This window comes from Numenius arquata, chromosome 10 (genome assembly GCF_964106895.1).
Source record: "Numenius arquata chromosome 10, bNumArq3.hap1.1, whole genome shotgun sequence".
Classification (NCBI taxonomy): Eukaryota; Metazoa; Chordata; class Aves; order Charadriiformes; family Scolopacidae; genus Numenius; species Numenius arquata.
Window position 1 is genome coordinate 46,040,414 of NC_133585.1, and position 71,665 is coordinate 46,112,078.

At 43.6% G+C, this 71,665-nt stretch overlaps 1 protein-coding gene across 1 annotated transcript; it reads left to right on the forward strand.

Moving 5' to 3' along the window:
- Positions 1–295: 295 nt before the first annotated feature.
- On the forward strand, positions 296–35,073 carry PDGFRA (platelet derived growth factor receptor alpha). The gene is made up of 24 exons (XM_074155141.1): positions 296–393; positions 1,081–1,111; positions 7,194–7,254; positions 8,656–8,970; positions 12,033–12,296; positions 13,011–13,141; positions 14,513–14,684; positions 14,785–14,974; positions 15,474–15,589; positions 16,062–16,188; positions 17,160–17,353; positions 17,816–17,910; positions 18,026–18,158; positions 22,211–22,315; positions 23,030–23,140; positions 23,434–23,587; positions 24,701–24,867; positions 26,047–26,162; positions 26,733–26,855; positions 27,468–27,579; positions 29,372–29,471; positions 29,593–29,698; positions 30,406–30,641; positions 31,657–35,073. The coding sequence occupies exons 3-24, from the start codon at positions 7,206–7,208 to the stop codon at positions 31,802–31,804; spliced, it is 3,264 nt and encodes a 1,087-aa protein (XP_074011242.1). The 5' UTR covers positions 296–393; positions 1,081–1,111; positions 7,194–7,205; the 3' UTR covers positions 31,805–35,073.
- Positions 35,074–71,665: the final 36,592 nt, after the last annotated feature.

Here is a 71,665-nt window from a genome sequence, read left to right on the forward strand (position 1 = left end):
CTTCTTTTTTTTTTTTTTTTTCTCTTTTCTTGTTTTCCCACTTTATTTATTTGTTGTTGGTTTGGTTGGGTTTTTTCTATTTCTTTTTTTTTTTTTCTTTTTTCTTTTTTTTTTTTTTTCCTCGTTATTTTTTTCCCGGTGCTCTGAGCCGGGCGGGGGTCTCCTTCCCGCGGGTCGCAGGCGGGGGGACATCAGGCGCTGGCGGCCCCCGTGGAGGGGAGCGGGGAGCCCGGCGTCCCGCGGGCCGTCGGGGCGCGGCGGCGAGCAGCGCGGGCAGCGCTAATGACAAACACATTGATTGGGACGGCGGGGGCCACCGCGCCGCATTCCTGCCGCGGTGGGGGCGGGAGCGACCCGCCGGGGCTCCGCCGAGTAGCGGGGGGACGAAGTCAGGTAGGGTCGCGCCCCCTCTTCTCGCATCCCTTGCTGCCTTCACCCCGCTGCTCCCCCGTCCCTTCCCCCACCCTTTGTTTTTCACCAGCTTCCCCTCTTCAGATCCCCCTTCCCCACCTCGCTCCCCATGCCCGGGCAGCCTAAAATACCCCGAGATCCCAGGCGGGGGCAAGAACACCCCCCCCTCGACTACCACCCCGCCAAGGCAACCCGATCTCCATCCCTGCTCGCCCCGTCTTTATTTTACACGTCTCAACGGAAAGGAAGATGCTGAATTTAGGCAGGACTGGTACCTGGAGCCTTTCCAGCTTACAGCCCCCTCTCGCAACGGGAACGCCAGCCCCACCGCATGCCCATGATGGAGCCCACCGCCTCCTGCCCTCGGGGAGGGGGCAAAGTCTTCGCTGCCACCGTTTGGATTTTGTCAAGCGCGGAGGTTGCAAACTTGCCAGCCTCTGCCAGGCTGGAGTCCCCTGGAAAAGTCCTGGGAGCAAGTAGGAAATGGCTTTTTGGCCGTCGGCGGCGTTGCTCAACATTTTTGGACGCGGATCCCTCAGCCCAGGAGCCGTTCCAGAGAACAGGACTTGAACAACTTTTTTTTCTGGAGCCAGCAGCGACAGATCTAGCGAGGCAGCAACCGCCCCCGGGGCCTGCCCGCATCCCGGTGGGGAGGTGGCTACTTGGCAGAGGCGGGGGCGATGCCCTGTCCCCCGCCCGCGCCGAGGGCACGTTTCCAGAGCCCCATCGACGGCATTTTCGGCGCGTCTCTTGCAAATGCTCCAGCTCCCTGGTGCTCCTCCGGGGCCCAAAGCTGCACGCCCGGGGCGGACAGGGCATCGCCTCGCCCCGGGTGGGGACCGTCGGACACGTCCCCAGGGCTGCGGGCAGGTCGCTCTCCCTTGGTCCCACAGCTCCGAGCCGGGACACAACGCCTTGTCCTCCTCCCACCCCCGCCCGCCGAGACGCCCGCGTCCTCGGGGTCCGTGCTTCGCCCGACGGAGAGGGCTGAAGAAGAAGCCCTCGGGTGGCAGTGCCAGCAGAATTAGCCAGTCCCGGAGGGAAATACGGCTTTGCTTTGCCCCTCTCCATCTCCCCGAGCCCGCTTTTCTTTTTCCTGGCTACCTCGCATTAAAAAAAAAAAAAAAAAAAAGAAAAAAAAAAAATCGTTCCAACTTGGCAAAGGCTTTCCTATTGTTTCCCAGACAAACAGCGAAGTGGCTGGGAGTTGCCATCTCTGTTAGGTTCCCTTGGTGTCCCGGGCAGCCCGTCATCCGCAGCGGCTCTAACCGAGGGGCCGGGGACCGAGAGGGAGCCGCGGCAGCGCCGCTTCCCCGCTCCCTGGGGGCTGCCGCTCCGGCTCCCCGAGGGCAGGCAGGGTCTGGCCAGCGCCTGCAGCCTAGTGGGGGCTTCAGGGTGTGAATATAACCCCCCACCGCTATCCCCCTCCCTGTACCGGCTGTAGGCGGCCCGCTGTTCCCCCGACGGGGCGCACCGGGGGAAGGGGGGCAGCTTGTTGCACCCTCGGCATCTCCCAGGGCTGATGCAGAGCCCAGCTGGGGTCCCAGCTCGGCTGCCTTAACTCCGTGTCCCTGGATGGGGCAAAAGACGGGATCAAAGCAAGGAGACAGGCATCAAAGGTTCCTCTGTCATTGGCTGATCAGAATCTGAACTGTGAAGACACGACTTTAAACTCCAGGTCTAGAAACGCTAGGGAAAGATCTCCCAGCAAGTGACTTCGGTTTTAGCTTCGAGTTAACAAAGAACATTTTAGAAAGGCCCTCAGCTAAACAGCGGTTTAGCTAACCTCAAAGCTTGGGGGAAAAAAAAAAAAAAAGTTTGAAGAAAAATGAGACCGCACAAAGCACTGGGATTTAGGAGTCCACAAGCAAATCAGCTCTCCCAGCCTGCAGGCGCTCTCCTGCTGCTTTAAAATGAGAGCCCTTGTTCTGGTACTTTCTCCAGGCACGAAGGGGCAGGAGGTGTGCCAGTCCGGCTGCCATCGGGCACTGGGGCCCACCTTCGCTGTTATTTGCTCCTTGATGTATGGGAAATCTTCATGTGGCTGTGAGAGTAATATATAGGTATTAGGTTTCAAGAAAGCAGGAAGTAATAAATATTTTAATAAAATACCTCTCCACAGTACTGCAGTATTGAGCTAGGTTTTGAGTACAAAGTATACAGGCAGAAAAAGTCTCAAATACCCCAGCCCTTGCTGGTGATTTCCAGCTATTCCAGCTGGTCTAAAAATGAGGGTGAAATGTATAACCTTATACAGTCCTTGCCTTGCTTCCATCCTTAGATTATCATGGCCACAATGGCACTACTTCTGTATGTGAGCTCTGAAAATTTTAATAGAAGATGTTTGCTTCACTTGTTTTAAAGACCAGGGAATGATTTTGGAGAGGTTATTTTTCCTGGTGGTGGCAAGAATGGCTGATAATTTTAAAGAAGCAAGCAAGTAAACCAACAGTCCTTTCTCTCCCTCTTGCCTTGCTCTCCTGCTTGACTCATCTCTTTCAAGCCAATGAAGCTTTGCATGGGCACCCAAGGGAAAAGTTTGCAACAGTGAGGCTTCCTAGCTCTTGTGGTCAGCAGAGATGGATTGGTTTTTCCATGCAATGCTTCTTAGCACTTGAGTTGGGATTCGAGGTGTTCCTTGATTTGATCCTGAGAACCTGCGAGATGTATTCTTTGGAAGTGCCAGTCTTTTTGTCTGTTTGCTGAGGCAGTCTGGAAAATCCTCTTTGAACTGAGCAGGGAAATTTAAACTTTGCAAATTTCCCCCCACCTTTAGCTCCTGGACTGGTGGAGTGTGTCCTTGAGGGTTAGGCTGAAGAATCGGGGCTGACTGGAAGGCTCCTTGGGTAGCAGAGAGCAGGAGCCCAGCACTGGGCTAGTCTTGGTGTGCAATTACTCCTGCATACGGGCTATGCTGGATGCAAACACTTGTAAAGGGCTGTAGAACAAGCCTCATTTTAGGAGAACATTTATGCCAGTCTTTTTCACTGAAGAAATTGTCTTTTGTTGTTTGTGCCTTTTGCCAGTGAAACCCTCAGACCCGTCTGTTAGTCCTGCAGGGAAGGTCTGCTCTTGTGGAGAACTGAGTTTGCAATTTGGGAATTGAGAACCAAGAAATGTTTCAGGAGGTCCTGTCTGAACACTTACATTCAGCTAGTGACACATACCACAAGGAGGAAATGTTCCCCTCTTTTCTTGGGCTGGCCTTAGCTCTTCCTGGAAAAGGTTAGTCTTCCCAGAAGGACAGACTGCCACTCTGACAAAATCACCACTGAAATTATCCAGCCCTCTCATAACAAGGATAATCACATCATTACGTGCCAAGAGTTGGAATCCAACTGCGGTCATATCACTGATGTAAATACAGAGCAATAGGGACCAGTTGTTTTTGTTTGTTTGCTTGTTTGTTTTAAAATCGGTGAACTCGCATGAAATTAAAATGTAAGAAATTTGAATTTTAAATCGATCCAGGAGACTCAGTTTAGATTCCATCTGCTATGTTGGAGAGTTGCGTTGCCTTCTGCTCGATGGGAAGTTTCTCTCATTAATGTGGATCAACATTGCCATCCTGTGGCCAAGAGGGTGAACTGTAGTGACTGGGTAGCTGGCAGGAGATGTCTGTTAGTCTCCAGTCTTCTGGTAGATGCACTAGTTTTCTGTCTTGAAAGACGTCTTTGTTTGATTTACAGCAGTATGAAAAATATATACCACTGGCTCTTCTTGGTCTACCATGGTGCTTTCTCTCTAGGTCATGTAGATCAATCACCTACAAAGGCATAATTTTCTAAATACGTATTTCCATAGGCTTTATGGATATTGATTTTGCTTTGTCTTCTACAGTGCAGTCAATGAAACCCTTCTTGGTAGGAAGCCAGTGCTTGGCAGTGAGTGTTTAGAAGATTGACTTCTTGCTGATAACAGTTCTTCAGATGTTCTTTTCCTGTGGTTTTTGTTGGGTTTTTTTTTTTTGTTGGTTTTTTTTTTTGTAGATTCATGGAATAGTTTGTGTTGGAAGGCACCTTTAAAGTTCATCTGGTCCAAAACCCCGCAATGACCAGGGACATATTCAGCTAGATTAGGTTGCTCCGAGCCCTGTTATCACTAAAGCACACGAGAGAGAGCAAGATTTCAGTCAGATCCCTTCAAAACCCAGCAGCTAATGTAGATGCAATGACTGTTTTACCCTGGGCAATCAGCCTCCCCTGCAGAGAGTTTGGCAGACCCTTCATGGCATCATGTAGCTTTCACGATACACACCCATGTTTCTATTTTAGCCAGCAATATTCAAGGTATGCAAGGAATTAAGGTTGGCTCAAACTTATGTTGTATGTGTGCTGTCAATTCTGGGCTTCAGCTTGCATAAATCTACTGCCTTCAGTGAAGTTAAACCAAATTGTGGTTTGGTGGAGCGGCGTTAGGAACTGAACCTGGTGTATTTATTCAGGGCTGAGATTCGGGTGACTGAGGACAAAGAGGGCTGCTGTGCCATAAGGAAGGCAAATAAGTGCATACAAAAAATTAGGTGAGCACAAATAAACAAAACCACAGCTAGCATACCTGTTTGGGTGTTGTGGGAATAAGTAAACTCTCTTTTGCCCAGAAGTGTGAAATTGTACCTGCGTTAAACCTTGACTCCAGCACTGATGTGCAAGGATATGTTGAAGATGGGATCCAGCATTCTTTAGTCGGATGCACAACGTAATTAAATCCAATTCAAATAGATTTTGAGTAGAGATGATGGTGAATCCTTAGTAAATGATTCTGTCTTTCACAGTGAGGAAGTGTTGCTCTGGGTCTTGATGAGATTAACGGCTCATTGGGGAAAGATCAAAGCTCTGGGTTGTGAAAGAGTAGCCAGCTGGAAAACGCAAATTTAGTTAAGTCCTCGTGTTTTTAAACTGCAATGGTAGATTGAGGCGCTCAGCTCTTACTGATTTCTATGGCAGCCCAATCAAGACAGCAAATTCAAAGTAGCGCTTTGGAAATGCCATCACCTGTACTTATATCAGCATAACCACGAGGCTTCACTCCTCACTTACACACACAGATTCTGCAGACTGGTGTGCAAGAGCTGAGCTAGCTTCATCTTTTCTCCTTCTGTGCTGCCTCACTTGTGCTCAATAGCCTGCAAAAACAACACAAAAGGGGGAGAGATCTGCCTTTTCAGAGAGAGAAAAGGCAGAAGGAAACCTGGCAGACAGTGGGGTAACGTTGTCTTGTGGATCTTGGGAGGTTAGGAGTCAGATCAATAAAGCAGACCATCATAAGTCTTTCAAGATTTACAGTGAGTTACTTTATCAGAAAAAAATTACAGGATATAAATGTGATAAAAATGAATAAGGAGACTGAGACCGAGGGACTTCTTTGATGTCCGAGAGTCTGTTATCAATAGGAGACAGATACATAAACACATGGCAATTATTGCTAATTGAAGAATCAGGCAAAATGCCTTGCCTCTGCTGGAATGTTGTCAGCTGAATTTCCGAAGTTGTTTGTACATGTTTTTGGGGGTTGGTAGTTTGTAAGTCTTCTAATCCTGCCTCTGAGACCTTTATGTTTGATTCGTGTATCAAATACGTTTTGCTTTGCAAAAGCGGGCTGTCTGCTCCACACGTTGCGGGAGGGAAGGGGGACTGGTTCAGAAACACTCCTCTGTGTGTTGTAAGCATTTAACTCCCATATGGCACTGGTAGAGTCGTGATAACTGGAGGTACCTACGTGCTTTCCTATTTCAGCATCAGGAACTGAATACCAGAGGGGGAGTAGAAACTCTTCAGAACCTTTGAAAAGTAGTCCCTGTCTTGGCACATCATCCTTTATTTTACTCCTTGGTCTGTGTTTCAGATTAGGGGCTCTTCCGTGCAGACATTTTTTAATCTGTATTGGCTTTGGACCAAATCCAGTTACTATTGAAGTCACCAACAAAACGTCCATTGATTTCAATGGGAGCAGGGGATGTAGGAGCTTCTCTTTTGGAAATTATCTAGCAGGCTCCTTGAGGGTTTTAAGTAGAAATGTCATTAGATGGCACAAAAACTACATAGATGCTTATTGCCACTGCTGCCTCTTCAAGATGGATGCCTTAGGATTATGTGTTTGAAAGCTAAAATTATCACATGTGATCTATGACTCTCCACGCTGCTGGGGAGAAGAGATGCTCTGCGAGTGGCAGCGCGGGCCTGCAGTCTGTCGTGGGTTTATTCCGCTAGAAAATCTCAGCATATGTTTTAAATAGCATGCCTCTCGATCAAGGGGATTCTTGCTAAATAAGCAATAAACACTATTGTATTGCATTGTATTCAGTAAGCTATATATATATACATATGTACAATGGCAAAACAAAAATATCACTCAGGATTGTACTATTTGTAATAAAAGCAGCTTTTAAATATGCTTTTTCTTGCACAAAAGCTGCTTGCAGCTAAAAGGCCGGAACTTATTGCATAAAACCATTGCATCCTCACCGATGCCTGTGAGGGTATGGCCTCTGTGGCTCCTTTGGGTTGCCGGTGGAGAGAAGGGGTTATGGAGCCTTAGCTGCCTTCCCCGCGCCGGTGATGTGTCGGTGTCAGTGATGTGTCTGTGGCTCTGCGTACCTCGTGGGAGGTGGTTGCACGAGCTGCGGGCGTGAGCCAGGGTCCCAGGGCCGTTGCTATCCTTGGCACCATGCAGAATGCCAGGAATCTGGGCTAGGGCACTGCAGAAGAGGGGTTCCTGCAGATTTTCATTCCCATTTTCAATCCATTAACTGGCTCTCTCTTGCCTTCCCCTTTGTGTTTCAGTTGTTGGTAGCTATGGGTACTTCCCCACGGACGTTCCTGATCCTGGGATGTTTTCTCACAGGTAATGTTCCTCAGTCCTCCACCCCTACTCCTTCGTAAATTCTTATTTAAGCTTGCTTTCATTGTGTCCGCGATAACAAATGCCAAATGGTTGCCAGCTGGCCACAGGCTCGGTTTTTCTGCCCTTCCTTTCAGTAGGCTAAAGCAAGAAACACTGAGAAGATGGTACTTTTGTCAGCCTGTGCCGGCTGCTTTGGTACTCCTACAGCTGCTGTCGTACAAACCCAGTCGGTTTTCCTGCCTTGTGCAGGGAAAGTGAGCCTGCCTACCTCCAGTTGTCCCAGCCCTGCCCCACTGGGGTTTCTCCAGCAGCCTGGTGCTGCCTGTGTGGGCTCCCCGCATCCTCCCACGCCGCACCACCTCGCTGTGCTCGCCGGGGCTGCCAGCCCAGCCTCCCAACATCTGCTGAGTGAATGGATGTCGGGAGGGGAGGGCAGCGTTTGCCACAGGGTGCCAAATATAGAAAGGGGCCTGTGGCCCGGGGTAACACGTGCGGGAGCGAGAAACTGGTTTCAAAGACTGGCTGGATTCCTGCTGCCAGTTTATTGCACAGAGACCACTTTCACGTTCTGGGTCTAAGTGCTTGTTTATCGTGGACTGTCCTATCTGTTTTGTGCAGGTCATTTGACAGACTGAAACAGCAAATCCGTTTCCCTGGTGAATTCCCCATTTTTTAAAGGGTGTGGATCCTCTAATTTTCCTTCTGGGAGTTGGACCTGCACCAGCCCACCTACAAATTACCCAGGCTTGCAAATCTGAGCCTCTAACTGTAGGTTTCATCTGAAAACCAGTGCCATCTACAACATCTAGTTCAGTGAATTACAGTTTTATTTCGCTATGAACTTTCTGTACGTTTTGGCTAGAGGTAGACCTGATGCACAAATTTTGGGTCTAAGCTCCTGCTCTATACCTTCGCAGAAATAGAAGCCAGATGTAAAATGCAGGTGCTGGTCTTGGGAAGGGATTTCTAAATTTCATTTGTGAGCTTACTCAAAAGCTGACAGAACTCCTGGTTTCCTGACCACTGCTGTAAGGAGCTGTATGATGCCCGTGACCCAGCAGCTAGGGTGTGGGATTCTCTGGTCTGCAGCAGAGCCGTGCCCGCGTTTGGGGCTGGGAAGCTGAGGTGTGGATTGGGAGCCATCTCTAACTTCACCTAAGTCTTTCACCTCTTGATTTGACAAACAGAAGTCGGCAAGCAAACACTTAGCATTTCAAAGGGAAGCCGTTTGCAATTCATCGGGCAAAACACTGGCTTTTAACAAGGGCAGATTTCCTGGGACATCAACACTTCCAAAATGGTTAAAAAACCAGCCGCTCCGGATCCACTCTGCTGTCTTTCACATCCTGCGCTGAGGTTGTTCTCTGTGTTCATGTGTTATTTATTCATGTCTTTTTGCAGGACCGTTCCTAACGTTTTGCCAGCTTCCTCTGCCGACTATTGTTCCCAATAGGAATGAAATGGTGGTACAGCTGAATTCCAATTTCACACTCAAATGCTCTGGAGACAGTGAAGTGAGCTGGCAGTATCCAATGACCGAGGGAAGCCACAGGATAGACATTAGACATGAAGAAAACAACAGTGGCCTCTTCGTGACAGTGCTTGAAGTAGGAAATGCCTCAGCCGCTCATACGGGCTTGTATGTTTGCTATTATAACCACACTCAAGTGGAGGATTGGGAAGTGGAAGGGAAGGACATCTACATCTATGTGCCTGGTGAGTGAGGGATGCCACCGCTGTACCCGGAGGTTTGGATGGGAGGGCTGAACTGTGGATGTTCAGAAGAGGCGCGTTGCTGGTGGCAATTTGCCGGCAGAGGAAGATAAATGACCCCAGGGCCGTTTCCTAACACGTAAATCAAAACCAGCCCCTATGAATCTATGGACACGTTCCTCTTTCTTTCTATGGGTTTTCACTTTTTTGGTGAGTTACAGTTCTCAAGAAGAAGGATGGATTCTTGACTTCAGACCTGTGGTCTTCTGACCACCAGGGGCTGGGTAGCAGACCTTGGTGGCTAGGTCAGCTCAGCTGTGCGAGCACGTCCAGCCTTCAGGTTTGCCTGGCCCCCAGGTGGCGATTAATGTCAAAACCAGTCCTTTCAGGGGTGACTTGGGTGGATGTTTTGGGATGTGTACTGACCAAACCAGTGCCATCTGACACTAAAGAAGTTGCCAGATGAGGAAGGCCATATCTCGTTCCTAACCTGAATTAGGCTTGATCTGAGAACTGGAAAAAGCTCATGTGTGTACATGTTTGGGCAGAGCAACAGAGATGTCTTAGGGGTGGCTGTCACAAGGGAGGGTGAAACGAGAAGTGTTATTGCTGGCCAGTCTGACACAAGATTAAAAATATGGTGCTGCCATGCAGTGCCCTGTAATTTTCAAAGCAAACACAGCCTTCCCAGGCCCTGCGCCGCCTTTCTCTGTTGTGGTGGAAAACCTGTTGGACCCAGAAGAAATGTCATCCCTTCTTTTCCGATGTACCTGTCCCCAGCTTTGCCCTCCTTCCCCCTTGTTCTGACTGGAAATCTGTTTAAAGGCTTTCCACACTATCCGTGGGATGAAGATCTTTATTGTCATAGCTGAGATAGGCACCAGAGCCTGAGCCACAACCGACTGCCTTTGTAAAGCCCTGTCTGGATGTTTCCTCAGCGTTGGCTGGGGTTCAGGGGATGAGTGGCACAACTGCAGGGCCAGGAAGGATCAAGCCAGTAGATTTGCAGTAAATATTTTGAGCAGGAAGCAAAAGAGAAAAGAAGAGATTGCAAATCATCTCGCCAAATTGCAGTAAGTTGTGAAGGAGATGGTGTCTGCGACTGCAAGGAAGACTGTGGAAGGGGGAAAACTCAGGAAGCACTAACAGGACTTATTTTAAAGGCAATTTTCCAGTGGCATTAAGATTTTGCAGTTCGTGATGTGTGATTTGAGGACAGTGATTCTTCCAAGACTTTTTCTCCATTTCTCACAAAAAATGTGAAGTGTTTGTGTTTGTCCTTGAAGCAAGAAGAAGTTTCAGCAGAGGCTGTGGGCTTTGGCACATGTATCTCAATTTCCAAACAGCTCTACCAAATGACCAGAAGCTGCTGTTGGTGTTAAGCAGTCTTGTAACTCACTCAGTGAAGGAATATAAAGGCAAGAGATGGAAGATTTCTTCAAGAGGGCTTTTCGGTTTGGTTTTTAAATGCCTCTAGACATCAGCCTACCAGATTCGCAGGGCAGAGACACCCTGTAATTTTTTCCACTCGCTAACCATCAAGATGTCATAAATGCAGTAACATATCCTTTTCTTCAAATTATAGAGAATGTCTCTGTTTCCACTATAAACATTGTCTTTACAATTGTTTTTCCTGCAATGAATTAGGAGGGCAATGGGTGGCAGCAACCCACTTTAGCCAAGGAGGATTACATTGAGACTTCACACAATATCCCATTTTCACTAACAGCGCACAGAAAACCAAACTAGGTGAATCCTGTTTCTGTTTTAAATTACAGTGGGAAAATGAATACATGGAGTTGGCAGTATCTTTGGGATGGAGCGCTGTGTTTGGAATATTGCTACAAAGAGCTTGCCAGTGCAGCAGAAAGTCTATTGTTGGAGGGATTTGGATTGCTATTTATTAAATTTTATTATAAAGCTTTGCACAGAAGCTTCAGGCTAGCAGGGATTATTTGTTTATTCCGAATGGCCAAATGGAGATAATTTGAGGGTTGTACTTTTTAAGTTGGATATGTTATGCAATTACGTTTTAAACTCAGGCTTTGGATTGGCTGGATAGGAAAGTTGGCATGTATTTTGTTGACTTTAAAACATAAAACTACCAGGTGTTTGTTTGCTTTTTTCTGGTTGAATGGCATATTTTGAAAGCCACATGCTGTGACCATAATTAGCTATGTCTCATAACTGTAATGTTGGACATGTTAGAAATGCATGAAGACAAGTACCTTGAACTATTTTTGATGAAATGTGGCTTAAGTGGTGTTCAACATAAACAACATGAAACTCATTTCTACTTTTTGACATTGAAAGTGTTTGGATTTCTCCTTTTTTCCTTTTTCTTTTTTTCTCTTTTTCTTTTTCCTTTTTTTTTCCTTTTTCCTCTTTCTGTTTTTCTTTTTTCATTTTACTTTTTTTTTCTCTTTCTCTTTCTCTTTTTTCCTGCTTATATATTGGTTAGGAGACAGCTACTATTACCAAAGGAAAAAAAAATCTAACTGAAAAAGATGAGTGATTTATGCCAATAAAAGAGAGGATCTTTAATATTTTTTTTTTTGTGTGTACTGAATGTTGCACCTAAGTGCAAAATCTTGTGTCATAAAAATAGGATGTTTAAGTCCAGATTCTTTCCTAAGGTCTTTGCTGTACATATATCTTGATAGAGTTGTCTATGGTAAAGTAAATTCATCTTTACTTTAGTCCCCAGCAATTGCATGAATGTTTTCACACCCAGTAGTGATTTTCTTCCTTTTTGTAACTTAATATCCTTCTGCCCTCACTGAAGGAATATCTCAAAACCAGGTCTAAAGGAAATAATACTACTTAGATTTTTTTACTCGGGGTCCTTTGCATTTCCTATTCTTTCCTGTTTTGTGCTTAGGCCAAATAACAAAAAGTAGATACTGCGTACAATTAACAGGCCTTACCTGTAGTGTCTGAAAAAGTGCAGTAATAAGCTGCTGTATTAGTTTCAGTTATGATCTACAAGTGGTCATTGATATCTGATTCTTGTAAAGGGTCTTGCTACAAGCAAGACAGTGTAAAATTACCTCTTGTCTTTACAGACCCGGACATGCCTTTTGTTCCTTCTATGCCAGAAGACCAGTTCATCCTAATAGAAGAAGGTGATCCCACCGTTATCCCTTGTCGGACAACTGACCCGGATGCTCAAGTGACATTAATTAACAGTTTGGACAAGGCTGTCTATGCTTTCTATGACAACAAGCAAGGCTTCGTAGGGAGTTTCCCCGCGGGCTCATATACATGCAAAACAATGGTTAAAGGTGTGGAGTTCAAGTCTGATGAGTTCCTCATCTATATTTTAAGAGGTACTAATTTTTGTTCATAAAAAAAAATAAATTAATAATATTCACCCTAGTTCTTTCCTCGTACTGTAAGAACTGTATTAGCACCAGCATCACAGGGTTATATCAGATACTTCCCCGATGATGAGCTCTTTCCTCCCCTGGCAGCATCGCTAGTTATTTAGTTGCTAGTTTACTTAGCAGTTGCGTACAATTTTGATAAAAATAAAGTGTCCTTAACTTTATCTCCTCTCCCAAATGGGTACAAGAAAAGTCTTCTGTGATTCATGTGTTTTCATCCTGTTGACTGAAATGTAACTTAAAAGACTGGTGTTTCCCAATGGCCTCAAATTGTAGGACTTTGTGTAGTCTGAAAAACAGCATAATTTAAATATGTTGACAACAAAGTTTTATTGGCCAGCAATAGATTCTCAAAGACAGTCACCAATTAACAAAATGGGATATTGCTCTTATACTGAGTGCTTTTTCACAGGGGCACTTGAGAGAGGAACTTCTAATTTTAAGCATAGATCGGTCTTTGTGGGATTGAACTCAATGTTTTTGCACTTCATGCTTTAAGTATACCTTGTTTATATCAGCATAAACCACCAGTACTTTCACTGAATTTTACAAGTAATCCCTCAGTAGAAGAAGTGAAATGGAAATCTCCCCCTGAAATCATACCATGAAAATTGCATATTTTAAAAAACTAAATCTGTTCTCTTTCTCTTCTCTTAGCGACTTCACAGCTGCCGGTTGAAATTGAAGCTCTTAAAACTGTGTACAAAACAGGCGAGACCATCGTAGTAACTTGTGTGGTCTTTGACAATGAGGTGGTTAATTTACAGTGGAATTATCCTGGGAAAGTGGTAAATATCTCTCCTTCTATTTCATTTTTGGTTTGAATGTTTGTAGTTACTTATTGGGGAAGAAGGTGGGGTTGTAAAATATTCTTCTCTTGCCTGAATAAGGACAGCTGAGGAGAGAAAACAAAGTATTTCTTTTACTTTTAGGTTACCACAAAAGGAAGTCAGTCCCAAAAAGTTAGAGTTTGCTGTTAGTAAGTATGCAAAGTATGAGAGGAAGGTGAGGTGTGACTAGGAGTCCATCCTCCGAGGGAGGAATGTTGTCTCTCAGGTCTTGGGCTGGTTGAAAAAAAGAAATGTTGTGGAAATAGAAAGGTCTAGGAATGTGTCAGACGTCTGCATAGAGCTCTGCTGCTGGAGGTCTGAACTTCTAAAATGGCTCTCTTAAATCTTGCATTCTTGGGCATAGTGGAAGACGATGAAGAATCAAGTTCATAGACTTAAGTGTTCCTCGTTATGCAGGTGTTAACTAAAATGACTCTTACAATCAGTGTAATTACTCACTAATGAGAACTGTCTAGTAAGAAAACCTTAAAACTTTTGGATAACCTCAGAAATTTTCAAACTGGCATGAACATTGTTCTGCAGTGAAAATTCTTGTTGGTTAGAGCCTGTCCCTATCAATGGAGAACTTCAGAGTATCCCATGTGAAAGGTCTGGTCACACTGAAGGGGTGGAGTAGCGGAAGTGACTACTTAAGTGTGACCCTAAAATGCCCCCTTTTATTTAAGTAATTTAAGAGCTCCAGAGAAAAAAATTATTTAAGAAGATTTTGTTCTATTTTCCATGCTGCACATTATAATCTCTGCTATATGCAACCTTTCAAAACTGTCCCCAGGATACTTTTTGTTCCAGCCTCTCATGATAACATGGTCTACTGTTCTCACCATCCTTTTACTTGTAGCAGTCTTCCCCTGGTCAATAAATTAGTCTTGTTTTGAGAGATGGCAGAACATAGCATCTAGCAACTGCTTACTTTTTGTCTGATGGAGGGGATAAAAATTCACCCTATGTCATGGGAATTGAACAAGTAAAATTCAAAATAAAACCCCACAGCTTTTATGTCTGAGGAGAAGGTAGCGCATAATCAGTAAAATACTTTCAGGCTGCTCATGCAAATTTTGAATGGTATTTCGTTTTGAGTGAACAAAATATGACCTTTCAGCCTCGTCACCCTTCTGTGCCTGCCCCCAAAAGGTGTGTTTTCACACTTGTAGTGACTGTGGTTGAAAATACATCCCTGACTGAGTAAAGCCTTCTGCCATACAGGGTTTAGGTGGTTGCTCTCACTCCAGTGACATCATAGATCCTCAACGGTGTGCTTTCAGCTCAGTTGCTTAAGTAAGGTTTTTTTTTTCCTTCTCCAAACTACAGAAAGAAAAAGGTCTGATAAAACTTGATGATATCAAAGTCCCATCGCAGAAGCTGATTTACACCTTGACCATTCCTGAGGCATCAGTGAAAGATACAGGGGATTATGAATGTACTGCTCGGCATGCAACCAAGGAGGTTAAGGAAAATAAGAAAGTAGTCATTACAGTTCATGGTATAGTCTGATTTTAGTGTTCAAAAATTACTAACGTGTTGGAAAACACCAATTGTAAACGCTGTACAGCGTTGTTTACGTAAGGCTTTTTCATTTACAGACAAAGGGTTTGTTCACCTGGAGCCTCAGTTTAGCCCTCTAGAAGCCGTCAATCTACACGAAGTCAAAAACTTTGTTGTCGATGTGCAAGCATACCCAGCACCAAAAATGTACTGGTTGAAGGATAACGTGACTCTGATTGAAAATCTTACCGAGATTGTTACTAGTTCCAACAGAGTCCAGGAAACGAGGTAAAAACATTCTTCTGACTCTTACTTTGCTGTGTTGACTTGACCTGGGCACTGCTCCAATTTATAATATTATCTAATATTAAAAATAATTTTTTTTGTTTCCTACTCTAAAGAGTAATGTCTAATCTACCTCTTTGTATTCCCTTCATAACATCAACCTTTCCAAACCATAGGAATCTTGGGTTTTGAGCACTAAGCCCCTTCAGTCCCTCCAAGATGGCTCCGCTCCAATAATTTCTAGCTATTTTCAACAATATCAGAGGCTTTGTTAGATCCCTGGGGAATATAACTATGCCCACTTGTTTCTTAGTTGTATTTTGGCAGTTATTTACCATTTGAATAATTATTTTAGTGTAAAGGCATGCTAGAAATGCCAAATGCCGCGTTATAATCTCCACATATCCAGGTTATAAATTGCATTGAAATGGATTTTTTTTTTTTTTTTTTTTTTTTTTAATGCCTGCTTTAAAAATACAAACAAACCCTCTCATTTCTGCAGGTTTCAGAGTATATTAAAATTGATCCGGGCCAAGGAAGAAGACAGTGGATACTATACTTTGGTTGCTGAAAATGAAGACGAGATTAAAAGATACACCTTCTCCTTGCTAATACAAGGTAAGGAGCCTTGCCCACCAGAACTGATGGCACACAACAAAGACTTGATCCTCTTACACAACGGATTTCCTGGAGTATTGAGATAAGGAAGGTGTGAACTGGGGTGTCCGGAGGAGTGCGTGCGTGCCGAGTCCTTGGAGCTCTTGTACCCTGATCTTGGCTTTTGCTTCGGCACTGGCCTTGAGCCAAAAAGAAACCTCATCCTCCCGCCTAAGTTATTCCAGCTGACAGCGGGGACGAGAGCTCGGTTAGTATGACATGAGGACGTGGCATAACCGCAGCACTTCCTTTCCGTGGCTCTAGCCTAGGATCCACTCTGTCCTACAGGAATTAAGGACCTCCTGGATGAGTCCAGGTCTCTAGCTGTCACCAAGCTGTCGGCCAAACAATACCTGTCCCAGTTTATTTGAAATTTCAGGCTGCTTTTGTAGACCCTGATGAGCATTTTTACAAACTCCTGTCTCCTCCCCAGTTCCAGCCTTGATTTTAGACCTCGTGGACGATCACCATGGCTCCGCCGGTGGGCAGACAGTGAGGTGCTTGGCAGAGGGGACCCCACTTCCTGATGTGGAATGGCTGGTTTGCAAGGACATTAAAAAGTAAGAGGAGTGGGTGCTTTCTTATCTAAAATATGACTGGCTGTGTCCTTGATTAGCTTAACATTTTTAGTTACTGTACCACTCTTTCCTCATTAAGGGCCAGTAAGCTACAAATCTGATTTGTCTTTTCAGAGGCTTTTATTTCCAGAGAGATTGCCAGGCCCTTCCTAGTGATTGCATCCCGTAAGAGAAGACACAATGCATTGATTCAGGAGGTTTCTCTCATAAATCTTTGTGCTCAGTGAGCAAACTCAGCAGATTTCACAATCCCAATTTGAGTAAGGATCTTGAGGAGTAGCTGCCCTTCCATTCAGGGAGATCTTATAATTTCACAGATAGCTCTGTCTGCCTCCTTAATACTCTTGCGTACTTCTAAATTTTAAGTTGTAGTTATTACCCCCCAAATTATAATTTTTACCTTCAAAGTATTTTAGACATGTGGAGTAGTTACTCCCATTTTTCGTAGCTCTAGGCAGGCTCCTGTAGCTGCTGGGAGGTAGGATTTTCCCTGGGAGGTTATCCACCAGGGAGAGGGAGACCATGCATTGAAGGAGGAACCTCCCAGCTGTGTTCTGCTCTCATCATGCTGAAACCTCTTACTGCCTGGTGGGATGAGTGTCCTCCTATCCCTGCCCCAGGGAGCCTTGTGCAGCACTAAGGATTCAGGGAGAAACAGAGATCCATCCAGCGCTATAACTCTATGGGATATATAGAGACACCAAGGTCTATCTATACCAGACCTTCTGGGCTGCATTGTCAGGCCCTCAAAGTGGCAGCAGTAACGAGGATCAGAAGGCAAATTGTTCTGAGGCAAGAAAGATGTAGGCTTTTCACAGAGGTAGTCTTAAACATTTCTGGTCTTTAAAATTATTGTTGTTGGAAGAAATAGGGAAAAGTGATTGGTGTTCTGTTCACTCATATTTATCCATACCTATGTCCAATGCCTGTTCTCCCATTATCCTTCTCTGCAGGTGCAGCAATGACACCTCATGGACTCTTCTGACTAACAATATCTCTGACATACACATGGAAGCCCACCTAGATGAGAAAAACATGGTGCAAAGCCAGGTGACCTTCCAGAAGGTAGAGGAAACCCTGGCTGTGCGCTGTGTGGCAAGGAACGACCTTGGTGCTGTTACTCGGGAACTGAAGCTTGTGGCTCCCAGTGAGTTTGCTTTTTCCTTCTGTGAAATTACAGCAGCCAGATGGACTCCTCTCTAACCCCAGTTCAGTCTTAATAAATAAAAATGTGAATTGTTGCAGATAGAAATAAATGGAAATGTTTGGAGTTTTTTTCCCACCCTGGGACATCTGAGAATGAGGCCTTCCACAGGTCTTTATGGTGCATCTGTTTTTTACTTATTATGTGGTTCCATGATTCATTTTATCATTTTATGGCCACTGGCTATAGGATGTTCTTCTAGACAATCTCTGCATTTGGTTTTGAAACAGGAAGGCAGAGCAGCTCTGGGCTTGGCAAGACCTTAGAGTCACGAGCCCCAGGGACTGCTCCTGCCACATCTGCAGGACACGGGAACTGGGATGGTACGGGAGGTGAATGTCTTGTGTGTGTGTCATGTTCCTAGTGGTTCAGGAGGAAAATATGGTCTGTCTTTTTATTCCACAGCCTTGCGATCAGAACTAACGGTGGCTGCTGCAGTCCTAGTGCTGTTAGTGATTGTGATAATTTCACTGATCGTCCTGGTCATCATATGGAAACAGGTAATGTAGGAAAAAATCCTATGTCAGTTTGGATGTTGAGCCCTGATGGGTTTTGATCCTCTCTGAAGTCAGGCACAGGACTAATGGTTGGTTTTGCGTTCAATGTGCTTTGCAGAAGCCGAGGTATGAGATAAGATGGAGAGTCATTGAGTCTATCAGCCCTGATGGCCACGAATACATTTATGTGGACCCAATGCAACTGCCTTATGACTCCAGATGGGAGTTTCCTCGAGACGGGTTAGTGCTTGGTAAGTTTCCTCTAAGGGACTAATCCTACCCATTCTGGGGGGAGAAGGATGATTAAGGACAACTCTGAGGTCTCTGCTACCGTGATTTGTGATGTAACTCATGGCTGTGAAGTCCAGAGCCTCTCTGTACCTGTCTGCTCTCCTCTGTTCTCCTGCCACATCCTCTTCTTCCCCTGCAGTGGTGTCAACCTTGAGCTCCTTGGGTTAGTGTCTCCCAGCCACCCTATCCAGCTCTCCTCCATATGCTTCTCCTGTAGTGCGCACCTCCACGTGGCTTAGGGGGCCTCTCCCCAAGTTAAACTCCCTCGTCAACACCCACTTCTGTGAAGGCACCCAAAAAAAGTGGATCAGCATTTTTTATTTGCAAGACATTTGTACACTTATGTGTAGAGGCCCAGGGAAATCTGCAAGTAGTTATGTAGTTTTATTAAAAATATTTTCTAAATTAGAAATCCACGATGTGCATATATCAGTGCTGAGTAACTTAATAACTTATTTTTGTGGCTACTGTCCTTCTTCCCTCCCTTTCTGCTTTCTTGCTTTGCTGTCCCTGGACTGGAGTCCATATAGATTTCAGTTAGTAATTACTTCTTCAGGGCTGGCCCAATCTGTCACTTACATCAATTGAAAGCGTAATGATTATAGATAGTTTTAATGTCCAATCCAGACAGCACGTTAAATTCACAAGACATCCCTCTGTTGGAGGTATCTGTGCAACAAGTTGTATACACAAAATACAGGATAAGAAAACAAAAGATGTTTTCTGTTTGATATATTCTTAGAAACACTCCCCTGGTGTAGTTCTCCTTCCCCCACCACAGAGAAAGAACTGATGTTAATTCTTCAAAGAAGCAGCAGAAAATTTTTTGGTTCAGGAATGATATCCTTTAATTAAATTCATGTTGCTAATTGAAAACTAGAGAAGGGTGGATATTTAATGGAATTATTTTATTACAACCCAGACTTTAATTATATGCCTAAATAGGATTTGTCAGATCTGAGCTGTTAACAGACCACCACTGTGACTTTGTCTCCCTCTGATTCATGAGCACCAGCCTCCTTCAATGCCTTCCTGTTTACAAGTGTATTCAGGATAGTCACTGCTTAAGAAACTATTGGTACGTGCCCTTTTAGCAGCCTGGATTGTACAAGCATTCTTCTTGACACGGTTAACATTTACCCGCCGGCAGTTTTACCGTGTAAAATGCTTGCTGGTGGGGACCTCTCTTGTTTCTGGGGCTGATAATTCTGGTTTGTGCGGGTTTTCTCTTGTCGAAGCGGGAGATGGCAGCAAAGCAGTTACACCTTTAGCTCAGGGAGGTTCTGAAGCAGGATACGAACCCATCTTGGCTCAGCCAGACAAGCATTTCCCATCCTAGCTGTGTAAGCCAGCTGGCATTTATTTGTTTTTCTAGCTAGTAGTGCCTGGAGTGCAACACCGCGTTAAATGCCAACTCTCAGCGTTGGCTGGCTGGAGTTTCAATTGATAAATCTGGGTTACACTGCAAATTTCCCATTGCTATCGCCCCTCCACAACTCAGCAGCCAGCACAAGCCTGAGAGATGTGTAACAGAATGAGAAATGTGGTAATGCAGTGAGCTGCTTGCCTGCCACTGCCTTCTCCTGGCTCTGCTGAGAAGAGGTGAGGTCCAAGTAGGACCTGGACCTCCTCTTTGTCTGACATGGCCGAGGGCAGGGCTTTTCAAGGAGCGGGGTTTCTTAGCATCTCGGGGTGGCTGTAGGGAGCTGGCAGAGTTGCTCCCATCACTTCCCAGCAAGCCACCCATTTGTCCTGGCGGCCTCAGTAAAATGAAATGCTGCTCTGACACAGTCAGACCCATCCCCATTTGGAAAAGGCAAGTTAAGATCCAAGTTACACAGCATTTAGGCATTTCTCATGAGACCAGAAACTGGATGTAGATTATAAAACTTGTCGCTTGTTTGGTTTTTTTTGGGTAGAGACGAAGAGAGTCATGATTTAATTTGGGATGAGCTGATCATCCCAGCTCAATTCTAGCCAAAGAAGCAGCCATTCGAGAAGGCTGTGTCCCTACTTGTGTCCCCTCCAAGCAGAAAACTGTCACCTCTCCGACAGGCTCAGCAGATAGGCTCTGTGGGTGGGGAGAGAGGTTGAAATAGCTCTTGCCCCCAAGGGTGGTTCCTCCACTAGTTTGAGGAGCCTTGAGCTGCTGGTGTGTCTGCACAGTCCCTCTGTGGTGGAGAAGCAGTGCTGTTCCTCTGGTGGGCAGATCACAGCGGTGTCTTTATACTAAGAAAAGTAAACACGCTAGAATTTTGGGCTCCACCAAAGACTGTGATGGCCTTACAGATGCCTCCAGCTCTTCAGCAGTCAGCTCCCACCTGGCTCCAAATTTTTAAAACACATGGGGCTTGGGCTACGTCTGCAGAGAGGGGTGAAAAGGGGAAGGAGCAGCGATGGTTCCCCACCACTCCGGAAGCGCTCTCACCGTCTCCTCACGCACCCCGGCCCAGCAGAGGTGATGGAGGGGGAGATGTGTGCCTCTTGCTCAGCCGACAATATGGTTTGGGGAGGAACTGGCGTGTGAAGACAAGAAGATCAAGGCGCATCAGCAAATGCCATCACATTCTGAAGGGCTGCATCCTGCCATGTGGCTCCCAGACCCTTGGTCTGAAAAGTTTCAGGGGCCAAATTTCAGGCTCAGGTTGTTTGAATTAGTCTGAAATTTAGTGGGAAGATTTCTCACATCCTGACTGGGAAAAATAACCTTTGGAATCTTGAAAAGAAATCACATAGGTTTTTTGTGTGCATGACAAACTGTGCTGTCATAGTCTTGGAGAGGTTCTTCAGTGGTAGCTCAGCTAAGCATGCTTTAACCATTTCTTGTGCTTGTTAATGATGTAGGTATCATTTGGCTGTAAATAATTTTCTCTTAAAAGCATTCATACAATAAAAGCGGGGGCTGTAGCTGGAGGATACCAGAAACATATGGCATGGCATGCCAGATAACACCTTCAGAAGCATAAAAGGCGGCAAGTTCAAACTGCAAATGAACGTCAAAGGCAAAATGCTGTATATCTCCATAGTAAAAGTCACTGCTTATTCTTCCCGTGCTGGAAGTTAAAAAGCAACATAAAACAAAATAAAAAGCTTGTCAGGAATATGAAAATATCGTGGCATCTGGAGCTCACATACAGGTTTTTTCACGGAGTAAAAATTGCCTTAGTGAACTTACTCTTCAATATGGAAAATATGAAATATAGTGTTTTGGAATATTTTTGTGCAGTTCATGTTTCTCTAAAATCTCACTCAATCTGTACACAATTCTTTTGCACACTGTATCCATATCAGGAGACAGGATATGATAATCCAAAATTTTTATCTAATTTGATTTGCGGGAAGAGTAAAATGTGTATAAACATTAGCCATTTCATTACAGCACTTGGAAATTTGCAATAAAATTTATTCAAGCATATGAAACACACTTGTACATTAAACTTCAGAGAAGTTTCCCCTCATATGTGGTCAACATGTATTTCAGCTTCTTGCAGCTCACTGATGGTCCTGCCTGTCTATTTCTAAATGTGCTGCTGATGTGCTTCAGCCTGTCTCACCGCTGGATGCATCCAGCATTGATACAACACCCTGAAACTACAGCTAAGGAGTTCAATTCAGATTTTTAAGTAAAGGGCCCAGCTGTACTGTAGTCAGGTGCTGGCTGTGGCAGAGAAGTCAACTTAAACATAGGAGAATCGACGATTAGAAAAGATAAAGTGACAGTGGCAGGGCAGAGTTGGAGACGAATTTGAATGAGTTGAGCTCCCACATGCAGATGTGTTCCTGATGTTTGTTTGCTTGTTTTTGTTTAAGAATTGTACTTAATGACAACATTTCTTTAAAATATATTTGTATTTTCTGCTTAACAACAACAGTAATAATAATAATATCAGTGGTCTGGCCTAGTGAATGTGCTCTTCCCACACAAGAATCACAACCTGTAGAGGAACGTAGTGGGAAACGAGGCAAATTGCGGTTGCTCTCTGAAATAAATAATCCTCTCTCTTGTGTTCAGGTCGAATCCTTGGTTCCGGTGCCTTTGGAAAAGTAGTCGAAGGGACTGCATACGGCTTGAGTCGCTCTCAACCGGTGATGAAAGTAGCTGTGAAAATGCTGAAACGTAAGTTGTGGCAGCTCCGGTTCCCAAGCTAGGTAGTGCATCTTCCCACAGGGTTATTTAAGCTTTGCTTGGGCGTAAATAGTTTTTCCAGATCTAAAGCTGAAAATGTACCGTGGAATGACTGAAATTTAAAATTATATCTTAGATTGCTTCATGGTGTTTTCAGTTTTTTGAAGCAGTATCCAGGCTTCTGAAAAGATCTGAAGTTTAGTTTTAGCTGTATGGACTGTAGCAGCCACAATAACTCAGCAAGTTCAGAGAAAGATAGAATAGCCATGAATGTTTGTGAACAAATGAAAGCATTACAACAGAGCAGAAACAGCCAGCTCTTGTGTGAGAATCTTAAGTTCTTTGAAGATTTCCCAGTTCATGACCTGAGAATCTGATGCAGTGATTCTGGAGGAACCATGAGGAGCTTTCTTGTGTTGAAACTAGCAGCTTGCAGAATATCTCTATGCCACCTGGGCAGTCTACTGTACTCCTGGAGAAGGACAAACAGGCTGGGTCAGCTATTGAGCTGTGTCAAATTAGTCCTCTATTAGTGATTTGTGACTTCTTTCCAAATCTTAAGAAAGCCCCTTGTCAAGTAAAGGACACAGTCTTCTTCAAGAAACCATGGTGGCAATGCTCTAATGAGGCAAACAAGGAGAAATCATTTGTTATTGGAAAAAAGGTGGTTGCTCTCACTGAGTGGCTGGTGTGTTTTTCCAACAGCTACAGCGAGATCCAGTGAAAAACAGGCGCTTATGTCTGAACTGAAGATAATGACACATCTCGGGCCCCACCTGAATATTGTGAATCTGCTTGGAGCTTGTACAAAATCAGGTGGGTTTGGCTGACAAAATGGAGGTTTGATGTGGAGGCACTGTTCACTGTTTAACAAGCACACAAATGTCAAGTAAAGGATTTAACAATCAATATTAATGAATAAAAGGTTTCACAAATCTACTTGATATTTGGGACTTGCAGTCATATCTTAGTAAATAACAATGTATTAACTCCCAATACTTTTTATATTTATATTCTATTTTCTACTCTTTTTGGAGTCTTTTTCTTTTTTTTTTTTTTGCTTTGAAAGACCCCACTCATCAATGTATTATTTTGCTTTATTTCATCAGGTCCTATTTACATCATCACTGAATACTGCTTTTATGGTGATTTGGTGAACTACCTGCATAAGAACAGGGACAATTTCCTGAGCCGACACCCAGAGAAGCCAAAGAAAGATTTGGATATCTTTGGGATGAACCCAGCTGATGAAAGCACAAGAAGGTGGGGAAAAAAAGGAAAAAATAAAAGTATGACCCGCAACTTAAGGAAATGCCATTACTAACCCTTACTCCATCGCTCTCATTCATTGGTTTAGAACCCTCCCTAATTCTTCTCATTAGACTTTTATTTATCAGGTTTCATAGATCTAGGAAGGTTTCAGCACTTTTTTCCCAGTCTCCCTGATGTGTGCTAGATCCATGTTTCCTCAATGTGGAGATGCCTGCCCCAGGACCACCATGCGGTCTCCATAGTCGTCCTGAGATCCCAAGGAACATTTCTATTAACAAAGCACGCCCAGTGTTCCTCTTTTCTGTAAAAACATCCTTTTGCCTCTAATCACCCAAGTTTTAAAAGTAAAGCACAACTACCTGGTTTCCATGTTTCCCTGCTCAGGGAATTTCCACTGTCTAAAACTCCTTCCCTTCAAACAACCTGGCAGCGTTTGTTCCCCAAGCTCCAGTACTCTCCTTTATCTACCAATGGCTTAGCCGGTCTCAATAGTTTCCTTATGGTTAATGTTCATCCCATAACTTTTTCCAGATGACGGTGGAGGAAGCTTGTCATCATACATTCAGCAATAAAGCAATGTCATAAAATTAGGCAGGATTTAGAAGGTGAACAGAGATTCCTTCAAAAAATCACTCAGGCAAATAGACCAACTGACTTGGTAGCTGAGGACAGCCAGGATTATTCATCCGAGCATGGGTTTGTTCAGCGGGACTGGACTGGATGAAAACTGTTTGGATGAATAAATTACATCTGTAATTTGGAATACCTTGGAGTAAAAGCCGTAGGTAGTAGTACCTGAATTCAGTGGAGTTTTGGGAAGTTAGACAACGCATGTTTATATACTTGACAAAAGGGTAAGTTTGAAGTCCTTGTGTTTAACTACAGTGATACGTGGTAACGTGCACTAATATGTGGTAGCACGTGGCTATGTTGTAATATATAATCTTTACGTATTCCCTAACAAGAAGCCAGCTCTTACGCCCTTCTATTTCACAGCAATACAATCGTACACCATAAAAGAACTGTTAGATCTACAGGATGCTGTGGCGGGGAAGTCACCTGGACAATAGTAGCTGACACACCTGTATTTTTTCCCAATTTCAGTTATGTGATATTATCATTTGAAAACACTGGAGAATACATGGACATGAAACAAGCTGATACCACTCAGTATGTGCCAATGTTGGAGAGGAAGGAGGGATCTAAATACTCTGATATTCAGAGATCTGTGTATGATCGGCCTGCTTCATATAAGAAGAAATCTATCTCAGGTAACATCGAATTGTCCCTTCTGCATACATCATTGTATATACATCTGCACGCATCTCACATAAATGCATATCTTATTTTTTGACCTCTATTTGGATGCAAACTACTCAGATGTGTTCTGCACGCGTGCCAGTGTAAGCTATAAGTTAAAAGCTTGTGCTTGTGACCTTCGTAGTGCTCTGGGGACAGGGGTGCGCGCTCCTGGAGCAGAAGGTGTCGAGCTGTGTATTTGCTTCTGTGCGGAAGGGCTGAGGGGCTGCGCCCTGCGGCGGGGATGGAGGCGCTCTTTGGAGGCAGTGATTTCATTAGTCTTGTCGTTTGCAAGATTTTGAGCAACAGCAACGAATAATATAATAATAATAGTAAATATCTATCGCTCCGTTTCCAGTTACATTTCACATTAACTGACACTTAGCAAATGCAGAACACTCCCAAATACTTTCCTGGATTATGTAATGAAGATAATGAATGCATCCCGTTCCCCGGCCCTCTTCTCAGAAACCAAATATGCTTTGCTTTAAAAATAGGCACCGTCACTTTTGCCTCCAGGCCTCAGAAACTGAACCCTATCCAGGCCCAGATTTACATGGCAGACTAATGTACTCATATTGTGCCCTAGGACAGTCGGGGTAAATGAGTCACTGAATTTTGACTGGGTTTTTTGCTGACATTTTTCATAAAAAAAAAAAAAAAAAAGAACTGTTGCCATAGAATTCCTAACCCTTTTTGCTGGTATTGGATTAGTCCCAGTGAATACTTGCTGGGAAACATAACAGTCTTCAGCAAAAGTAAAGGGATAAGAATGTACATGCATGCACAAAAATCTAATGAAGGCACCACCTCTAAATAAATGTTTTCATACCACACACCGAGTATTGCAAACAACCTGTAAAACACTTCAATGGGCCTTTTTAACTTCACCTTTTCCTGCAGTTCTCTGGGGGCAAAAAAATACAGACAGGAGAAAAAACAAAACCTATATTTAATACTGGTTGTTTTTAAGAATGCAGTATGTGTCAGTGACTGATGCAGACATTAAAAGTGGTTAGTTATTATGAAAAGACTGGTTTGGTCATGGTATTCTGTTAAAGTCATCAGCTCGGAATCATGGTAGGTGAGAGGAAATGAATGTTGCTTTCACAGTCCAGAGCGCAAACACATTTTTCTCTCTTTTTCAATAGAATCAGAAGTCAAAAACCTTCTCTCAGATGACAGTTCAGAGGGCCTCAGCCTACTGGATTTGCTGAGCTTCACCTACCAGGTTGCACGAGGAATGGAATTCCTGGCTTCTAAAAATGTAAGTAAATAAAAAAAGTAAGTAAAATATAAGGAAGTGTAGAAATGTCTTCATCTCCACTACAGGTTTCAATTTATACTCTGAAAATACGGCACAATACAACATCCTTTTTGGGGCTGTAGGCAGCTTTCTCACTTATGTGGCAACTGAGATCACCATGGCTGGAAAAATCAAAGCAGCCATCAGTCCTCTTCTCCCATGGCAGCCCGCGACATTCATGGAGGCAGTGTGCCAGGGATAGTTGTGGATCTAAGCAGGCTCCTGGTGGAGGGTCTATGCAGCCATGGACCAGCATGGTCAGAAGCACAGTACATGATGCGTAGAAGGGGAAAGGATGGCATCACATTTGTCTTCTCCCCACTGCAGTGCATCTGCATGAATCCTCGCTGGTTCTGAGGGCTGGTGCCTCCTTGCCTCTGCCAGCTGGGCAATACAGGTGCTGCTCAGTAGAACGTCTTGTAAAGACCGTGCCCAGAAAGTTAACAGAACTTTTTTTCAGGGATATTTGCAAGGGAAACGGCCCTTGCGGAATTAGCACGTCCTTGAACAACTCATTTTCTCTCCCTACAGTGTGTGCACCGTGACTTGGCAGCTCGTAATGTCCTCCTGGCTCAAGGAAAAATCGTGAAGATCTGTGACTTTGGGCTGGCTAGAGACATCATGCATGATTCCAACTATGTCTCCAAGGGCAGCGTATGTACTTCTTAATCTCCTGAGCTCTGCTTTAACTGAAATGAGAAGTGTCAGTTTTAAATGCTGTTTAATGTTCTTGCCATTCAGTGTTAGTTACACTAATTGACCATTGGGGTGAACGCTTCTGAGAACAATTTTTCTTCAGTTCATTAATTCCTGCAAATTTCCTAATTCTGCTTTAAAGCTGAAAAGTACTTGGCCACACTTAGTACTTCACAGGCTTATGTTTTAACTGGCAAGTTTTGCGACTGGATAAATTATTAAGGAACTGTCTCCGTGATATGTAGAATAGTGACACTTGAGTCAATGACATCTCAGACCTAGATTGGCAGTGCCAACTTTTGTATCATACTTTCAATCAGCCTGGTCATTTACTAGTAATAAAATGAATATAGTTATGGCTTAATTATTTTTTGTGGGTGCAAATAGTATCGTTCCTTATAATCCTGGTACCTCTGTGTTATATGGAATTAAAAATAAACACTAGCCAGGTTAACACAACTTTTCGTATTAGAGGGAACTTAATCTTGGTTATCAAACAGTAGCTGTAATGGGAAGCATTTCTTTAATGACTAATCTGTGCGGTTTGGGGTTTCTTTCTTTTCGCTACAGACTTTCCTCCCAGTAAAATGGATGGCACCTGAAAGCATTTTTGACAATCTGTACACAACATTAAGTGATGTCTGGTCTTATGGCATTCTGCTGTGGGAAATATTTTCTCTTGGTATGTACTGTGAACACTTATGTGTAGTGATTAAGCTTTTTCAGTTCAAGCTGTTCTACATCAAGTATTTCAAATTCTACAGTAAAAATATATGTGTGAAATCAACTGTTAGTTATTCTTCTATATGGGATTTCAGATCCCAGTGCTGGGTGTGAAGTAAAATGTCCAAACTCTCCCAAAGTTCTCTTTAGAATTTTTTTTTTTGCAAGATATATATATATAAAATTTTTTTTTTGCTAGAAAACTGAAAGCACTGAGTGAAAAGCTCTTGTGGAAAAGTATTGGTGTGCTGGGCCAGGATGGATTTCCTGGATAACAGGAGAAGGAACATGCTTCCCCCTTGCAATGGGGTGCCTGTGGTTACAGCCCAGCCCAGCGGTTGCTTTGAAAGTCTCTTCATATAGGTTTCAAAACAGCCTGTCTTAGTCCCATTAGAGAAAGAAAACAAATGTCAATCTTCTGGGACGCTGATTTCTCATTTCCAGGTCAGCACTGTTCACACAGTTGGTTTATGGCAGCGTAAAGTGGTTATGACAATCTGTAGCAGTTACAGACAATGTAGAGTTCCCAGCTGGGAACAGCCTGGCTCTTTCCTCAGCCTGATTAATTAGCCTCCCGGGTGGGTGGCTGGCCTGCCTCAGTAAGCCTGCATTGCCCAGATTTACTCCAAGCAGAATTAATCACGCCTGTATGGTATCTACTACTGCCCCACGGCAACCCCAAGCCTAATGTTATTTTCTAGAATAAGTTGCCATATAGCTGCTTCTCAGAAAACAGCAGTTGCACCACTCTTTATGGTATTGATTACTGTAATCTCTGGGCATCATAGTGTCCTGTAAATATCCATTCACCCGCATCCCCGGGAGGCATGGGAGTGCTGTTGGGTATCTCAGGAACTGAGGCACTGCCCTACCTGCAAAGAAGGTTCTGAAGCCCAGTGTTAAGTGAAAATCCTGCTTTTGAAAGGGCGGAGGTTTCTGGTGTAAATATTGTAGGATGTTGTAGGATTGTCCTCTGCCTGAGAAAGACGATATTTCTCAGAAAGCAAAACATACCCTCAGCGGTGTTTATTGAGAAAGTTAACTTTGACATCTTGCTGCAACACTGACTTCAGCTTGAATGATCCTTTTACACATCAGCGATGTCTGTACACTGTAGCGCCAAATGATGGCTTAACTGTGTCAGCTCAGGGGCCAGGACCAGACCTTTCAACAACCCCCACACCTGACATGTTAGCTGCTGCCTAAAGCCACCTGCCCAGGTGGGAAGACTTGGGCATGGAGGGACTAGCTCACACTAAGGCTTTGCCCTTACGGCCAGGATGAGAATAGCTCAGACCACGTCATTCTCAGGTGCTGTGCAGATGTCAAAACCAATAAAACCAGACAGAACAAATGACTTGCTTAAGGTGACCAGAAAGCCAATGGCAGAGCAGAGCCATGACCTCAGGTCTGCTAAACGCAGGCTGATGACCTGATCTAGGTATCACCCAGCCTCTGTGCCCAGTCAATATACTCCCTAAACACCACAAAGGGATTTTTTTCTAAGTAGTACCTACTTCAATCTTTCCTAGCCAACGTTTCACATCAGGGCTTAATGTGGTCAAGACAACAACTCTGATGTGAAACACTGGCTATAAAAGATGAATTTTGATGGCATGTCAAATTACAGCATTAACAATTTTTGGCATTAATAGTAAGACAGTCTTTGGGAACTCTGTGTGGATAGTCAAGTAGACAGTAGTAATTTTTCTTCTTTTTTCTTTTTTTTTTTTTTTTTTTTTTTATTGCAGGTGGCACACCATATCCTGGCATGATGGTCGATTCTACTTTCTACAATAAGATCAAGAGTGGCTACCGAATGGCCAAACCCGATCATGCTACCAATGAAGTGTATGTGTGCATTTGGCTTTCCCCCACCTGGCCAGTCTCCAGATAATTTTGGCTTTAATTTCTGTTCGGTTACTCATTTTCCTTTCCTTGTTGGTTAAATTGATTTCCATCCTATCTGCAGGTACGAGATCATGGTGAAGTGCTGGAACAGTGAGCCAGAGAAAAGACCTTCTTTCTACCATTTGAGTGAAATTGTGGAGAGCTTGTTGCCTGGAGAGTACAAAAAGGTTTGCTCTTTGGAATTTCCTTCGTGCTTTCTATATATTGTTTTAGAGAGAATTATTTGTGTTGTTCCAGCTATCAGCACTGAACTGGCACATCCTACCCTGCATGAGTTACGTGATTTGGAGAGGGTCATTGCATATTGGGGGAACATGAAACTAAGGTTTCTGAGAGAAGCAATTTGTTAGTATTAGCTGGGAAGCAGAACTCTCCATTTCTAATGAAATCCTACCAACTCAGTATTTCTACTGAAGAATGGTTTTTATATATTTTTCATGGGATTTTCTAGGCAGTGAAAGAATTTTAGAAAAGGGATGACTTTGCCCATGTGTATAATCTCCCTATCTCCCTCTTTGGTCCTTGACACCAGCAAGTTTTCCGCTCATAATTCTGATACCTCTGGACAAGTTCTGCCTGCTCCATCATTCAGTGTTTCATTTTCCCACCTACCCTCATTCCTTTCCCCTTCTCGCTACCCCTCTTTCACATCTGTTTGTTTGCTCTGTGCTGCTCGCAGCACTCACTCCTGCATCTTCTAAAACTGGCTTGTCTTCAAATTCCCAATGACTTGAAGATGCTGGGCTTCTCCATCCACGGTTGCTGGCTCACAGGACAGAATATCTGCTGGGCTAATGAATCACAGCTACCCTTCTGAAGAAAGGTGGTCTCAGTGAATATCATCTAATGAGTGGTTTGAAATGGATATTTTCAGAGCTATGAGAAGATCCATCTGGACTTCCTGAAAAGTGATCACCCAGCTGTCACGCGCATGAGAGGAGACTGTGACAATACTTACATTGGTGTCACCTACAAGAATGATGACAAGTTAAAGGACAGGGAGAGCGGATTTGATGAGCAGAGGCTGAGTGCTGACAGCGGGTACATCATCCCCCTGCCTGACATTGACCCCGTTTCTGAAGATGAGCTTGGCAAAAGGAACAGGCACAGGTATGTGAGGTTTACAGACCACATTGCCCATAGTCACCGTCCTGGGTCATGTTTGGCAATGTGCATGAACACTTTTTAGCATCCTAATGGTCTGCAAAAGGTTTCCTTGGCTCTGTTTGGACTACTTATTCAGAAGGTCCCATTTGGATATGGATATGGGTCATAGTGTTTTCAATCGGAAAAGCCTAATTTGGCCTCTTTTGTGACTGGCTGGCAGGGTGCTCCTGTGTGTCACTGGGACTCCCTTTCTAGCTTGGCCAAGTCACAGCAGCTGTCTGGGTGGCTTTGTGGGCACATTTTGAAACACATCTTTTCCCTTTTGCTCAATGCCTTGGAGCTGCATGTGAGATCTCAAGGCATTGACTGTGGGAGACCAGCTCCAAAATTTGGGAGAAGTTGTTTTTAATACCTTCCATGGTATTCTTTTAATGGACAGGAGTGTATCCAGGACTTTTTACTGCTCCCTTGTCAGTTTGCATGACCAATTCCACTGCAGCACAACATTGTGTAACCTTTACTGTGAATAGCAGGGATTTAATTCAGCACTTAATTCATAGTATAGAAAACTAGAAACTTCTTTTTCTTTTAAATATTTTTGCACAATTTTCAAGAGGCAGATGAATGAAGTCTCTTAGAAACATTATCCAGATTAAGATTAATTACCTCTCTATTATTATTTTATTGTCCATTATTGTTATCTTATTTTCACCTGACCTCCCTAGATTTACCTAAATGATCTATTGCCACAGCAGTGTCATAAAGCTATTTCTTTAATGAGTTTCTGGCAGAAAGTGCTTGGAGGAAGATATGAACAACCCACTTCTTTTAATTTGAAGGTGGTTCATTACACTTGAGATAAAAGATCTGCCATGTCCGAAGAAACAGGTGGTCCGAGTCACCTAAGATTGTACCACGGGTCAGAGAGCATGTGGGGAGATGGTGTTCAGTTCTGCTAGACAATGGAGTACTTACCCAGCCACATTTGCCATATCTCTGAGATGTTTGTCTCTTCCAGTTCCCAGACATCTGAAGAAAGTGCCATTGAAACTGGTTCCAGTAGCTCTACTTTTATCAAGAGAGAGGACGAGACCATTGAGGACATTGACATGATGGACGACATTGGGATCGACTCCTCAGACCTGGTGGAGGACAGCTTCCTGTAACCCCACGGACACCTCCCAGCTCTGCACACGGGGAAGCTCGCCGTGTCGTCTACAGACTTCTGCTCCACAGAGAAAACCACTTTATTGCAATGTCAAGGATGTGAGGAGGAGGCGGATTTGTACAGAGAAGCTCCCAGCGGTGGGCAGAGGGATCAGCCTGAGCATGAATGAAAGAGACATGTCAAAGATGGATTTTTTTTTAGTGTTGCTTCTTGCAGTAGCATCTCAGTGTTGTTTGCCATTCGAACTGGTAGGAGGATGAAGGAAAAGGCCACAAACAGACCAGTTTTGTGTTTCAAGGGCATTCATATGGCTTTGATGGATTGAATTTCCACTGCAGCAATACTTCACCTTTGTAATTATGTAAATAACTGTCTACTCAAGGATCTTTTGAGGTGCACATTGAACATATGCCATGGATTTTAGAAGAGATCGTTCATGAATTTTGTGTACTTCCTCCCTCAATCTCAATGTCAGCTGCTGTTGAACTATCATGTGAATTGAAGAACATGCAAAAACCACTTTTGGACCAAAAAGGTCTAAAACCACAAGGGACTGACCGGTACTACAAAACATGTTACTTTTTACCATTAATGCAAGTAAAGGGGAATAATAATAATAATAATAATAATGATTAAAAACCAGTCTATAATAGGTGTTAGAAACCTAGTAAGTCTTTATTAACTATAGAAGATAGCTGTTTTCAAGATAATACTACTACTGTTTTCAGTAACACTAAATGTATATTTTATAATTCATTGTCCTTCAGTAAAAGCACAGTCTCAAGAAACATTTTTAAGTACAAGGAAAAAATTTATGATCTGAAAATTTTTACAAAACAATTCTGTTATTTGGCTGTACACAGTATGGTAACCACTGTGGTTAGCTGAAACTACTTTAACATGGAGAAAAATTCAAGATTTAGTTTTCTGTCATGAGCTAAGTAGTTTTTCTATCAGATTAGCAGAAATTATTGTCCTCTGATTAAGTGAGGTTCTAAAAATTTCCTAAATTTAATTCCCTTAATTTCTAAAAATTAAAGAAAAATTAATTTATGCCAGTTTTTCAAGATGCTCAAGAATGGAAGTTTATGATAAATCACCAGCAACATCCCATTATTATTGTTTCATGGGTACTCAAAAGAAATCTTATCCTACGGTTAGCTGTGAAGAATTGTTTTGATATTTGAACTGCTCAAAGAACAAAGACATCTCTCCCAGCCTGGAACTCCAGATTTAATAAGCAGAAATAATTCTGCAGCAAATATTCTTGTCTTAGTTTTCAGGTTTAAACAGGAACAGAATGCTCTGACTATTATCTTTGCAGACTGTAACTACAAACGGTAATTGCTTCCAAGAGTGTTTTTCGGAAGGTGCATGAAAATGAACGTGCTCTCAGCCTGAAATAGTTGTTTTTGGACACCACTTACACGAGCAAAGTATTATGATTACTGCTATCACTGTACAACGTGTTATTGAGACACAATGCTTTGGAAGACTTACATGTGAACAAAAAAGGTACATCACTGCGAAGGGCCCCATCCTTTCTGGTGCTCAACTTTCAAACTTAACCTTAATTCAGTGCGATGAGCGCCTCGCAGGAGGTGCTCAGCCTCTGGCACGACACAACCAATGCAAACGCGGTGCAAACCCATCCCTGTGTTGCAGCGTTTTTCCAAGGAAGTGTGACAGACGGACCAGCAGTGCCCGACAGAACATGCTGCCATGTTAAGCTAGAGTTTAACTTGAAATGGCCCTAAGAAAAGCTACACAAGTCCCCTTGACTTCATTGTTGTGGACGGTTGTGGATCAAAGGAAAGCAAATGTGATACTCTCAGTGTTACAGGCAAATACTTCTGGGTCTGGGTTTCAAAACGTCACCTGGCTGAAGCCACGTACAGGCGTCCTGCAGATGTGACAATGGGACCTGAAGCACGGTACCCAAATTTCCCACCCCAAGGGAGGCTGACAATCAGGAAGAACCTTGAGCCATGGCGCATCCTCCATTTCTTGCAGCCAACAGATGAAGACCGCCTGTCTTCCCGGGAGCTACACTTCAGCCGAACACGTGTCACTGAGCTCTGTACGGCGACAACTGTGAAACATAAAGACTCTCAATACAGCCAGGACAGATGAAGCAATGTAAAGTCCCCCCCTCCAGCTACGAACTATGAATTGAGGAAACACAAATTATCTGTTTGATATCCCAGATATCTGAATGGCCACTTGAGACCACACGTGCCTTAATTTGCATGTGTAGTCAGTACAACTACACACTCAAATTAGGCAAGCAATTTCACCTGCATTTTTGCACATGGCCTAGTGTTCTTCAGGGTTTGAAAATCAGCCCCAGCGCGTTTTATTATAGCAGTTACTGGAATTTAAGGACGTTTTCATGTGGTCTCCCCTTCCCCTCACCGGTTTCATTCCGTATCTCGCAGCGCATCTTGGGGTTAGGCCCAAACGGTGGGCGTGAACCAGAGCTGGCTCACTTTCCGATGCATAGTAGTGTTGAATCTCCATCCTGTCATGAGTATCATGTAGATGAACTGCATCCGTGGCAGGGGTCTAGCCAAACCCAGCTCACTGCAGGCTTGGAATCAGACAAGCTGGCCTGGAAACTGGAATGAGAAGCAGAGGAAGAGAGGGGGTTTACCGGAGAGGGAGAAGTGTGAGAGGATGATTTGCTTAGTTTTACAATATTATCAGTATTACAGACTTTTTCTTTTATGGCTTAATTTTTGAGAAGCCACTGGAAGAGATATTCCCAAACCTTTCTCTACAGTAATTGTATAACGACAATCAGCGTTAAGCCTGCGAAACACAGCTTTTGATTTGGAATGGCCAACCAATTCCTTACAGCGTGGTCTGCAACTTGTACAAAATGGTCCTATTACATGATGAAGGACGTGAGATATGATGATGTTATACATCAATATGTATATAAGTATTTTTATATAGACTTCTAGAATACTGCCAAAACATTTATGACAGCTATATCACTGCCTTTGTTTATATTTTTTTTACTGTGATATATTCCACAGGCACGTTAACTGTTGCACTTTGAATGTCCAAAAGTTATATTTTAGAATAATAAAAAAGGAAGTGTTTCCAAAATGGTGGCTGTTGTGAAATGTTTGAAGAAGGGCAAACTGGCCTGAGTGATGGTAGGCACAAAATGTATTTCAAAAAATGCCCCTGTTGATATTTTGTCTTTGAAAAAATCCTGTAAATTAAGATCTCTATATTTCAATAAATGATATATAATTTAAGGATATGTGAGGGGTCTATACTCACTTATTGAAAGATGGTTATAAAGAATCAGTCTTTCTTGGGTTTCTTTCTCCCAGAAAGGTTTCCGGTTAATTGAGTGCCCTGTGAAGCCATCAGGCAGTAATGTCAAGCAGGTCTCTGAGCCCTTCCAGTGGGCGCAGAGGAGAAGCTCCTCTGGAAAATGACCTGGAGAGTGAGTGACATCTATGGGGAGCCATGTTGTCCCCCCAAAACATGGCACATGTGGTGCTCCAGCGACTGCTGCCCAGAGCAGAGCATCTGCCCCAAGGTGGGTACAGGGGTCCCTGCAGGAGATGAAACCCTTCTTATGCTGGGGGGTTTGGTGCCTGCCAGTCGGTACACAGGTAGGAGAGATGGGACATGGGATGCTGAGCCACATCTCTTTGATGTATGCTCTCTGCTGCTTCTAGCACCGGTGTACAATAAAGGGTTTTATGCAAAAGTTGTTTTCAACAAGGGACTAAAAGCGACTTGTGTCAGTCTTTAGCCTAAAGCGCTTGATGATTACAGAGGATTAGATGGCCCCACCTTGAAATGGTCATTATTTCTCTGCCTCCAGCTGCAGGGCTTTTTTAAACCTATGCAGAGCTCACCTTCTTTATGAATCAAGCCAGATTTTTGTCCTATGGTTCTCTGCTCCTGTGGTAATTAATTTTACACACTGGATGTAACTGAATGTGAATTTGAGAAGAATTGCAAGATTTCAACCTGAAAACAGAGTTAAACTGGTCAGCTGCACTTTCTGCACTGGAGCCTGTCCTGGTTTGCCAGCGGGAGCCAGACAAGGCTGGCTGTGGGAAAGACCTGCGAACAGGTAGGTTAGCAACCTCCTGTCCATGGAGTGGTCACTGTTGTTACAATGTGCTTTGAGATTAGCTCTTTTTGGACTTATTCCTATGACCTGGATCATATTAAAATGCCAGATTAATGCTAAAACATATTAAATGTGGCCAGTCTTTCATCTGCTCCATGTGGACAGTGGCATTTGTCACTTACTGAATGCTTGATGACAGTGAGTTGTTTTCACTGACTTGGTTTTATTCAGTTAAGGCAATTGTAAAAAGATTTGTGAGCAAGTCTGATATTTTTACGCAGGAGTGATGCCCTTAAAACAATGTTCTTCATCTGTCCTAAAAAGAATTCATTGAGTGGTAGCTCAGAGCGAGCCTGTAAGGATATGAGCCAGTAAGGATACGAACTCTCCATCTAACATCTCCTTCTCCTTCACCATCACCTCTCCTTCTCCCTCACAAAGCAAACCCCCTCCTCATTTTAAACAGGGTGCAGCAGGCTGGGCTCTTGCCTTAGGTAAAAGTTAGAGCAGGTTCCCTCTCCTTTGTGTCCTTGACGAAGAGGAGTCTATCCTACAACACTGCATGGACACACAACACTTCTTCCCACCCCACGGGTTGCAGAAAGAGTTGTGGCAATGCTTGTGTCCTAACGTCTGTCCTGTTTGGCCATGCACCTGCTCTTCTGGAAGTTCAGCAGCTGTGTGAGGACCAATGGACTCACTATTCCTGCTGTGCATGGTAAAGGGTGGTGGTACCAAAATCCCTCTCTGTGCAAGAGCCTGTAGCTGGGTACAGAGCTCAGATTCTGTTCTCCATCCTCTTCTTCCCCTTTTCAGAGGGGGAATGCAATCTCTCATGTGCAGGGTGTGGCTGTGTGTGCCTGCGAGCGTGTGTGTCCATGTTGGGGAACATGGGTGGTGAGTGTCTCGCCCTCTTGCTGAAGTAGATCCATTCTGGGTAAAAGCCTAACCCCTCGCTCCACTGATAACCACATTCTGGGTGTCCAGTGGGAATCCTGCTCATCATCTTACTCCCTGTCTTGAGGCCTCTGGAGGATTTGGCTGGAAAGGGAGCTCAGTGTCACACATCAGAGGCAGTCTGCCCAGGACAGAGGAGCTGGGGGGAGAGCGGCACTGTGCCTGGAGCAGCAGAGCTGGGTGGGCTCCTGGCCAGGATGGGAAGGGAAAGGTAGGGAATGGCTTTCCACATGGGCCCTGTGCAGGACATTTCAGTTTATGCAGGTGAACAGACCTTTGGCTGAGCTTCTGGATTGCTATGAGTGGTGCAAAAGGGGAGCAGCAGGTTCATCAGTCAGAAGCAAGTCATCCAGCCACCCCAAGGTTGCTCTGGGAACCCTGGGAACCCGAGGCATGGTGCCCTTGCAATTATCAGATGTGTTGTGTGGTATGGGAGCTGTGGGCTGGAGTAACGCCTGGGAAAGCTCACGGGAAAGCTCACAGGAAAGCAAAGGAAGGCCTTCTGTACGCTCAAAACAAAGATGAGGGAAAGTTACCTCATGAATCTGGCCTGGCCCATGAAACTGGGAGCTGAAGCAGAGTCCATATGCTGTGGGAGCCCCAACTCTGATGCCTACAGTAAGATGAAGGTTAGGGCTCAGCACTTGTGGGCTTGTTGACCTCTCCCCACTTCTGTCCTGCACCCCTCAGCACAGCTGGCTCGTGTGAGACTAAACCACAGCAGGAGATGGAGGAGGCAGCAGCCCCTTCGTCTGCCACCTTTGGTGTTCAATGCTTTCCAAAGGCAAAACTCATCTAACCTCCAATCTCAGTTCATCCCCATTCATATAACTGGACGTAAGGATTTGAGACACCTTTAAAAATTCCCATGTTTTGTTACATTTGTTAATATCTTTACAGAAATAGAGCCAAACTTTTATTTTCTGAGTTGGCCACAAGATGGAAGCATCAGACAAAAATCTGTTAAATAGTTCTTTTCCTCATCCTTTTTCTGGTTTTGTTTCCACAGCAGCACAGATGTGCTGCCACTGCAGAGGCAGAGCAGCTGGAGCCTTTACAGCAATAGGAGTTAAAGGAATGCATGCGGTGTCTGTCAGCTCCAGATGTTTTGTTTGGAAGAACTTTGAACCTTTTATGATAACCATAGTTTTCCATAGGACGAGACCTGCTGTAGACACTCCTTTTAAAGAATGACTTATGTACTCAAGTCTACTCTTACCAAAGGGAAAACTGAAACAGCATCATGGAAACCAGGGAAGTTGCCTGGGATTTTTGTGGGCCACAGTTACCCATTTTGTGTTACAGCATTCAACCCAAACTCTGCAAAACTGGAAACTTCACTGGCAACTGCCAGGCTATCTCTGATGGCGCTGAAGGACATTCTGCCTTTTGCCTCAAAAAACTTACCTCTAGTGGAGAGAAGGAGAGATTTAGAATAAAAGATGGTTTTAAATATGGTGAGGAGTGAGACCTTAGACATACCAAACTCAGATGAGGCTGCATCCATCTCCTCTGCATTCATTCTTCCGCTGCTTTAGCGTTGTGCTGATGCTGGATGAAGAGCCAGAAGCACTCCTGAGCTGAGGGCCAGATTCATCTGACTTTGTGGTATTAAAAAAAAATAAACTTGGGACCAGTCTAATGTACATAGCCAGACCCTCAAACTCTAACCCCTGGAAGGCAAGCAGGTTCGAGAGTTAGTTCAGTTCATAAGCTATTCCAAATCCTGCAACAATCTGATGGGTCAGAAATTGCCATATCCACCCTGCCATTAGCTCATGAGCTCCGCCAGCAGGAGCATCACATGCCTCATCATTTCTCCATAAAAGCGATGCAAGCTTTGTGAGAAGGGGGTTGTGATTTATTAGACCAGCTGATAACGGTGGGAAAAAATGAGAAGTAACTCACGTCAGGACTTGAGATAGGGCTTGAATATCTAAAAATTGGGCTGTGTTTTCCAGCTCTACTAATTGGCCTCATGAAAGACATCTTCTGAATATTACTTCTGGGTGGCTGAGACAACAGCCATTGCATTGCCAGCAGGATCATATGCCAGCTGATGCCTGAGTCTTAGAAATGTATATTTAAAGGCAGCTTTAAGCTTTGAAATGGGAGCCACCTTGTCAAAGGTAAGCCAAGCATGTGTGCGCTACCAGCAATGGCTCTGCAAAAAAGTGACTCCCACCAGCAAGCGCATTTCAGTGTATTTGTATTTATACCAAGTGCATTTGTGAGCTTGTTGACTGATTGCTTTCAAAGATAGAGTTTTGTTTTGCTCGCAATCTATTTGACATGCAAAATGATGGGTGCTTTGGTAGGTAAAAATGCTGCTAAATTGATGTGGGAATGATGTCAATGCTTTAAAGACAATCTTCAATTATAAGGAAAAAGAGTCTCCTGTCGTTATTTAACCTGGCATGCTGTATGACACAGACCAGAGGGTTTTCCCAAATTAATTCCCATTTGAACCAGAGCCCGTCATCTAGAAAAAAAGCAGTCTTTTCTCATCTCTGTGAATCCTTGTGTAAATATCAGGTTTTGCAGCTGCTTACATGTGAGACAAGTGTTATTAGTTCAACACTCTGGGCATGCACCAAACCAAGACTTATATTTCCACACTGTTTGCTCAGAGGAGCTCAGAAACCCGTTAGCCACCATCATTTCTAGTCTGATCAGCTGGATGAGCGGGCGAGTGGGATTTCATCAACATATTTCAATGACTTTCAGTGCAATTTCTGGTGGCTGTTTTGGGCAGTTTGGGTTATGTCTGTACAATACTCGGAGGCTCTGTGTATGAAATGGGAGTTCCTCTGGCTGGAAGCTAGTGGAGGTGAACTGTCCTGAAGGAGGAAAGATGCTTGTAGCCAAAATAGTGGTATAACGTTTCCACCCAGTAAGAAAATGTGGGGAAATTGAGTTAAATGTGTTTTCCTCTCTATCCCAAGACTTTCCCATGGGTTTCCAAGCCGTGCCTCCCTGTTGGATGGCCCAGGAAGATTGCTCTGAGCAGAGCAGGATGGGTGCCACTGCCAACCCCCCAAGGCTTCCTGTGCTTGGCTTTTATATATGCAAAAGCAGGAATGGACCGAAGACGGTCTATATCAATCCCAGCTACGACATAATGTAGCAACACGAAGGTTGGTTCTTCTGCCTTTGGCTGCAAGCACAGGGGATGGTCCCTGCTCCATTACAGCTATGGGCTGGTCAGGAGATGCTCTCCCTGGCTGCAAGGCTTGGCATGAGTAGCGAGACGATGCTGGGGCATGGCATATCCTGCTTTTTTTTCTGCTGTCTTGCCAAGACCGCACGATTTGTTCAAAGGTGCATCTGACTTGGCTCTTCTTCCTCCCATCCACCTTTTTTGGCTTCTCCCTTGGAGAAGCAGGCTGGGAGCTCTGCCACATCCCTGCCCTTCTTCAGACTTGGATGACACCAAAGGCCAGGGTTGGAGGGGTCCAGCACTGCTCCAAGTCACTCCTGAGCGTCTGCACAGCTAACGTGTTTCCACAGTTCCTCCCTGGATCCTCGGCTGTTCCCCTGGCAGTGAGAAACCCTCAGAATTAAATACCGTGAGAAAGCGTTGTTGAAAATGTTCAAGAGAAACTGCATTTTGAGAGAAAATGCATTTGAAAATGTCAGCATTCTGTAAAAGAAGGAGAAAAAAAATGGTGCGAATATATGTTGCTTTACTGTCAAAAACTGAGCAGCCTAAACCTGTCCTGAGCTGCCAAAAATTAAAAACTTTATTTTTTTGGCTCGAATATTTTGGTATTCAAATTTTCTCCTGAAAATGCCATGTTCTCTATGGAGAATGTAGAAAGCAAGCTTTTGGGTTTTTTTCCCCTGGTGAAATCCACTTTTACCTCCTCCCTCTTGAGAAGGACCCCCCTTCCCACCCCGCGTGTTATGACATCTTGTGCTGAGACCAAGACTGTGCTGCTACAAGGACCTTTCATAGGAACAGCTGTCAGAAGTTGCCTTGCAACTCCAGGGAAGTATTTATTGGGATTTCTCATCCGGGCAGCTTCCAAAAAAACTAGCAGAAGAGGATCAGGGTGTGAGGGGTGCTGCTGAGGCTGCGGGCAGGAGACTGGCATGAAAGATGCATTTTGTTCCTCTGCTCTGCCCTGTGGCAGTCAGCTCTGGGAGCCGGTGAGAGCGTCCTTTCCCGGAGCATCGTTGACGCAAGGGCTCACACGCGTGAGTGAGGACACAGCGGTGCTTGTGTGCAGGCACATCTCTGCCTGCCTGCTGCCTGCCCACGGGACCCTCATCGTTATGTCCCAAGAGCAACACGAAGGAAGGGTCCAAACCCCACCACGGCCTTGCAGCTTCACACTGGTGAGAGACACTGCTGGTGGTGCCTGAGATTCACCAGCCACCGAGGCAGGGCTCATAAAAGACATCACCTCTGTCTACGAGCCTACTGCACGTTAATCTTGAGACCACCTCACCCAGGGCAGCTCTGCTATGCCAGGGATGAATTTTGTCACAACGTTGGTCAGGTTGTCTTCTTCTGCACTGAAGAGTGAGCAGGGGGCTTGTGAGAGCGTTAAGTCAGCAGAAAGGAAGGGTTTTCTTACATATCTGTAGAACAGTGGGGATGTAGCTCATAGTAAACATCTCTCCCTCTCTTCTCCTCCCTCCAGCGCTATGTGTCCGTATGTTGTCCTAGCAACTTGTCGACTATGCTGTCCCCAGGCTTTTGCTGAGGTGTGTACTGCCCGCCCTACTGCTGAGACTTGTCTGACTTGTGCCATGGGGAGAGTGGTAGCTCTGGCCCAGGAGACCCCTCCAGCCACAGGAGGTGGCACTGGATCGGCTGCTGGTGAGGGAGGGAGATGGACCCCCATATGGTTGTATGTGGTGGGAGAGGGTACAGGACAATGTAAGCACTGGGACAGGGTAAATGTCATCATATCACAAAACCTACAGTCCTAGCAAGAATCAAACCCTGTCACCATTGTCTAGGACAAAGCAACTCAGTTCTCATTCACACAGGAGCATTGCTCAAGGATCTGGCCAAGAACAGTAAGTCCGAAAGCCTGATACTCCTGGGTCACTTAGAGGAACAGAGGGACAATTAAGGATTTAGCCTTGAAGAAAGCACCAGGAGAACTTCAGAAAACCATAAAAGCAGCCACCTTGTCCCAGCCCTGCACTGAAGGATGCTCTTTTAAGGCTCAGAAGGTTTTGTGGATCTGTCTTGAAGTTTCTTACTTCTAGGTGTGCTTACCATCACTCAAGACACCCTGGCTGAGTTTTGTGCATTGACACCTCTCTTCTGGGGACTGGTCTGAGAGTTTTTATTGTACTGTCTAGAAACTGGAGGGATGGGTAACCTGAAAATATTGGAATAGTCCACTGACTCATTTCACTTAAGCCAAAGAGCTGTCAGAGGGCAGCAGTGGCAGTTCCATTGTCGCTGTTGGCAACCTGGGCTGGATTTGAACAGCTGACAAATGATCCTCCTCTCAGCTTCCCAAACCATCCGTTCTTCCATTTAGCTAGAGTTTTATGTCAAGTAGCCATGCAGTAGCCAAAATACTGAAAAATTATGATTTTACAACATTCTTATGTTGCTGAACCTGACGTGATGCCATGAGATTGGATTGTTAATGTGTCTGAAGACATGTACATGCCTGTATCATCTTCTCTCTTTGGATGGTCAAGCACTCCAAATATTGTTCATCTGCTGCATTGAAATATATCCTCTGCATCTTTCATGAAATGAAAATACACATTTTGCTTATTTGTTTTATTTCATTGAAATACCTGCCAGAAAGTTTTGGGAATGTTTGGAAGTTTTTCATTTTTTTCATGAATCTGGAAAAAATAAGGCAAGAAGAGAGGAAAGGACGTTCAATTTAGTAAAAAAACAAACCAAACCAAACCAAACCAAAATCAAAAACATTTTTATAACAACAATGGAAAATCAATTATTATCTATCTTATGTGACCTAAGCCTAAGCTGAGATCAAATCTTTTTAGTAGAGCAGACACAGCTTGAAGACATACCATTTTTGCTAACCATCTGAATTCTTCTGGCTTTAGTAGTTCTGCAATTAGAAGTCCTCAAAGGCTGGACACAAATACTAATACTTCAAAGCAAAAGAGAATATTAATTTATTGCAGAGGTTATAATACACCTTTCAAAATTTTTATTATGTTAACATGACTACATCAAAAGGGTTTGTTGAAATTTTGTCTAAAATCTAGACACGGAGTTTCAGCATGTCAGTCTTGGTATGTGACCTTAGTTGTCAGTAATTCTGTAGAATAAATTCTGCTAAATATATAGATGTACAGCTATACTTCTGCTCAAAAGGGCCATATTTTCTCTCTGGAGAGAGAACTTCGCATGAAAATGAAATTATTGTTTTGGATGGGATAATGAAAGCAAGGGATGCTAGGTAATAAGAGGGTCCTAAGTGAGCAGGAGGAATAGGGACTGTCTGGGCTTTTTTGTGACCGGCTGCCAATGTGTGCTGTCCTAATATAACCCCCCCCCCAGATTAGACTTCAGCAAGCTCAGCTCTTTTTGTGAAGAACTTGGCAGAAAAGTCCAGAACAATCATGCAACAAGCTTCCTCTTAATTCTGCAAACATATCATTATCACATCATATCACAAACTAGCAATACCATTGTCCTTTCTTGTCCTTCCCCTCCCTTAAGGCCACATCGCTCCCATGATATGTCAGTGGTCAGTACTTTGGAAAATCAGTTTGACTCCTTCTTCCCTCCCTGCAGGTGCTGTGACTCATCCTCCTCAACATTGCTCTGGAGGACACAGATGCTTTGCTCGGTGCTCACTGCGGTGCTTTGCTCGGTGCTCACTGCAATACTTTGAATCACAGCTTGGTCTTGGGTTTAAAACCTACAGATTTTGAAGGGACACACATGTTACTGACTGTCCAGGAACACAGTCCTTTTAAAAAATAAGTATTTTGATGTAAGAGCTGTCCATTGGAGAAGAGAAAGAAAAAACAGACAAATGGCATTATCAAAACAATAAATGGGCAATATGCAGCAGCACCTCGATACCATCTCCAGATGGTATGAATTCTCTCCTGAATTCATAACTCTTCAATACTTTGTAAATGAAGGTCCATTCCCATCTCTGCTTCCAATATATTACCAAAGAGTTATTCAAAGTGTTCTCACATGCTGTTTCATTCCTATGCATCTTCTGGTACAAATCTGGAAAGATTCCTAATGTCATAGAAAGATTTTGAGCCAAAGTCTGTCTTGATTATGTAGTGTGCAATATGGTCCTCACTGGCTGACCCTATTAACCCCGAGAGATATCTGGAGGCAAAATGATGATGGTGGTCAGGAAAAATCCTGAAACATTGTTGTACCAAATAACAAAATATCATAGGCTGATCCTCCAAGGCATGATTTAGAACCAAGGCAAAACATGCTGAGTTCTTTCAGTTCCACTTGGTGGACTTTCAAGTCATGCTTGCCTCACATGACGATGTTAATCTGCAATGATGAGAGCTAGCAATGCACTCTGTATAAACAAAAGTGAAGAAGCTGTGATTCCAGCAGCTGGGACATCACTGTCCATGGCAAAGCCATGGCAGAGCAATCTGATACAGCACAGAGCCAGTCCAGCTCTCCTTCTGCCAGCACAGAAACCCACAGGAGTTCAAAGAAGGTCTTGGAGCTCCTTCTCCAGAACTTCATTCTCTGGGAAAACCACTAGTATTCAGCTGATTAAGTAGTATTAAGTGCACAGTTACATGTTCTGGTAGGAAAATAAATGTCCTTCCTCTTGTCTTTTTCAATTTGCTACTAACTTTTTAAAAATGAGAATCCCAGAAGCTGTTGCTAAACAGTACTAAAGTTTGCCTGGATGAGCTTTAATAATTAGCAGTAATTTGAATAAAACCGAAAGAAAGTTCAAGGGCCTTACTCAACAGGAGATCCAGGCACTGCCTTCAGTCTCAAGTATTCACACCCACAAAGCAGAACTGCAAGAAAACAATGATTAACTTATATTTACCTCCCCCATTTTCATACAGGACAGGTTTATGCTCTGGTTTATGTGCAGTCATTAGCATTTAATAACAGAAATGCCCATATTCCCTTATCAAGTTGAGTCGTTCGTCTGCTTTTTGTCTTCTGTAGGTTCAGATGGCCATGTGTACACAGTCACAGGTGTCCGTGCGGGCTCTGGTTTGGATTTGACACCTCCTCTTTCATCTCACCCATTCCTTGGGAGGCAGCGATGAGCGTTTTGTATCTCTGAAGTCCATTTCCTTTAGCTGTTCCTTGTCATTTCCTAGCAGGATTTGTCTGTGTATGTGAAGGCGCAGCTGGAGGGGGGTGGTGTTTGCCCTTTTTTTTTCCCTGTGCAGCTACCCTGTCTGAGTGCGCGGAAGCTGTCAGCGAGGCTGCGGGGCTCTTGGTCGCCATGAGGAGCAACAGAGAGAGGAGTGTGAACCTTGAACTCTTCCCAGGATGCAAATCATCTCCCTGGTTTGAGTTCTATGCTTCCTTGAGTTTCTTGGAAAAAAATGTTAAATTAATGAGGAATAGAGAACTGAGAAGCAAAACCGTGTGTTTTCAGCTCATGAGAAAAGGCAGGAAAAGAGCAGAGAGAAGCCCACAGGTAGGGAAGGTGCTGGCAACTGAATGAACCAAAGTTAAACCTGGTTCAAAGTTTGCAGCAAGGGAGTAGCTGTAGGTAAGGAAACGTCAATATGAGAGGCAAAGCTGCTTTTTATACTGCAGGTGTGAAATTAAGGACAGATACTTACATACTTTCAATTTGTATCACGTCACTGCTGTCATTTAACAACGACATTAAATGGCACCGAAAGCTGAATTTAAAATGTACTTTTCTAGCCTGATTTCACAAAAACTCCTATTCCAGCTATGATAAAGCTGGCATTCTCTGTTTACCACGAGAATGAGGACTGGGTGCTCAAGGAAGACCACATTTTACCATGGGAATCTCTACCTTTGTTTGCTAAAGCGATGCTGTCAAAATGATACCTGCTTATTTCCTAAAATGAGTTAAAAGTAGCTTGAGGATTACACCTGTCTTTGCCAATTTCTGTCATTAAACAATTTCCTGTCTCCAGTTTCGTGCTTTATTTCCTGCTGGTGTCTAAAGGATGCACGCTGACAGCTGAAGAAAGCGGCCGTTGTGAAACACTGGCGCTGCCTGTGGGGCTCTGATCCGCAGCAGGACTAACTGGTGAGCATGGGTGAGATGTTTTCTTTTGTTTTGATCAATCGTTTAGCGTGAGAAAAAAAATGCGGCTTCGGTGGCTCTGGCACTATTCGCTAATTGGGCTGAACGTGCAGATTGACTAAAGCACAGGCTTATGGTTTGGGAGCTCCAAGTTCAACTCCACCATCTGCTTGGAACCTCGCTCTCCCGCAGCCCTGGTTGAGCAAGCTGTGGGCTGAGCGGGGCTGGTGGGTGCAGTCTCTCCCACTGAAGCTGTGAACACTTTGCATACAAAGATTAAATATTTATTAGAGCTGATGGTGCCGCGTGTCCCAGCTCCCACCTGGGTGCCCTCATCACTGCACTGTAATGCTCTCTCCGGAGCGATTCATGTTCAAATGTAATGTGTGAAGTGAGACCACATCAAGAGTGCAGAAGGCTTTCGGTCCCACGCAACACTTTGCAAGGTTAAGACAGTCTCCAGGGAAGGGACACAGGTACGAATCCCCTGGCACAGAGGAAAGCAGGGCAGAATCAGGGTTTCCTTCAACCTCCATATGTGCCCAGCCTGCAGCTCTGTGGGGTTCTCCTCTGGGTGTGGAGGTGTCTCCAGTCTCCAAGCTACGCAAAGGGCTATGAAAAGTCATGAAGGAGCCTGAGCCTGCAGGGGAGATTTGAAATCCTTTTGTACTGGGGTCCCCGCCTGGCAACTTTGGGGGATTTCAGTGAATCAGAAGAGCTGGAAATAAATGGAGCAGATGCTTGGGTAGAGGGGCGCAACATCCAGTAGAAGAAGAGAACCTAGAAATAGCTGCATACTTTTTTGGCTTTTATCAGTTCAGATGAGGTGCATGAAAGTATTTATGAGGTCCAGAGACTGCCACAATCAACAACACAACTGCAGAACTGAGTTTTTCCTTCAAAAGCTCACAGGCCATAGTGGGTAAATATAGTTCAGACACAAATATGTTTTTAGATTAAGAGTGCTCTTTTAAATCTTTTTTTCTCTCTTCTGAGAGTGCCAAGTAGTGCCAGTTTGGAAGTAATTTCTGAAATGTGGACATCTGTCTTCTAGGATCTGTACTGAAAACACCATCTTTTTTCATATAGCTCACCAAACAAGCCATTCATTAGTAACTAGTCTCAATCTGTAATGGCTTTGGGTCTGTTTCATGGTTGTTACTCTTGAGCTTTGTGCCACCATCCGTGGGGTTTGCACGAGCATACATCTGGGGTGCAGAAGTGAATCTGCACTCTGGTCAGACTAACAATTTTCAGGTGATGTTTCACAGCTCTTCAAGGATTCCCAGAGCCATTCTAGTGTCTGAGAAAGAGAAAGCTGCAGAACAACATCTACGCCATAACATTACTTTAAAAATAACAGCTAATCTCCTGTTTGAGATGTTAATTTATAGGAGGAAAGGCTTTGGAATAAACCCCACATTTTCTAATTACATGACTGTTTTTTTTCTTGAGGCATATAAGCAGTTCTTCTGTCCTTAGCTGAGAAAGTATGTGCTGTGTTCTACCCCCAGATCTTTTAGTACTAGCTAAAAGGTATTTCACACCAGTCCACATGTAAGGAAAAGCTTTTCATCAGTCTGAAGTAAGGTATAAACAACCCCAGGAAGTTTGGAATATGTTATTAAAACTGTTCTTTAGTATCCTTGTTACAGGGTGTTTTGGCATCACATCCTTTAAGTGTAAGCTTATTATGTAAGTCACTTGTTGGCTGGCCTCTGCTCCGTCCCATGATCGCTCACCAGAAAATCACATCCTTTCATAAGTGGGGTATGAAACCAGAGGCAGTGTGCTGCTGTTCATTTAATGATTCATCCCTCCTGCTTTCCTCCTCTTCTACCCCCACCTCTGTTTTTGCATCTCCACCTGCCTGTGTCTCGGGCATTTCTCTTGGCTGTCTCCATCCTGTGCCTTGGGCACACCTGCACTCAAATGCACCCAGGCTGGCTTTGGGCATCACCCTGAGCATGGTGTCAGGGATGTGCTGGCCCTTGGCCTTGCTGCAGTCAGGGGAGAGGTTGTGGCACCCCTTGGAGCCACGCACACCGAAGCTGGAATTTAACAAATTAAGAATACTGAAGAGGAGCCCCTTTGCTCTCCTGTTGCAGGGCATGAGCTGAGCCTCCTGAGGAGATGGCCCTCTCCAAGCCCCCATTGCAGGCACACCACCGAGTTCAAGTTTTGTAGAGAAAGGTGACGTAGTTTTGCCTAAACTTTTGTTGAAACCAAGAGGTGTTTAAATGCCGAAAGGGGAATGGGGCACCCAGATATTTGCGCTTTCAGATTCCAGCCAGTGCCTCTGCCTCTTACCTCATATTTGACATATTAAACTAAAGGATGCCACAGGCAGACCCTGTGCCTAGAGGATTTTGAAGATCAACCAAACTGTTAATCTTGAATAACGCCCCGAGAACCTATAGCTGTGGATGCAACAAGTAGTGTATTTATTATTGCTAAGGAGGTATAAGTATAGTGGTTACAGGAAAATATATGAAACTATGGAAACATGAATATGAAGCATTTATAGTGCTGAACAAGGAAAAGCATCAGGTAGTTATTTCCTTTGACAGCATATCTAGAAGTGAGTAGGTCAGTGTGTTCTTAGGATGACATCTGATACCTCATTTGTTCTCAAGAGAAACCTTCAAAAGTCTTCAGACTTTTGCCACAGGGCTATAATCATGTCTCTTTAAAAAAAGACCCTTCTGCCCTTTTACCAGTAGTGCTCCTCATGGCAAATGGAGCAAAGATCGTAAATCACCCCATGGATTAAGTAACAGGGCTGAAACCAGCCAGGCGCTGGGGACAGCAAAGCATTGCCAACACTGAAGCAAAAGTCAGCTCGGACTTGCGGTGAGGTTATCTGAGTGCCCAGAAGTCCAAGAATCAGTACGAATTCAGTCTCCCTCAGGGCTTCCTGCACTGCCTATCGGTCCATCGGGTGGTGGTGCCGTGGGCGCCGGGGCTTGTGGGGCACAGGGGCGGCCGCCAGAGGAAGAGGAGGAAGGCAGGGGCCAAGCAAACCTTCAGAAATCTTGCGGTTTCTAAGTTTGACACGCTTGTGCAGGCATAACAGGAATAAATGCATTGGTGGTAATGAGTACGGGTAAAGAAACACATGAGGGGGACCCTTACAGTGTTTTTCCAAAATTGCTTTAGAGATGGAACTGATTCCAAATATTTCTTCGCTCTTCTGTACACAGAGGTGTGTTAAGGCATTGTTTTGAAAGGGTTATTTAGTGGCTGAAAAATGCTATATCAGGATCTTTATTAACAGAGCTGTGAGAGGAGGAAGGAGAAGTGGGAGCAGAGAAGCCCGAACCCTGCCTTGGGGCGGGTGGTGCAGCTGGGGAGGAGCGTGGGTGGCTGCGGTGGCCAGGAGGGAGGGCAGCAGGATGCATCCCTGTCGAAAACAGAGGAAAGCTAGTCGAGGAACACGCTGGCAAAGAGATGACACAACACCCAGATATCTAGTCTGTCCTCCTGGCAAGTTGAAGCCCATCAGTAAAAACTGCTATACACTATAGTTACAAGCTGTCTATTGCCCCTCGGAAACTAACCGTGCATTAATGGTATATTATCTATTACTAAGTACTATCCTTTATGTGAAAGAATTTTTCTGCTCTTTCTCTGGCTCTACATTTTACATCTACTGAAAAATGCAAGCCTGGATCTACTTATTTGCTTATCTGAATTGCTTTTGCTGCTTTTGCTACCACTGCTATAAATTTCCTAGGAAACCACCCTGCAAAGCCTCAGTATGAATTCAAATCTTTTTGGCTGATGGTACCACAAATAACAAATTTCTTCAAGGTCAGTCACATCAGAGGTGTTGTTCAAAGCTTTTAAAATAGCTAGCCTAGCGCTGAGTCAAACATATTTTTCTTGACTTGGTTTGTATTAAAGACATAAGCTACAAACCTTACTCAGGCAAAATTCCCATTTATTTTAACCAGGCACTCGGCTCCTGTTGCATCCTGGGTTTGCTTGCTTTGGTGGAAATCAGCTTGAATAATATCCTGACCTGCACAGACAGTGTGACATTAACCTTCTTTAACCACATTACCCTCGTTCGCCCAGCGCAGGTGGTGGTTATCACAACAGGTATGGAAGTAGCAGAGAGGGGACCTGCTTTGCCACAGCCAGCTCCTCAACTTCAGAGCACAGCCCAGTATGGTCATCATCATCACCTGCCTGTTCTTCTGGGACAGCAAGACGGCTTTCAAGGGTGCAGAGGACCCTTAGCTTCATGTAGTGATACATCTTTCCCCAGGAATATGAAAGATTGTCCCAACTGAAGACAGCGCTTCTCTGATTCCATATTATCCTCATGTTTGGTGTCAAGGGGTTTCAGGACATAATTATTGCCATATAATACCAGTGGGTTTCCACAGGTAATTAGCTCCCTGACCTCTGTCTGCTGCTTGCCAAGAGCAGTCAGTTCTTTGCAAAACATTCCCCCCAAACTGGACTTTGCAGCTCAGCACCATTGCCCAGCCACCTCGTCTGCGGCTAATAAATCTCCCAAGGCCCCAAAGTTTTCTCACTAGACCAGAAGTAGACTCATTAGCTTGAAATGTTATTTCAGAGAGCAGGAGGATGAGGGGAGGCAGCAGGAAGCCGGGTACAAAATGAAGGTGGCCCTTTCATGCAGCACAGATGCTCCCAGAAAGTCCCACAGCCCCTGGAGCTGCTCTGGGCATGGGGCCGGGCTCTGCGACGGCGCGGAAGGAGCAGAGAATCTGGCTTGACTCTCAGATTGGTGTTTACAGGGCAGGCAGAGGAAAAGTGGATGTTTTACTTGAAATGTTATGGAAATTGCTGAGAAATAATGCCTGTAGAAGGCAGTTCTCAGAGTCTATTTCTGTTCACGAGGGACAAAAAGGCATGCAACAGAATCAAAAATTCTGCAAATCCATTTCCTTTTATTTTATCGCTGCAAGGTTCATGAACTGAAAGAGGAGTTTCAGCAATTTGACTCAGTTTCCAAGTGGAATTATTAGGTTTAACTTTTTTTTTAATACTCAAACCTATTGTTTTTTTAAGATAAGCTGGGATTTTTCCCTCTATACAACAATAGTTAAACCTGACACTCAGTTGCTTGGCTAAAAGACTGATAGGATTAAAATCTAAAAATACAAAAGATAGAAACCAGATTGTGTTATCTAAAATATACATCCTCTCCTGTCGTGCTGGTAACTTAAGTTCACACAGTGTAAACAGAGAACTAACAAGCTCTGGTATTGTCATTTGGGCTAGGTTTTTTTTTTTTTTTTTTTTTTTTTTTAACATAAACTAGCTCCGAGCAGCTCACAGAGCTCTCTGAGAGATCAGGTACATAGATTTCAATGTGTCTTTACTCCATGAGCGTTTGATTGATATAATACAGTACTCCTGTTCGTATAAATATTTGAAGTTGGAAAACCTTCTGGTTTTAATTCTGTTTAAAAAAGTCAGTTTAAGCTAACTTCCCATAGCAGAACAGTTCCTTCACACACACACGCATATCTATGTGCAGCTCTGTTTCACGTATGTAGACCCCTGCCATGAATGATGGGTTTTGTGTAGCCACTTGGCCCTTCTTATTTCTCACAAACCAGCAGGAAGGTAGCAGGGTCCTGATCCAAAGCCAGCTGATTTTGTAGAGCCTCCACTGACTTTGGGGGACACTGGATAAATAGAATTTATCCAGTGTCACTTTCTAGGTTTCACATGTTTCTGGGGAATTCAGTTGTTCTCACACCTCAGGCCAATCTGCAGTCCCAGACACACAGCTGTAGACTCCGTTGCATTCACTGTTTTCTGAAAACATAATGGTACATTTTTTTCTTATTGTTATGAAGCAGGAAAAATGTTGTTGCCACCTAGAGAGACGCCTCATGAATGAATATCTGAGAGAAGGGAAATGGAGACACTGCAGATTCTTGTCATCCTGGGACATAGGTAAAAGCTGTGAGCAAGGAAACCCTGGAAAGGATTGCCAGCAAATCAGGAATTGCAACTGACATTAAAAAAGAATTCTGAAATGCCTGGCTCAACAAATTCAGAACTGGAAACCATGTGTAAGAAGCCACAAACAAAGAAAACAACATTTAAATGTCAGAAAAATCAAGAGGCTGATTCTGCAATCAGCGGAGGCAGAAGACACAACAAAGGCACAAAACAAAAACAGACTCGTGCTCTGGGGTATGCCCGTTCTCAGGTTTTTATTTTCTCTTCTAGTCTCTTAGGTTCTCCAATAGGACTTCTCCTTGTCTACACACTAGCAAAGAAAATACCACCCTCCTGGTTGCCTGGCGCCTACCACGGTGCTGCCGAGCTCAGTAACCACAGACGGGGAGGAGATGTCTGAGGTACTCCTCCCAGTCCCAGCCTTTTCAGGCCCTTCAATTCAAGACTGATAAACCCAAGCACCAGCAGAAGTCAGAAGCGATTTTTCAGGTGCAGCTCATGTGCCAGCACTAACTGGATGTTGGCGGGAGCTGGTGACAAGTGTGACTCACTCACCATGATGCTACTCCCAGTGTGGCAGGGAAAGGCCACCACCAGCTCATGGGCATCTTCCAGCTTCTGCCGAGTGCATCGGGAGTTGCAGCCTGGCTCCCAGTGAGAAGGGAGCTTCAAGGGCTTTACCAGTCTAGTTTCTCCATGGGTTGATGTGGCTTTGTCCATAGCTTTTCCAGGGAATTAGAGATTGCCTTGCAGTGGCAGTATTCTCTTTAATTTTTATTTTAAGCAGGATTGTTAACTTTTTTGTTGCACTGAGTGTCTACCCAGCTGGGAGGTAGGAGCCTCCCAACACAACCAGGATGGTGAGAGCTGTCTCTGCTGGTTTCATTGTCAGAGTGGCCTTCATCATTCATCCTACATTGAATCATAGAAACATAGATTGGATTGGGTTGGAAGGGACCTTAAAGATCATCTAGTCCACCCCCTCTGCCATGGGCAGGGACACTTCCCACTAGACCAGGTTGCTCAAAGCCCCACCCAGCCTGGCCTTGAACACCTCCAGGGATGGGGCAGCCACGGCTTCTCTGGGCAACCTGTTCCAGTGTCTCACCACCTTCGTTGTAAAATTTTTCTTCCTTATATCCAATCTAAAATTATCTTCTTTTAGTTTAAAACTGTTGCTCCTTGTCCTGTCCCTACAGACCCTGGTGAAAGTCCTTCTCTGAGCTTCTTACCTGCCCGTGCCCACACAAAGCCAGTGATGCACGGAGGAGGCAACAAACATATGGAAACAGTGGAAGAGACAAAGCCACCTCACTGTGAAAGCTGAAGTGAAGCAGGGACATTTGTAGGGTTTATTCAAAGCTGGTGAGTCCAGGTCAGTCCTATATCCCTGCACATTACTCCTCTGGAGCAGCTGCTGGGTACCCTGCGATTTGCAGCTTCCCTCGGCCCCACACCCTCGTGCCAGACACCATGTTTCCGGCAGGAATTATTTTAGAGCCAGGAAGCCTGTGGAAGGAGTTAGAGGCCACCTCTAGTGAGGAGTGAGCTCAAAAGCCTACGCAGGGTACGATCCCGTGCTTCCTGACACTTGGAAGTGAAAAAAATGTCGAAGTTTAAGAAGGGAGGCTGTCTGCTTTAACTTCACATTTGCGACTTTTTATTTGTTTGCTGTTGTTTTTTTAAAAATTCTGGCTTATACAGGTGGAGCCAGTCTATGCATTAGCTTGTTCCTGTCTGCCTGTGGCTTAGCTATATATTTTAAGATCGTTTTCCTTTACAGGAAATGGGAAGCTGTGGAATGCAAAATATCATTTTAGTAAAAATAATACTGCCTAACAAACCCCAAATGATTTAGAGTGTATGTAAAAAAGCAGATACACCAGAGAGACTCACTTGGAAACAGTATTTGGTGAATAACTATTTTTTTTTTTCCACGCTGCATTATTTAAAGTTAGGTGGATACACCCAGAGTGGCTCACTTGAGTAGGCGGTTTGTTACTCATCACTTATTTCTCAGCCATTGCTCCCAGCATACACAAAATACAAACAAATCCATCCTGCACCAATGTCCCCAGCAGCTCTTCTGCCTCCAACACAGTCAACCTGAAGCCATTATCCTATGTAATGTAAGATTGCCATGGGCAGCGTGGAGTCCAAGAAAAGTTGGCAACTATTTACCTTTAGGGACAGGTTACAGGTGGTCAAAAAGCAAATCTGAATGTATAAGGCATTCCTCATTCACGGGTGAGAAATCTTTCTTCTTAAAATGGTAGGAAGCTACTTATTTTAGTGTCGTATTCAGGACTGAGAAATTAATAGAGACGGTGATACGGAGTGTTTCTAATTACCTAGAAGGCAGGTTAGTGCTGGGGTGGGCACTGGCCTGCAGTACATGGCCATGGTCTACCCATGGCAGCACAGAGCTTTGCAGGAACTAATTTGCTCCCATTTAGTTTAACCTCCTCAGTGAACTGCCTGCTGTCCCTTCCCTCCCCACCTCCCCATGCAAGCACAGGAGAAGCAGCAGAGTTAATCAAAGAGAAGATGAGCCAATCTGTGAATATTTTCCATGGGCAGAGGGGAAAATTGCTGCCCTAGGATGTAGGATCCTTCAGTTTAGGATTGGGTGTTAATGGCCCTGCACGTTTTATGCTTGCAACTGCTGGAAGTTCGTGATGCTGAGCACGGTTTGCTGCTTGCAGCTCTCATAGAATCACAGAGTGATATGGGGTTGGAAGGGACCCCTGGAGACCATCTAGTCCAACCTTCACAGAAGCTTGCTGCCCTCGTCCCACCAGGTCCCAGGAGAAGCAGTCCTGCTGACCCGGCAGAGCTGCTGGGCAGTGGAAGGGGTCTGTGGTTGAGCTGCCCACCAGCCCGGCAGCTGCTCCCAGCAAATCCTTACAGGCCAGGATGTGCTCAAGAAAAACAGGGAATCGGTTTGCAAGCTATTCATTCACTTAAGATGGAATTAGTTGCTCACGGCAAATTTATTTGCACTGAGTAGTTCCACCCTCACCAGTGAACAGTTAGTTTTGTTTGTGTATGGACTGCAGGAACAAATCAAGACTTTTCAGCATCCATAACTGAGTTATGGCCACACAGAGTAATTAGAGAGAGTATATTAAATAAAGTCCTCTTGTTTCGTGTGTTGCAGAGCCTTCCCTTGACAGATACAATTACTTTCAAATGCAGTGATAGGGTGACATTGTTCTGGCAGAAACGCTGCACAGTCACATTATCAGAGTGACTTTAAGCCAGCACAGAGGGACGAGATGGTCAGCTCAGGTTCCATAGGACTGGGACCATCTCTAAGAGCCCTAAGGCCCTGGTTTGCTTGCCAGGGAAATGAAGGGGGATGTGTGTGGTGCCACAGCAGAAAAGGAATTAACAAGAAGCCATGAATCCACTGACAGGCAAGGTAACCACACCGAGCATATCTCTGCCACGCAGCTGTGTCAATTTGGGGAAAATATTTACATGCAGTCCACATCAAAAAACGAAAGCACACTACCGTGTCTTTAGTAGGAAAAGAGAATAATTTTATTAGCGTAGGTAAGAAAAATAACCCATTATTTTATTAACAATTTCTCTACAGATGCTTTTCTTTTTTATATGAACGCTTATAATAAAAAAGTGGGAAAAACATAGGAGATTACTGTAGCAGATCACCCTTCCTGAGGACCACAGCATCAGTCAAGTGCGGCTTCCTCAGAGAGCATTTCGCATCATGATTTTGTTTCTCCTGGACATCACCATTGCATTTTGAAAGATGTAAAAAAACCCCACAATTCACCTGCTGTTGTCTCATGGATGCCTCATGCCTATTAATTTCATTTCATTGTTTTTCATATTCCAGAGTAAATGCACTCTTCCTGACAGTGCTTGGTTCTTGTCATGCCCTGGAACAGGATTACGGCTGGCTGGTACCTTCTCTTCTGTTGAAAAGGAGCTCAAACCAGAAAAGCCTTGAACCTGAGACTAATACTTCCTCAAATAAATGGGACACTGCATAGAAATTACTAACTTAAGTAAAGATTGCAAAGTTGGTTTTGCCCTTATGAAAACACTCCAAAGCCTGAACAAGAAAAGGCAAATATGCAAGTTGATAGAAGAAAAATTTAGGAAAAGAAAAACCTAAATACCAGACCTTCAAGGCCCAGCATCCACCTCCTGCACAGAATTTGCAGGTAAATGAGTTGTAAGAGTTAATTCCACTTCTCCACTTCAGTGCTTGATATGTAAGTATCACCAGATGAGTGATGGCTACCTTCTTTCGGTTGCACCTGGTCATAAGCCCTGGCTGTGAAAATTACACTTCAGTGTTTAAAACGCTAAAAGCAGAAGAGATGAAGATGTCAGGGTGGCCCCAGTAGCATGCCATGGTCACTTCAAAGAGTTACAAGTGAAAAAAAACAACCCAAGAAGAAGACACTGTAAATGGAAGCATCCAAATATGAGCTGGAGTTTTGAAGCGATATCTACTGCCAGAAGTATCACATAAAACCTCCTGCTCCCACTGAGATATGGTTAAAGCTCACATCAAGATCACCAAGAGAAGGATGGGATCCAAAAATCGTGGCCACAGATAATGATAGCAATTTGAACATTGTGAGAGTGAGCTCTGGAAAACATCTGGGGATGCACCCAAAGTGCATACCCTTGTTTGGACAGGGCTGGTTCTGATCTTGCTAAATGATTATCAGGTAAACTTCTGCTCATCTGCTGGACATTTTCATAAGAGTGCCTGTGAGATACTAGTTCGAATAACTGACCTTTTCATTTTACTTGCAAGAAAAATGAGTCTTTTTTTATATCAAAACCACAAGGGTAGTTTCCAGTGGCCTATATTTAGCACTACCAAACTTCAGATTTGCTTTCCATCAATTTGCAATGTCCTTCTAGTTATTAAATGCAAACCCTTTGTTTAAGCCAAAGTGAGAAAACAAAAATTTGTTTTTGTCCTTCACTAATCCTTTTGAATGGTAATGATGGAGAATTTAACAGGGTTTCTTTTGTTTTTTTTTTTTGTTTGTTTGTTTGGTTTCGTTTGGTTGGTTTGGTTTTCTTTTATTTTTTTTCCTTCTTCCTCTTTAAAAATATGAATACAGAGATAGCAACAGAGTTTTATCTTGACATCTCTTCTTCGGCTGAAGGATGCCTGTAGAGAGCTTGGGAGATGCAGGAGGATTAGGCAAACTTGGAGTTGCAGCTGCTGTCCCTTTCCAAGGACCTCTCCACAACACCAGAGCAGTGCTGGGTTGAGGTGACTCGAGCCGTATCTCATGGACTGGTCAGCGATGACTCTGGTGCTGTTGATGCTTGAAGGCTACAGTAAAAACCAGGAAAATCACCACAAACTCATTTTGACCTGATGGTCCTCAGCTATTAGGCTAAGGTGCCACTTCAGAGGTCCAGTGTGGTGGAAATGGGTTGAAATGAGGCCATTTCCAGAGTAAGTCTGAGTCCCCCACACCCCTTACTACCATGGTGAGAGACTGGTAAAAGGCTCTTTGCTAAGCTGTCTTGGGTTCAGCAGCTGAAACCCTGAATTAAGATGTATTTCTGAGTTGTGTGGTTGGTTCCAGCTATCTCCAGGACACAGGGATCTAAGAATGTTTTTTTTTTTTTTTGGTTTGTTTTGTTTGTTTTAGCTAGAAAAGGCTTTTAATTGAAATTTTATTCAATGTAAATCAGTCTTGCAGAAAAACTAGCTTTGACACGCTAACTTTCAGTGACTTTTTTCATCACAAAGCAAATTTCTTTCATATGAATTTCATACTTGCAGTTGGTGTTTCTTATTCTTACTCTCAAGGGGACATATTTGTTGCTTTATTTGTGCAATTCAATTGCAACAATGTAATACTAAGATTATAGTGTGAAGGTATAGGATTTTTCCTTCTCTGTGTTCAGTTTTGCTTCTTGGTATGGAAGTCTCTACACCTAATATGTATGTATGAAAAGCGCTGCTATGGAAGATTCAATTTGTTGAAAGGCATAGCCATTGATTTGTGACTCTTTTCTTCTGCCGTAGTCTCATCCATTGTATTAATGCAAATCAAATCACTTTCTTTGTGAAACAATAGCTTTTATACACGTGTATGGCATTTTTATTACAGCTCCATTTCATAAAAGGTATAGATTTACTTTAGAAATTCAACTTCCATGCTTTTTTATTTTTTTGAGTAATGAAGATTTTAGCCCCCAACAAATATATTTCAGACTAACTTTTGTTAACCCTGAGTAGTCCTGGCTGCTTAAGTGTTAGATAGTATGAAATTTCAGTTCATGGGAGCTCTTTTTCCAAGGCTGGTAGCATTTGGTCCAGGTCTCCATCGTTGCAGACCTCTGAGGGAAGACGTTGGTGACATGAGCCCATGTATGCTCTGGGCATTGCTTAAAAGAGACTTGTTTCTATGTCCTCATGTAAGTCCTGAATTTCTAAACCTCTGTTTTCAGCAAATATCCTTCTCCCTATTTAATGACTGCCAGCCTCTGAATCATTTTCCTTTCGGTTAACTCCAAAGTTTCCATGACACCGGATTACAGTACCATAAGAAGAATGCCTTACAGATTCAATTACTGCCCGAGAGAAGAAAGGTGAATAAGACAGAAACTTCTGCCGTGGAGAGAAAAGCTTCTGTGTTTAAAGAGAACCCAGAATAATATACTTAGGAAAGGAGGGGTTTTACCTTAAATACTGCAAAAAAAAAAAAAAAAAAAAGGAACAGCAGTTGCCTGAAAATAAAATGAGGCTGCTGTGTATTCTCTTGTGTGTGTCATTCTTATAGAGTATCTTTTTCAGAAGCTGGTTAGAGCTGAGATGATAATTTGCATGTCAAGCAAACTGTCTTAATTTCCTTGTTCTTGCTTCTCTCCGATGATGTCTCCGCCTGGTATGTGTTCTAACAAACATGTTTGTCAACGAAGAAATCACAGCAAATGTTCAAGTTAATGACAGTGTTAGCTGTTAGTTTGGCATCCTGCTCTGACTTCATTGGCAGATCTGTCTGTAATGATAGCCAGCAACACACGTACTAAGAACACATAGACAGGCTCAGGGAATCCATGTGATACACTATAGTCCGATATTCTTCCTCACAGTCAAATTAACTTTGCATTTAAAGTGTTTTAATAACAGCAGTTCCGGTGGGGGCTCTGTACCTGCATGCACTCCTGGTCCGAAATGCATATAAAACCCAGTCATATAGCTCTAATTTAAATCAACTTTGTCCTTTGTAGCATTAGCCATAATTCTGTGAAATCCTAAATGCATTGTAATTAAAATAAATCCATTGGCTTTTCTAGCCCATTAAAAATACAAATCAGAAAGAAAAGAAGTTCCTTCTTTCTCTTTCCACAGAGGGCAAAGAGTTTTTGAACTGGGAGACAAATGGGTATTTCAGGAACTCCAGGTGGTAATGTTAATGGCTTTATCGCTTCTGCTCGAGAGCATCCTATTGTAGCAAGTAAAAAAATACAGATGCGGACTGATTTACAATCAATAAAACCACGTCGATAGGGAAATACCTTTGTCAAGAACGGTTTTAATTACTGGCACAATGGAATTGCTTAAATGGGCAAAACCTGAAGGGGTAAAAAAGGAAAAAAAGGAAATTTGAAAAGAGAATGAAGGAGTTTTAAGGGAAGGCTGCGCTACCGTCTTTGAAAGAGATTGCAAACTAGGTAATATCTTCTCATTTCAGGGTTCAATGGAGTTAATAATCTTGAATGTTATGCTCATTCCTGGATCTTCATGGTCAAGTAGCAAATATCTAACCAACGCCCTTTGATGTGAAGCAACATTAAAATGCATTCTAGGCACCAATATTAATACCACCTCGCACTTGTGGCTCCAAAGTCTCAGTCACATTTTCACGCTGGACACTGTGTAAGTGCCTTTGTCTGCTCCAGCTGAAAAGCTGCACTCTTCCAGCACAAAGCTTCTAGCTGTATCGGAAAATGCTCCTTACAGACCGGCTTTGGGTTTAGTTAAAACAGATGAAGCACTTGTGAATTTTGAGTGTTTGTCCTGACAGTGTCGGTCTTCCGATGTGCCTCTGCATCAACATTGCCCAGATTTGAAAAAGTAGCAAGGGTTGGCGTCTACCTTTGCGTAGACCTCTATCTTTGTGTGCTTCCAGCCTTAAACTCTTCTGCCTTATGGAAACACGGTATTTATGGAGCATGATCCTTGTATCAAATTTTCCAAATGAGATATATGGGTTATACAGCTTAGCCCTGTTCTCAGTAAGACTCTTCACCAAACTGCACTAAAATAACCAAGGCCTGTCTTGGCCACCTGCAGCCCAAATGCTCTCTGTCTACAAGACAGGCTTCCTTGGGCTTACGGAAGTACGAAAGTCTCAAAAGCCTATTCAGATATATGCTTCATATATGTAAACGTGTATTTTCTGCACAAAATGCAGATATTTCTTGAATCCTACCCAGAAGAACATCTAGCTCACCTTGAGTAGCATCCCTCAGATATCACCCTGACTTTGAGCTAGAGGCCATTTTCTGTACCCCTTTGGGGAGAGGCGCTTTGCATTCACCTCCACTCAGCTCAGAAGTTAGAAGTGCAGCGCAGCAGGCTTACTTCAGCCAAAAAGGTCTGGGGCTTTTTTCAGTTCCAGAAACCAGCCACATGATTTAGGACAAATACTTCTGCTTTTGGGTTGTCTGGGCTGTTTCTTCACCTTTTGTCTGACTGCTTGAGCTCTTTCCACCCAGAGTCTAACACTAAGTGTGTATCATTTCCTTCCTGAGCTGCACCAGAAGGCACCTCTTTGCAGGGTTACACCCTAAGGCACGATCTGCCATAAAGCTGTAATATCCCTAGTGATTCATGCAGAAAACCCCTCCAAGTAAAGTTCTCCCTTTGGGAGCAGAAGCCAATGATTTTGGATATTGCACCATGTTGATCATGGCAGAAGATCAAGGCTCAAGGTAACCACCAACCCTGTTACGCAGGATCTTAGCCACAGTAGACATCTACTAGAATACACCAAATACTCAGTGAATAGTCAATACTGTTGAAAAGATAGATGTATCTTGAGTGGCTTTTGAAGTAGAGCTTGAAAAGACTGAACTCTTACAGGAAAAAAAAGGAAAAAGGCCAGCCTCCAAATACAGGTTGCCTACACATGTAGTTTCAAATCATTCTTGTACTAGTTAGTCTGATCCCCGCTTCCGTGAAAATCCCCCAGCTAAACTAAACATCCAGTTCTTCTACAGCCGATGCTTCTCAAAACTGAAAGGCACTGGAGGAATTAATTATAGATGAAAAGGATATATCTCATCTATAAAAGTAAGTATTGGGTGCTAAGCAAACAGGCCACATTTTTTATTTATTTAAAATAGTAAGATCCTATGTCCCTGAGGGTGATAATAAATATTTTACCACACAGACTTTAGGTAAAATTGAAATGCTCTAATTGAAAGTCACTGAGGACATATGTATTGAAAATTCACCTTCCAACAGAGTAGCAGTGGCTTTTCATGGTGTCAAAACACAATTCTGTAATTTTCTAATCCCAACTGATACCTATAAACAAAAACCTGTCCTGCAGTCGGCCACTGCTCTTTCTTCAACCGTCCTTTCAGAACCTCAATTTTCTACACATCTGTGTTGGTGCAGAGGTACATTAGTGACTGCAGTCACTTGCAGATGTGTGTTTTATAGTGTGTTGCAAAGATTTTTTTTTTTTCCTAAACATCCTTTTGCTCTGCCGCATGTGTCAACCGAACTGAATGAGCTTCTCAGTGTCTTTACTGGGCGCAGCCACCAAGAGTAAAGGCTCTTCCTCTGTCTTCGCCGACGCTTGTGCATTGAGCATTGTTGCTGCGTTTCTCTCTCTCACAGATGGATTGCTAGGAAATGTGTGAAACTGCCTTGGGCACCAAGAAAACAGGGGCATCAAGCCAGGATGTTAAAAGACTATTTCCAGCCACTGCAGCTGCAATGTGCCTTGCTCCACACTGAGCTCCGCTCTCCTACCCTGGCTACCTCACCCCTCCTTTATCTAAGAAAGAAGGCACGTTTCAAGCACAAGCAAGTTGGGGAATTACAGTAAAAATGCAAAAAAATGCAATCTCCTTTAAAGCATATGCAGATTCTTTGCTCAGCACTGAAAATCTCTGTATTCCCACATGTGAGATGAGCCATGAAAGTGCTTAGACTTGAGCATCTTTCATCAAATCCCTCCCTGTTCGTGCAGAATTGCAGAGGAGGCAAAGAGCAGTACATAAATACCAAAATTAAACAGTGACTGGGTTTCAAAATTTTTTTAAACCCTATTTTTCACTTTTTATTTCTCATCATTTCACTTAGAGTGATTGGCCCCAAAATAATTTGAGAGGAGAAATTGGGAGCAGGAGAGCAGACAAGACAGCTCAGCATCAAGCTGTAAGGAAAAGATAGGAATTACCATGCCATCTCAATGCCCAGCAGACCTGAGGAACTTCACAAGCGGAAGAAAGCAGTCCAAATTTGGCTGTAAATTAGAAGCGTGGGAGGCTGTGAACCCAGCTAGTAACAGGCTCTAAGAGGTGTACCTATCCCTGGAGAAAAACAGAACTGGGGGATAAAAGAAATCTCCCAAAATGGTAGCTAAATGACAAAATTACATATACTACTTGAGCTTTTAAGGAATTCTTAAGAAAATACAAAAGGATATATCTGATGCCAATAGAAAGAGGATAAATGCAATCTTTATGAGTGTAAATTACACTGTAGCAAGTCCAGGGCATCATTTGTCTGTCTTACAATATCATCATCACTGTATTCTCTGCATATTGCAATTCATGTCACCATTCTGCATCTGGAATGCAAAAAAAGCCAAGGATACCACACTGGAAACAGATGGTATTCTCCACCTAGATTAATATTTACATTTCTAGCCACTTAATCTCAAAGAAACATAGCAGAAATGGAAGGGGTATAGGGAAGTGACAAAAATGAGAAGACCACAGGGGAAACTGCCCTGCTAAGAAAGCTGGATTGTAGGGGAAGGAAAAAATATGGAAAATAAACTGGTAAATCCTGTTTCATATTACAAGGACAAGAGAGGGAGCCAATGGAACTGAAAATCAGTAATCAGAAAACTAATTAAATCACCACGCTTTGTCTTTACACAATGCATAATTAATCTATGTCACAGATGTTCTAGAGTCAAGAGAGATTAGATGATTGTATACATAATATGAACATCTGCAGCCATGTGATATAGGATGGAAGCCCTCATATTGTACAGCATCACCCAGGTACTCACTGCTGGAGTTTTGGATCAAACTTCTCCTACTAACAGGTTATTTTCCATCATCTCCTCTGCACTGCGTTTGTGGTATCTTCAAAGCAGCCGGTAGACAGCTGTCACACCGCGTTCCTGATGTGCTAAACTATTTGGCCTTTACTGACCTATGCCATTTATTCCACTTTGATTTAAAGACAAATAAATATATATATCAGCCTCACATAATAAAAAATATGTCCTGAAAGAAAAATAAATATGACTTTTTTTTTTTTTGGGGTGGCTTAAAGCAAAGATTGCATTTTAAAGACTTTGATTAAAAAGTATATATTAATTCTGCATATATTATACAGAATTAATCATACGGATGCAGATCTCTTCCCTCAGAAGGTTGGCTGCCTTTAAGCAGCTTTTGCCTTTGAAAACCCTGAACTCTGGATGTGACAAAATCATTAGTTTGTATTTTAAAAGAATTACAATGAGGGCTAAAGAGAGACCCCCACTTCCCACATACAAACTTTCAAGCGATAAAGAGCCTTTTCAGACTGTATAATCCTATTTACTGTTCTTAATTGGAGAACTGTGTTTGTCAAAAAGTACAGAAGTCTTCAGTTGTTTGGGAGTGGGTCTGGCTCATCAGCTCCTAAGGGAAGAAAAGAACTATTTATTTTAACCGTTAAGCCTAAATGCAAACTGCACAATAAATCTGTCTATCCAAATACTGACCTATTTCATGTAATGTCAGGATGAGGCTAGCCTTGCTGTATAAGGCCATTGTTGCTAATTAAAAAAGCAAACCCTGTTATGGAGCCCTGGAACCAGCTTCTAGGAGGTGGCAAGGGCGAGCGGCTGCCAACCCCACTGCCTCCCCCAGCTCCTCCACCACCCACAGCCTGCAGGGAGGCTGGAAATGAACCTCAGTTACCCAGCTCCATCTAGTGTTTGGGAAACAAATCACTCCTCAAAAACCCACCGGGTCCATTTGTATTAAATATCACTGATTTTTCTATTTTCACACAGAGAAAGAGTTCTGCAGAGCAGGCGGGAAATGTTGGTGCAGGGATGGGTACAGGTACCCACGTCTGGAAGAGTACGGCCAAAATTACAGCCCCTCTTGTCCGGCAAACCCAAACGGACTGTGTTCCTGTGCCGAGGAGCTTACTCTGTGGCAGTGGGGTCTTGCTCTGGTCTATGAACCCCTGGGTATCGGTAAAATATTTCCAAGGTGAGCACACAGAGCTAGCTCGTATAAGGAAAATCTCAATCTGGGCATGCTCAGCTTGTTAAGGGATCTGCATTTCCACTGGAAAATTTACCAGAATCAGCAACAGAAAAGCATCGTCCCACATCCAAAGAGGTGGTCAGGAGGACATGGTTTTGAAGCTCCTCAGAAATGCACTAAGGTGTGATCCCCAAGAGGAAAATGTATCTGGATTTCTAGACAAAAGACAAAAATGTCTAACCCAGTCTTATCTCCCTTTAATTTCCCAAACCAAGGCTAACTGGTAGGAAGCAAAACCCAAAGAAATCCCAAGAGAAAAGGTCTTCCTCAGCCCCTCCTAAGCGCAAAGATCCCCTTTCTGAAACTGCTGGTAGTTCCCCTCTACCCACTTTCCCTGGCTCACAGGTGATTTCTCTCTGACAGCCACTAACAGAGCTCCCGGAAAATGTGCAACAGCTCAGCTGCCAGTCACATTTCTCTCATTTGACATGTTTCAACCATATTTCTTTAAGAAGAGACAACTTAGGAAAAAGAAAACCATGGCACATCCCTGTCAGCTCTCCAGTCTGAGCATTTTGAACAGTGCTGAGATAGAGCAGTTTAAATAAACAACACGACACCATTTTCAAGAATGAACCAACAGCAAGGAGTTCCCAGCAAATGCTTGTAAAATTTCATTAAAAATCTCCATTTAAAGCCAGATAGTTTTCTTTCTGATCAGCTCAGAAATAACATTTCTTGCTTTTTTTTTTTTTTTTTTTTTCCTCTTTAATACTTTTATATGTCTTAATTTGGAATGTATTCCTGCCAAATCTCCGGGGAGATTTGCGGTTTGGTCCAGCAGAAGTGGGACTATCCCTGCTCCAGCTCTGCTGGACACCAAGCTGCCCTTCTTCTGAGTGGGCTGTGGATGCTTCCATCAAACCTCGCTGTCATACTGCAAGGGGGTTACTGCATCGGATGCAAAGAGGGCTCTTTTTCCGGAGTCATAACAATAGTTGTAACTCCACAACAGCAGTTGTGTACTCTTTGCTCCAGGGTATCTGATTTGCATAATAACTAGAGCGATGGTTATTGTGGAAAAAAATGGGCTGTATGCAAATCCCCATGCTGCGGGAGGCCGGCAGCCCTGGGAACCAATTACAGAGGAGGAATTTGAGTAGCCGCTGCACATGTATTTTTTTAGGGGTACGTTGCCTGTGAGTTATTTTAAGGTGGTACAGCTACAGACCACCAGATCTCCAGCCTTCTGCCGCCTTCTCAGGCTCCCTTCCTGGCCCTAGCCCTCACGTTGTTTAGGAAAGCCCAAGGAAGCCCAGGTTGCTCCCCGAGGCACCTCTGGCTCTTGCACTAGGTGAGCCCATGTGTCTCCTTGCTGCATGGAGGAGCCTCTCAGGTCAAATTCCCAAACCCCAAGAGATGCCAAGCACCTCAACCCCAATTCCAGGGCTTCCAGGCAATATTGCAGGACTATTAATGCACAAACCTTTTTCCCACAGCAACATGTTGCTCAGATCTCCTGCAGCGTGGCTGGATCTGCAGTACCTCCTCCTTTACCCCACACTGTCCCCCATTGCCTCCTTCTCTATAGTCTCCTTTAATCAGCCCGCAGCTAATCCCATCCATGCCTAAATAAACGTAAGGTAGTATAAGCTGCTTAGGTTTACTTAATGGCCCACACCTCCTCCTCCCAGCTTCCTTCAAACTCTCTCAGCTACAAGCTAATTCTCTTCATGGTGATCCATAAAACAAAGCACATTTGTAGTTCTTTAGTAGTCCATTTTTGCAGATTTCCAGAGTTAACATTTTGCCTCTAAAAAGCGAAAATCAAAAGGGAACATTCTTTAAAAGCATAATTTTGCACTCTTTTTCTGCTTCTCTCTAGGATTAAACTAGCAGACAATATTTAGTCTGGGGAGACAGTAGCATGGGACATTTCAGAAAGGATTTTTTTGGCAGAGAATACAGAACGAATTGCAGATATTGGCAGCTGGACTTGCATTTAGCTTTAAACTGGCCTGCCATAAGCTTAAGCAACACACAGCTGAGGGACAGTCAGCATTACTAAGCTTTTCTAACTATTATATCTTTCTGCAGAGATAAGCATCAGTATATTCCTTTATCTAGCAAGCTACTGTAGGTATCATGAGACCTATTGACTCATGATCATTAGTAAAGTCACAAACCCACAGTTACGTTTATCTACAGTTAAACATTTTGCCATCTATGCTATCAAAATATAGCAGAAGTCAAAAGAAAATGCTTAAATCATTATCAGAATCTAAAATGTTTTGTAGCAATTACAGTTCAGTGAAAACCAGATTGGAAAAAGGCTCACACATCCTTAGCTCATTGGGAGTTAACTTGCTTACACAGAAGATGTAAGAGCATCATTTTAAAACACAATATGAAGGTTCTTGAGCACGAGTTTTCTTGAGGAAAAGCTTCTGCAAATTTGTAAGTGATAGGGAAAAATGAAATGAAGGAATAAATCTGAACCTTTGACCAGAACATACCCAGAAGAATTTCACCTTTCATTGTTCCCACACTAGAATTTTCTCATTTCTGCACTTCCCGGTTTTGACTAGCAATGGCAAAGGCATACTGAGAGGGAAGAGAAGTGGGTTTGCTGGTATTTTGCTCAGAACAGACCAGGAAGTATCAGAAATCTAGATAAAAAATAAAGTCTGAATGTAAGAGATTTCCAGACAGATTTCTCAAGCTTGAAGTTTCAGATCAGTGTGGCTAACCTTAAGATAACTATTTCAGCTTGTCTTAAAAGATAGGGACTCTAACCTGTACCCATTACAATTCAATGGAGCGTTTTGGTGTGTTTTGGATTGGGCTCTAGACTGGAGAATAACCACTGGAAAAACTCTTCGTTGTACTAATCAGCATGAAGGGTACGTTTGTTGCTATTTTAAGAACATTTCCTAAGATCCCTGTTTTTGCATAACAGCGAGTGGAGATACTGCATCCACTGGAATTCTTAAATGGAACATAATATTCTCCTGTTAATGAGAAAAGTGAGATATTATCGTGGCTGCTCATGTGTCAGCACAATCAGCCGGGCTGCCTGGGGGGCTGATGGCCCTCCTGCCTGTCCCCATCAGCCCCCAAGCCAGAAGGACAAGGGAATCCACCCCAACCTTAGGCTACCTTCGCGCCCCGAGAATAGCTCTCAAAGTACAGCAGCTTTCACAACATTTGAAAGAAAATCGAGGTGTTTCTAGACACCCTGAGGGGCTTAGTCACACTCCCAGGATCCTCCCGGCAAATCCTTCAAATTCTGGCATATGGCACCATTTCCCAGGATGTTTCTCTAAGCAGAAAGAAGGGGAGTGCTCTGCTCTTCTTCTCTCCTTGTCAGGAAGGCTCGTAGTTGGAGATAAGGAAAAGTATCTCCAAGCCATGGGAAGCAGCATTCCAGTAACATCTGGAGAGCACCTCCACAACGGAAAGAGCAGTTGAATTCAGGCAAGGAGTAGGGGAAACCACTGGATGACATCTGACAGCCAAAAACTCTGGCTGTAGCTCCGATGACTGTTGGAGCTGGTAGGTACCAGAACCAGCTGATAGGGTGAAGTTTTCTGCCATGCCAGTGGGAAGGATCCGCGGCTGATGCCAGAAGGCAGGAAGAGACTTTACCAGATTTCCAGAGTGCTCAGCCCCTGACTTTGTGGCGTTGTACCCTCCTTCCCCCAGCCTGCTGTTCTCCTGGTGATTCTGGGAAATTGTTGAAGCAGCATGTGGTTGGGAAGTCACCGGCAAGTGCTGTGCTAGCATCGGGCAGCAGCAAAACCACTGGAGCTTCAGCCACCACCACTCCTAAGCTCTGTCAGAATGAGAGTCTTCAGTGAAAACTGTGGGTAGACTCTGAGTTTTCATGTTGCCAGCAAGTCTAGGAGTATACAGGCAAGAAAAAGATACTACTTGGCGCAATTCAGACATCCTAACGCAAGGCTGAATTTCATTAGAAAGGCTGAATTGCACTCACCACGAGAGGAAGTTTGCCTATTAACAATCCTTCCAGCCTTTGCAAGGCTCCTGCAACTCCTCCTCTTTTGCAAAGGGTCAAAATAAACACCCATGCACCTGGGGATGAGCAGAAGTTGCCCGTTGTGGTACCGTAGCATGTTCATTTTGTCCCGGTTCATTATACCCACACCCAGATGCCGACTCTAGGAAACACTCCAGGTTCAGAACAGCAGCAGAATGTGACTTTGGAAGGCTACAAGGAAATTGGAGGTGTCTGCTCAGTGACTAATGTGCTGATTATAATATCTGCCTGCTGAATTTTGCATAATACATGGGAGAGAACTACAGAAAAGGAAGTCAATAGACTTGGATCAATTTGTATGCAAACAGCTAGGTGATCTGTTGCTGCTGAACTTACGCAGATTTGGAGAAGACAAGGGCATCATGGTGCTACGTTGGGCTTGTTCTCTACATGTAATTTCAGACCAGTGCTGGGAAACTGGAGATAGATGAGTGAAATTAATGTTACATTTGGTTTAAATGTGAAAAAAAAAAAAAAAAAAAAGAAAGAGAAGAACTAATTATATGTTGCTGGCTTGATCTGTGCTTTACAAATTTGCGTTTATGAATTTTTTTCTCACGATTAGCAATTTCTATTTGAAAGGGTGAGGAAGTGCTTGGAAGAGTGAATTACTGTTCACCACTGCTGCCAAGTCTCATGTTTTAATTTCAAGTTTCATGATTTTTGATGCATTTCTTAAAACTTACATTCTTGGAATAAGGATTCTATAACATTTCCAGCTATTTTAAAATGTAAAGCATGAAGTGATTTTCACCTAGAAAATCAGATGAGATCTAAAAGGGAAATAAAAAGAATCAAAAATGTGTTATTTTAAGCGTGCTTCATGATTTTAGGTCAGTATGATGGGATTCAGGAGGCCTGATTCCTGAGGTTTTAAGGAAATTCTATGCTTCATTCATTCAAAAAATAATACATCAATTATACAGGTACTTTTTCAAAACCAGTTGTGGTAGCCAAATGAAGAGAAACATTTGCAATGACAAGTACAATGGAGATGTTGTTTGTTTTACATTTCCATACAGTCCATTTCAGTTAACTCTCAATGTTCCTCCTCTTTAATATGGTAAACTGTCTGAAGGAGAAGACCTGAGATAGTCAGAAAGCGGCAGTTCAAGAGGAACGGTTCTGTACTTGGGCAGGTGATGAAGGACCAGCTGGGCAGAAAAGTTTTATTTTCCATTTAACAAATCTTTGGAATTTTTGAATTCTTATTCTGGAAGCATTTCTTAGCTGTCTTAAGCTCTGTGTTCTTGCAAAAGTGGCTTATTCGGAGAAATGCTTTTGATCTGAGCTCAGGTTCATCCTGTGAATGCATAGGCAGGAATTAGGCTTTTGTTTTCCTTGGATTTGAGATTTCTTTTCTCCCTGTGCTACAAATCCAATTTGCCTACTCCAACCAAATCTATTTGTCAGTGATTACTACAACGCATCAGCCATTACCGTTTAACTGAAGAAATTAATGAAGATTAAAGAGTACGTTGCTATAAAAATACTCCATTCAGTCCTAGAAAGACTAAATGAGTGTAAGAGAAACAGCATCTTCAGGTCAGTCCCAGTTTCTTGCAGCTCCCTTTCCCATTTCAGTAGAGGTAGAAGCACATTTAGTGTGGAATATGCTAGAGAGGTTTGCAAAAAATAAGATGAAAGGAATGAATTAAAGGGAAGAAATAAGGCGGGGAGACTTTTCTCTTGTCTGGCCTGATTGTATGAACACAGCGTGGTGTGTTATAAGAGTCAAATGACTGTTAGTGTTGCAAATTTCTCCACTGTGTGTCAGACTGAGGTCAAATCCTTGGTTTCTAACAGACCATTTGCCCTAGATGAGTGTCGATTCTTCATGCAAACAAGCTCAGATTTTTTTTTTCTTCTTTTCATTCTTAAAGGTCAAATATAGATACTGTAAGCTTTGCTTCCCTACATCGTTAGTATAAAAAGATGCTGTTCGGCTCCCCTCCCCTTCCATATCTATTTCAGCGAGCTTCTCCTCTAACTTCCTAACATTTTTTTTCTTTACCATAGCAATAGTGCGTTAGCCCTCAAGCTGGATGCTGTGCAAGCATATGATATGATGTGATCCTTGCTCCCAAGAGCTTATGGTGTAGGTAAAGCAGAATTATGAGACAAGAAACACACTTGGAGAGCAGTTATAAAAAAGCAAAAATCAAGTTCTCTTTCGGTGAGGGATGACTGACGTAGAAAGGACGGTATGTGGATAGATTTGGTCCCTGAAATATGTCTGTCACTTTTTGCTGCCTCTCTCCTGCAGGCTCAGGAGAGAGGTCACCTACTGTTAACAGGGCTGTATTTTGCCATGTGCTCATGGCTACAGATTTCAAGCTTTTCTTATGAAAAAGTAGCTGTGATCTTTGAAATTTGGGACCTGAACAAAAGGAGATATAGGTGCGATGAGAAAAACTACGGTGAAATACTGTAAATATTGAGGTTCAGACGCATAAGGTTCATGATCATAAGAGGAGAAAAATGGGTCCGCTCGAACCAGGTTTCTGCCCTGTTTACAGGTAGTGACCAAATCTGGGCTTTTATCTTGGAACAAAAAAGTCACTGAGCCTACAGTTATTTAAAGACCCATGTCACGAAAGCAGTAGGGAGATTAAAACAAACAGATTTTAAGATTGTTGGCTTCTCACCTCCTTTTGAACCCCTCTGTTAAATTATGAGGCTCTACATTTTCCTTTTTTAAAAGTCTCTTTGCAGCTCCCTTTTTTGTTGTGTGAAAGACCCACACGGAGCAACAGGGGAAAACACATCAGATAATGAATATACAAATAACACTATCTGATGCACAGATATAAGAAATTATCTTTTTATATCATTTCTCAGAACAACCTAAGTTTCATGCAGTGGAGTGAGGTTTCTTAGAAGTCACAGGAGGTCCTGTGAGGGCAGAGAGAGGAGCAGAGCTACTTCTCCTGCTGTCCCCTCACTATCCAGAGCAGGAAAGAGCCTGATGGGGCTCCCAAGTCCTTCCCCTAATTTCTCAGCTCCAGCAGCAACCCTACAATTAGAGGAAAAGGAAAGAGAAATAACATGGTTTGATATTCTTAACGGAGAGCTTATACAGCTAGTGTAAAAACATGT

What these genes read in the sequence shown, in the direction of transcription:
- PDGFRA (XM_074155141.1), top strand. Translation starts at nt 7,206, where the DNA reads ATGGGTACTTCCCCACGGACGTTCCTGATCCTGGGATGTTTTCTCACA. An exon ending in TGGAGCTTGTACAAAATCAG is followed by an intron (nt 23,141 to 23,433) that starts GTGGGTTTGGCT and finishes TTATTTCATCAG; the next exon opens with GTCCTATTTACATCATCACT. An exon ending in GTGGGAAATATTTTCTCTTG is followed by an intron (nt 27,580 to 29,371) that starts GTATGTACTGTG and finishes TTTTTATTGCAG; the next exon opens with GTGGCACACCATATCCTGGC.